General features: G+C 41.4%; 1 protein-coding gene across 1 annotated transcript; it reads left to right on the top strand.

Moving 5' to 3' along the window:
- The first annotated feature begins 21,518 nt into the window (after nucleotides 1-21,518).
- dnajc18 (DnaJ (Hsp40) homolog, subfamily C, member 18) lies at nucleotides 21,519-69,227 on the top strand. The gene is made up of 8 exons (XM_072263797.1): nucleotides 21,519-21,755; nucleotides 34,219-34,396; nucleotides 35,409-35,554; nucleotides 48,722-48,907; nucleotides 53,358-53,467; nucleotides 60,187-60,296; nucleotides 61,393-61,565; nucleotides 67,638-69,227. The coding sequence occupies exons 1-8, from the start codon at nucleotides 21,605-21,607 to the stop codon at nucleotides 67,760-67,762; spliced, it is 1,179 nt and encodes a 392-aa protein (XP_072119898.1). The 5' UTR covers nucleotides 21,519-21,604; the 3' UTR covers nucleotides 67,763-69,227.
- The last annotated feature ends 2,862 nt before the right edge of the window (nucleotides 69,228-72,089 follow it).

Raw genomic sequence — 72,089 nt, 5'->3', positions numbered from 1 at the left:
CATGGGTTAGGGGTTCCCAGAAGACAGTTGTGATGCTGTACTTTAAGGATCTTTGAGTGCATCCTTGAATTATTTTCTCTGCCCACCTGGTAATTTCCTCCCACAATTGTACTCAGAACACAATTTTTTGTTTTAGGAGTCTGATGTTGGGCATACGAATTATTTGGCATGACTTGAGTGTAACTAGGGCTTAATGATGTGGATGTTGGCCATTCGTTCACTTATCCTTCCAATGAATTTGGAGTATTTTGTGTAGCTGTTATTGGTAATATTTTTACAGTGCTTTGAGATGTGTGTTGTAGTTATTTCAGATATCAGAAGCATATAGGAGGTCAGTGATCACTGCTGCCAGTAGAATGTGAACTTTTTGCTACATCTATGGTCCTGATTTTCTCCAATGAACCAAAGGCTATGCTAGCACATTCATAGTAGTGGTAAATATCAGCTTCAATCTCTGTCTTCACCACGAAGTGGTTTCTGACTTCTCAGAAGTGGTTTATTTTTCAGGTTTTACTGTAAACCCTGATTGTCAGAAGGCAGGGTGGTGCAGCATGGCTGGTTATTAGAAGAGCTTAGTTCATGCAAGGTCAATCCTCTCGCATGTTTTAATAAATGAGTCAAAGATGGCTTGCAGCTCATCCTCTAAGCCTATGCAAGCATAAATGTCATCGGTATTCAACCCTATTTCTTAGGCAACACACACAAAATGCTGGAGAAACTTAGCAAGCCAGGCAACATCTATGGAAAAGAGTGAACAGCTGATATTTTGGGCCAGGACCCTTCATCAGGACTAGCTCGAAACGCTTACCATTTACTTTTTACCATAGATGCTGCTTGGCCTGCTGAGTTCCTCCAGCACTTTGTGTGTATTGCTTTGGATTTCTAGCATCTGCAGATTTTCTAATGTTTATTTCATAAGCTTGCCTTCACTCCTGCGGGAGATTAACTGGAGGTGAAGTTTAACATTGCAAAGAAAAAGGTTGAGAAGTGTTGGAGCAATGCTGTCTCTATTGAGATTGGTTCTACCATAGATCTAATGGTTATTAATGTGATTTGCATCTCATTGTAGAACAAATGTAAAGTGGAGACTAATTTCTGATGGCAGCTGACAGATTTGGCAAGGGTGCTCCATTGTACTTCCTGACTGATGGATTTGATGGTAAAAAAGAAGGCTACATGTAGCTATTGCTTATTTCTGTATTTTTCTTGTAAATGTTGTGTGGAGAAGAACCATAAGACATAGGAGCAGAATCAGGCCACTCAGCCTATCAAGTCTGCTCCAGCATTCCATCATGGCTGATTCCAGATCCCACCCAACCCCATCCACCTGCCTTCTCGAACATGTCTACTATGCTTTTAAATGGATGAAATCCACTCTGTGATTCAGGGAAGTGCTCTTTGGCACTGAGGGAAGGCAGTTGAAGAGGACCCTATTGATGATTTTCTCTGTTCCACACAACAGGGAGCCCTCTACAATTACCTTTAGCTTGTTTCAGAAACCTGGTCATAATTACAACATGCTTATATCCTTCTCTTCCCAAATATTAATGATTGGATTGTAAATCAGTGACCAAACTTCTTCATCATCAAGTTAAAGATTTCTGAAGTGATACCATCTATTTTTGAGTTGTTATATGGCCTTTTGAACTTCCTGTTGGTCAGGAATGGCTCAAAGAGGTCCCTGTGGGACTGAGTTAAAGGCACCCATGTGAAGAACAGAGTGGCAGTTCAGACCTTCGAAGTAACCCTGCAATTCACTGGTGGGGGCAGATACAACTACATTTTAAAAGACAATGGACAAGTACTTGGATTGGAAAAGTGTAGAGGAATACATCTGTAAGGAATACCAGTGAATATGATTACTGTAGGTAGGCATCACAGTTAGCATGAATCAGCATGAAATTGGCCGTTCCTGTGCTGTATGCTTTTTCGATTCTAGACTTTTTTTTGGTTTATAATCTTTTCACTCACATTTTTGATTCATCAATAAAAATGACACAAATTCAAGGGTTAGCAAAACTCAAGAAAGAAATAATGCAAAAACAACAGTAATTATCTTTTTATGTTTTCATGTTTCCTTCTTTTACTAACAATTCCACCTCCCTATCTCATTTGAAATTAGCCTCTCTTGTCAGAATAATTGTACATGAACAATCATCTATTTGCTAAATCATTCCAAGTGGTAATACTGTATACATGAACATAGGCTATAATTCTTACAAAATATTCAACTCAGAAGAATATTATCAATTTAAGCCAACATCCATTTATGCCTCTTTTGCATTTTCCATTCAGCATTTCTGGATAGCAGAATAGTTTCCTATTTTCCTTCCCCAAGAAAATTTGTAACAATTATTGCAGCCAATTGCTGACCATGAAAAGTCATATGGCATAATGTAGACTAATTTGGCTGCATGACATATGTACATGCAAGATATTGATGCAGACTTAGTATCTGATTGCTTCCCATATATCAACATACTTAATAGGATTGATAGAAGCCAGTAACGACATACAAATAGGATAAGAAACTGTGCTTTGAGCTTAAAAACTCTGTGCTTAATACAACATCCAAAACCATTTTCAAAAAGAAAGATAGAAATAGGAAATACAAACAAAATCCCCATCTTTTACTGAATAGAATTGCTAAACAATTATTTGAGAGATAACATACTGGAGACGAATGAACAAGCTAGTCCAGTGATTCCCAAACTTTTTTTAGGTTACCGCTCCCTTGGCTTGCAGACCACATCCATAGCAACACCCCCCACCCTTTGCACCCATTACATAAAGAATTTTGATTAATGATGCACAGTGAAAGAATACAAGAACTACAAATTCAATGCTGTGACAAATAATTGCAAAACTACTCAAATCTATTTAAAGCTACAAATAAAATTATTTAATTTAGTTAATTACAGTAAAAACTATTTTCATCAACAATGTAGAGTGTACATTAGTAGTCCACCTATTCACTATTTCATTGCTTTTTTAGCTAGATGGATGGGCTTGATACAGTGATATCAGCTTCTCAACACCAGGCTGAAAGAGTCTCAGATCCCAACATTCAATAATTTGCAGTCTGTTTCATTGCTTTGCAAGAAGTTTGGCAACTGCACTGAAACTATGCTCCACCAAATATGATATTGGAAAGACAATAAAGAAAATCTTGAACTTTTTCCACAGTGCAGGATAACATTCAGATATTTATTTCCATTATCAAATCTTCACATGACTTTGTAAACCTTGGCTTTAGGTCTAAGTCACTTTGTAATGAGATCAGTTCTTCTTTCATACTTTCTCATTCCAAGTATTCAGGAATGAATTTAGTATCCAACCTGGAATTTGGATCGAGAGAAGATCCTGAAATCTCTCCAACACGTCTTTATGCAGTTCACCCAGGTGGGCACAGTATACATAAAGATCATCACCTGGTTTTCTTTCTTTCTCTTACAACTTAGAGGCTCAGAAATTGGAAAAGGTTATGATGGCCAATGTTGCACATAAACGGGCTTGACTTTCACAGAAATGTGGAGATGCATGATCTGACTTTGATAAGATTCACATCAATTCTTTGCAATTGAAGATTGATTTCAATAAACTTTGCAAATGATTCTGACAAGTAAGCAATTTCATGCCTAATTTACTTGAATTGATTACTGAATAAAGCAATCGAGTCTTCAAAGAATTTTATCAGTTTCAAAAAGTGCATAAAAACACCTCAGAACTTTTTCTTTTGAGAGCCATCTGCCTTCTGTGTGCAACAGCAAGCATTCAAATTGTTCATCATTCCCAATACAAAACTCTCAAAATAATCAAGAATTGAGAGCATGGGACTTGATTTTATTTACTGCTGTGATAATAGTATCTAATGATTTATGTGGCTGATCACTTAGGATTTTTAGCAATATGATGTTGTCTGTGAATTACACAGTGAATGGTGAATATGTTTGGTACAGCCTTTTTCAAGAAAGTAATAACCCATGGTAATAGCCTATCATTGATGATGCCCCATATAAGACTGTAAGACTATAAGATATAGGAACAGAATTAGGCCATTTGGCCCATCGAATCTGTTCCACCATTTCATCATGGTTGATCCATTTTTCCTCTCATCCCCAATCTCCTGCCTTGACTCCGTATCCATTCATGCCCTGGCGAATCAAGAATCTATCAACCTCTGCCTTAAATATACATAAACTCTTGGCCTATACTCTCTGGCTAAAGGAATTCCTCCTCATCTCTCTTCTAAAAGGGCACCCCTCTTTACAGAGGCTGTGTTCTCTGGTCTTGGACTCTCTCACCATTGGTAACATCCTCTCCACATCCACTCTATCAAGAACTTTTACCATTCAATAGGTTTCAATTAGGTCACCCCTCGTTCTTCTGAATATCTCTTGCACGTCCAAGAATGATGGTGAACGAATGTTCACTTTGAAAAATTGTTCAACAGCCCGTAATTTTGACTCCCCCTTCATATCTGATTCTAGTCCTTTTGCTTTTATGAAGCGAATATAACCAAGAAGCAAAGTTTCATTGCCTGGCCAAGTTGATTCATTCAGCTGCAGAGTAAGTTCTGCTATCCTGAGTATGTTGCACAATGGTCTTCCACATTCTCAAACATTTTATCTGTTCATCTTTGCACAAAGTTTTGCTGAGTGGAATCACTTTGATTATTTAGTCTGGTGACGTATACTCAGAACCTCTCTTACTGTAGGGGAATCAGTTCTTCTCCAATTGGATGGGCTTTCCAGATTTAGCAATGGGGAATGACGTGTTGTAGGAAACACACACACTGTTTTCTTGTGGAGTGCTGGTAAACATGCTTTGAAGTGTTTTCTGTTTCTGAAAGATCTCACAAAATTACTGAAAATAAGTCAAATTCTTTTTTGCTTTACCAGAGTACATTCTGTTCAAATGTTCAAGGAGCCTGGATGGCTTCAATGCCTCATTTGAAAAAAACCTTTTCACACACAGACACATTCCACCAGCTGCTGTCAGTTGCTTGGTGCTGATAAATGTCCATATTTCAGATACTCAAGCTTATACTGTCTACACTTCTTTTTCATTTGGTCTGTTATGGATTAACGATCACAGTCAATCACCTATTGATTAAGTCCAAATTCAAGCAGTCCAATCAATAATGGAGGAAGTTTTGATGTCATCATCATAGCTTAGGCAAAACTAGACTCTCTGCCTGAATGTACATAAAGTGGGACAACGATATCTCAGTTGGGCCATGGGCTAGAGAAATGCAGTCAAGAGCACTGAAAGGGCAGATTACCCCATTGAACACCATACCCTAATTCAAGGGAATTCCATCACTGTGTGATTAGAGTAGAAGAATTGTACTAGCTAACACTGTACTACAGTAGTGAACAGCAATAACGCGCAGGCCGGGCCCAGGATAGCATAATTTTTTCAGTCCAGATTTCTCATGACATGCAAAATACAGAAATGCAATACTGCTTTTCAACAACTATAATGTGTTTCGAGCAAAATCTAAGAGAATGGTGGGTTAAGAAGAGATGAGGTGATTACGTGATCATTGTAATCAATTACGAGGCACTGAGGGCGTAAGGGGCTCGGATATCTGGCAACTTCTCTCTACCAAGTAGAGTAGACGGGCATCACTGATCCCCATCCATCTCCTAAATGTTTGTCTCCGAGTGGCACACCCCGCTTCAGCTGGCAGGCTAAACGACGTGAGGGGGTGGTGTTAACACGGCAACGCTCGGTAAAGGACCTCATCAACAAAGTCACCAGCCAAGGCGGATGAGTTCCCCGAAGAACTATGAGGCTATGTGTCTGAGACCAGGGCGAGCCACTGAGTTGGAGCACATCGACTGTGGTCTGGCCTGGAGAGGGGTGGGCACCGCCAGACTTTACCGGCCCAAGACACATGACATGATAGACATAGCAACAGACCCCATAATGGAGGCAACTGATGCAACGCTCATCTGTAGCGACCAACATCAATGGGTCTGCAGTTGAGAGGGTGAGTAGTTTCAAGTTCCTTGGTATTCACATCACCGGTGATCTTACCTGGACTGTACACCAGCTGTGTGGCAGAAAAAGCGCAACAGCATCTCTTCCACTCAGGCGACTGAAGAAGTTCAGCATAGGCTCACAAATCCTCAAGACCTTCTGCAGGGACACCACTGAGAGCATACTGACTGGCTGTATCACCGCCTGGTACGAGAACTGCACCAACCTTGATCGCTGGGCACTGCAGAGAGTGGTACGAACAGCCCAGGGCATCTGTGGATGTGAACATCCCTCCATTTGGACATTTATAGCAGCAGGTGCAGAAAGAAGGCCTGGAAGATCGTCGGGGACACCAGTCACCCCAACCATAAACTGTTTCAGCTGCTTCTGTCTGGCAAATGGTACCGCAGCGTTAAAGCCAGGACCACCAGGCTATGGGACAGCTTCTTTCTACAAGCCATTAGACTTTAAAATTCACATGTCTGCACATTGCAACAGAGTCATAATGCAAAGATTTTACTTCCTCACGTTGTGGGATGGATGTAAGATTTTAAATAAATTCTGTTCTATCCTACGACCCTTAGGCAGGTCGCAGGATCCAAACTGAGGATCAAAAGCTTATAATAAGTAATTAATTTCTTAAATTAAGCCTGTATTCCCTCAGCTGCCCCTTGCTAAAGAGTGCCCCAACACCCTTTTTATCTTTATTGCTCCCTTAGAAACTCCCACCGCTCAAGACATCACCCACTTAGGGAATGACTGATCTAGCCAGATGTTGACATTATATTACCTATAAACACAGAAGATAGAAAATCGAAGGTGGTTATTCAAAGACTGATGCAAGGAATTATAAGCCTGGTTGTGTTTCTTCCTGTTCTGATACAAGTCCATGCAGGGTGTGGCAATAGCTGTGTAGGACCGATTTCCTTTCTCAACCAAATGCCAGGTATCTTCTTTTTGCTTTAAGCATTTTACTGTAAGTTTATTAAATTAAAATCTTAACTCTCCTTCCCTCTCCAGGAATACTGTCTGCTACACTGATTGTTTAGCAACACACACAAAATGCTGAAGGAAATCGGCAAGTCAGGCAGCATCAATGGAGGGGAATGAACAGTCGACATTTTGGGCTGAGACCTTTCATCGGGGCTGGAGAAGAAGAGGGGCAGAAACCAGAACAGGAAAGGGAGAAGAGGAAGCAGTACAATCTGGCAGGTGATAGGTGAAACCAGGTGAGGGGGAAGGGGGTGAGTCTGTGAGGGAGGGGAAAGAAGTAAGAAGCTGGGAGGTGATGGTGGAAGAGGTAAAAGGATGAAAAAAAAATCTGATAGGAATGGTCAGTGGACCATGGAAGAAAGAGTAAGGGGAGGGGCATGAGAGGGAGGTGATAGGCAGGTGAGGAGAGGGGTAAGACTATAAGACCATAAGACAAAGGAGCAGAAGTAGGCCATTCGGCCCATCAAGTCTGCTCTGCCATCTTATCATGAGCTGATCCATTCTCCTATTTACTCCCACTCCCCCGCCTTCTCACCATAACCTTTGATGCCCTGGCTACTCAGATACCTATCAATCTCTGCCTTAAATACACCCAATGACTTGGCCTCCACTGCTGCCCATGGCAACAAATTCCATAGATTCACCACCCTCTGACTAAAAAAATTTCTTTGCATTTCTGTTTTGAATGGGCGCCCTTCAATCCTTAAGTCATGCCCTCTCGTACTAGACTCCCCCATCATGGGAAACAACTTCGCCACATCCACTCTGTCCCTGCCTTTTAACATTCGAAATGTTTCTATGAGGTCTCCTCTCATTCTTCTAAACTCCAAGGAATACAGTCCAAGAGCGGACAAACGTTCCTCATATGTTAACCCTCTCATTCCCGGAATCATTCTAGTGAATCTTCTCTGTACCCTCTCCAATGTCAGCACATCCTTTCTTAAATAAGGAGACCAAAACTGCCCACAGTACTCCAAGTGAGGTCTCACCAGCGCCTTATAGAGCCTCAACATCACATCCCTGCTCCTATACTCTATTCCTCTAGAAATGAATGCCAACATTGCATTTGCCTTCTTCACTACTGACTCAACCTGCAGGTTAACCTTAAGGGTATCCTGTACGAGGACTCCCAAGTTCCGTTGCATCTCAGAACATTGAATTCTTTCCCCATTTGAATAATAGTCTGCCCGTTTATTTGCCCGTTTGCCCGTAAGATGGAAACCGTAATGGGGAATAGAAAAAGAGAGAAGGGGAGGGGGTAGAAATTACTGGAAGCCAGAGAAATCAGGTTGGAGGCTACCCAGACACAATATGAGGTGATGCACCTCCAACCTGAGTGTGGCCTCACCATGGCAGTAGAAGAGGCCACAGGCTATCATGTTGGAATGGGAATGGGAAGTCAAATTGAAATGGGTAGTTTTCTGGTTTTATTTCAGAGTTCCAGCATCTGCAGTTATTTGCTTTAAACTTATGTTTCCAAACCTAGTTGCAGTGTTGACATCAATGATACACTGCTAGTCTAAGACATGACGGTGAAAGGAGTAACGTCTCTCACTTAGGCAGCCAGTGACTGACTGTCTCATCTCCTGCTGACTGAGCCTATCTTAGTGTCAGTGACAAGGGATCAGTCATTGGTAGTGCTCAAGGGCTCAGAAATCCAAAAGAATAACGGGAAAAAAGTTTTTGAAGTCTCAGAAGAGTGAAGACTAGAATCTGATGACCCAGTAAGTGTCTGATGGACTTGTAGCAGGAACGTACCACAAAATTTCATCTTTAAAGTCTTACTGTATGTAGGCAACCCTAGAGCAAGAGTGGCAATATTAAGACGTCCCTGGGAACAATAATGGTTAGGAAAAACTCGTTTTCTTCCTCTATATTCTACTCTCCTGAGGATATGAGGTGAACTCATATAGACTGAAACTGCAACATATTGCGGCAGGGAAGGACTTGAATTCCTGAGGCAGTGCAAAGTTCCGATCATATACAGTCCCTTTACTTGTTGGGAACATCAAAATGGTGAGAATTGAGCCACTCAGAAGTTAATGGCTCTCAGTAATTCAACTTTCAAGGTCACATTGTTACTGGGAAACTGTATGACTGAAACTATTAAGTTGTACAGGTTAAATACATCATTGCTGTATTCTTGTCCATTAAACCAAGCAGCATGAATGACTTTTAGTGAATGTAAGGAATTATGTAGTTACTTGCTTCATTGATTGGCAACTGGAGAACTGAGTAGCAAGAGGCCAAAGAGGCTTAAAAGTTGCAGACAATTTGGCATATAATTTTTAAGGTCCTCGAGAATGACAGATCAAGTTGAACCTGAACAAGACATCTTTAAACAGTTTAAATCCAGCATTGCTTGTTGATTAATAACCAATGTGATTAAAGTCACTAAGGGCCACTTGAAAACACAGAGATGCATAAAAATGAAATGCTGTTGCACTACACAGCCAAAGAATAAGAGAGTACCCCAATGAAACAAGGTTATATGCATTTCCAATAACTGGTATATTTTTTATCAGAAAGACATGGGAAAGCACAGCCTTTTTGCAAACTTTGTGTTGGAAAAATACAGATAGGAATGTTGCTGCAATCATGAATGCCAGTGGGCTGGGTGTTACTTGAATACAGACTGGGCATCCAATGATGAGTGACTGCTTCCTTATACCTGAAAGCTCTTCCACAATCTATAAGGCACACTACCTGTATGAATGCAGTGCCAGCAATTCTGAACAAGTTTGACACAATTCTGAACAAAGCAATTTGCTTGATTAACAATGCATTCTCCATCCTGAATATTCATTGCCTCCATCCTCAGTGAACAGTTTTGCAGTATATTTTGTCTTCAAAATATATTTGCTTAAGCTGCTTTGATAACATATCCCAACACTGTGACCTCTTCCACCAAAAATGAGAAATACTTCAGGTGCATGGGAACATTCTCACTTCCATTTTCCTCCACAAGTTGCACACCGTTCTGACGGACGATTTATGGAAATAACATTTTCAACAGCATTTGAGAACTTCTTCACCAAAAGGACTGCAGTAATTAAGGCAGGATCCCATGGCTACTTAAACATTGGCAACCACCAATGAATAATAAACTGATGGCCTTACAAGTGATGTGGTGAACTGAAAAATAAGAGAAACACTTGGGAATTAACTAATAAGGTACCTGCATGAAGAACTCACCACTCAAGGCAAAAACTCAAACAAAAGTTGTCAAATAAATGTACAGTATTGCTAGATAAAGTCAGATTAATTTCAGTTTGTAAAGCAATATGTGATTATTTTCTGAAATGACCTTAGAAGGACTTGGAAAAACACTTTGGAGTAAAATAATGAATAGTGATCACTGCCTCTAACTATAGCAGTACATCGTTGATGGTTGCTTATGTCTGCAATAGCTTTTGTAAAACTAAGAATGATAGAATTGGTTATTAACTTTGCTATTGAACTATTTTGACATACGACTCTTTTTCAGATGATCATGTCTTGGTGATTTATTCACTATGTTAGTTTTATGGCAAGTCAGAAACCCAGCTGTACCTAGTATTGGTCTTAGTTTAATACTACCACATGTACCAAGATACAGTGAAACATTTATCTTGCACATTGTTCATACATATCAAATCATTACACAGTGCATTGAGGTAGAACAAGGTAAAACAATAACAATGCAGAATAAATTGCAAAACCCACAGAGGAATTGCCGTCAGCATACTGGCAGAGACTGAAGGCTGCAGCACCAGTGATGAGGACCATGAAGGTATGGACAACAGAGGCAGAGAAGTTTTCACAGAACTACTCTGAATCATTGGACTGGATCATATTCAAGATTCATCTTCAGATCTGAACATTCCACAGCAGTCACTGACTTGAAGGCCTGTGTGAATGAGTGTGTGCCTTCCAGAACACACTGAGTTTTCCTAAACCAGAAGCGCTGAATGAATCAGGAGATTTGCAGTCTGCCAAGAGCTGGATCTGTGATGTTCAAGACTGGTGATCCAGAACCTACAAAAGTCCAGGTATGATCTAAGGAAGGCCATTGTGAGAGCAAAAAGCCAATTCCACGTGAAATTAGACACAATTCAATACATGACAGTGGTGGCAGTGTTTACATGCCATCACTTCCTATAAGGCAAAACTTAACGGCTAAAATGGCAGTGATGCTTCACTCCTCAATGAACTCAATGCCTTTTATGCACACTTTTCAAAGGAGAATAACTCTACACTCCTCCGAATCCTGAGAGCATCTGGAGGCCCTATGATCCTGTCTCGGAGGCTGGCACCAGAACATCTTTCAAGAGGTTGAGGCGCTGATGGAGAACTGGGCTGGGCACTGAAAATCTGCACCAACCAACTGGCTGGTGTGTTCAAGGACGTCTTCACCCTCTCACTGCTATGGTCCGAGGTCCCCACCTGCTTCAATAGGACAGTATTCATACTAGTGCCCAAGAAGAGCAAGGTGAGTTGCCCCAGTAACGATTGAGGCACCTCATCTACTGTGGTGAAGTGCTTTGAGTTGTTGGTTATGGTTTGAATTAACTCCTGCCTGAGTAAGGATCTGGACCCACTGCAATTTACCTACCTCTACATCAGGTGAACAGTGAACACAATCACATTGGCTCTTCTCTCTGCTTTGGAGCACTTAAACAACAGCAAAGGATATGTTAGACTGCTGTTTATCAATTTCAGCTTAGCATTCAATACCATTATACCCTCAGTATTAATCACCAGGCTTCTAGACCTGGGCTTTAGTACTTTCCTCTGCAGCTGGATCCTCGTAACAGCAGTTCACAGAGAGTAAGGATTTGTGATAACATCTCCTCCTCACTGACACTCACACGGGTGCACCTCAAGGATTCGTGCTTAGCCCACTGCTTTACTCTCTGACAGAGTGGATAATCACAGCTCAAGTGCTATCTATAAGTTCACATATGATACCTCCGCTGTTGGCAGAATCTCAGATGGCGAAGAGGAGGTGAGATACTGTTGATCAATTGGTTGAGTCGTGTCGCAACAACAGCCTCACACTCAACGTTAGCAAGACCAAGGAATTGATTATGGACTTCAGGAAGGTGAGTCTACAGAACATGCACCAGTCTCCACTGAGGGGGCATTGAAGATGCGCAGATTCAACCTCATGGGTGTCAGCACCTCTAAGGATCGGCCCTAGGCCTGACACAATGATGCAATCATGAAGGAGGCACAAAATCAGCTTTACTTTTGTTAGGTGTTTGAGGAAATTTGGTATATCTCCAAAGATGCTTGCAAATTCCCACAAATGTACAGTGGAGAGCATTCTTACTGGCTACATCACAGTCTAGCATGGCGGCTCCAATGCAGAGGATTGCAAGAGGCTGCAGACGGTTGTAAACTCGGCCGGCTCTGTCATGAGCACACCCTCCCCACCATCGAAGGTATCTTCAAAAGGCGATGCCTCAAGAGGTGGCGCCCATCATTAAGGACCCTCACCATGCAGGACATGCCCTCTTTTCATTATTAACATCAGGGAAGAGATACAGGAAACTAAAGACCCATGATCAATGATTCAGGAAAGGCTTCTTCCTTTCCGTCATCAGATTTCTGAAAGTCTATGAACACATAAACACTCCCTCATTATTCCTCACTTTGCGCTCTTTATTTATTTTGTAATTTATAATTTTTTTTTGTCTTTGCTTTGTATCAACACCACAAAACAACAAATTGCACATGATAATGAAGTGTTAATAAAGCTGTTTTTGATTCAATTTCAGAGCATCATCACCTTGATTGCATCACTGTAGATCCTTGGTTTTAAAAGACAAATATTTTAAAAGAAGATATTTCCAGAATATTCCCTTTTGTTAAACATGCTGACATCATCTTTGGACTACTGGATCACTATATGGAAGAAACTAATATTGCTCAATGGATGTGAGATTCACAATGTGAAAGTAACCACACATCTTTAAGCTGGTGGAGATCATGAGGGAACTTTGTCTTCTGACTTCACTGTGGTGGTCAAGATGACCAGCTGTAGTCAACTTCACTATTGTTGACCTTTGTACTAGATTTCTGGAACAATTCACTTCCACTGAGGCTAAGCAATGGTGATTAAACACACGCCCACATCTTTCAAATAAGAAATGAAATGGCACTGGAAGCAGTTTTACAGATCTGAACTCATTTGAAAAAGCGACGGCTGACCAAAGAAGAAAGTGAGCCTCAAGCCCTTGTTCCAGAGAAGTAACCCAGCGTCACTAATTATAAAGTGTAAGATAATGTAGCCATTTCATCCAAACAAAAACACTCTTCAGATTGTTTTTATATGTAACCTCTATAAGCAGCTATCAGTATTGACATTATAAGGGGAGATCAATGAACAAACATCACTGTCTGTGAAGAGAGCAGGTCACTTAAGATATTTGATTAGAAACCGAAAATGACCATAAAACACTCTTGTATGCATTAGCCACTTCAAGTTCTATCAATATGAAGGTGTAAATGACGTTGATATACCACTTCCCCACAGTCCTCATATGCTTTACATCAACAGCTTATCCCCATGACATAGACTTCCTGCTATTCATACACAGACACCACAACCTATATCATAGGAACATGTAGCCATACAGTCAGCCATAATTTCCTGTTTGTCGCTGAAGAAACCGCCACAGCATGATAGGCAACAACAGCCAATCAGCAAGAAACATGTACCTAGATCGTCAGAGTAAAGAGCCCTCACAATTGATGGAGCTACCATGTCAGAAACAGTAGTTGCAGGAACCCCAAAACCCACAGAAGTTGAAAGATATGCTCATAGCCAATGTCACTGTCAAAGTCCATTTTCACCTGATTTCGAAATGGATTTTGATTAGGAGCTTCAAATACCCTACAATGCTTCTAATATTGAAATGTTTTCCTTTTGTACAGAATGACACAAACCACTATAAATTTTTAGATTCTCTCAGGGCTGTATTGAAGGGGACTTTCACACCTATGTATGTTTTGACACAATTCCGGTCAAGATGGTGCCAACGAATGATGATTCCTCAGGCAACATTTCCCAGAGAGTCAATCATTTCAGTTTTTCAATGTTTTCTACTTCTTTTTATTTTCATTTTGTTTTTGAAACTGTTGGAGCCTGAGACTTACAGTCTGTAGATTGATCGACTGAGCTAGCGCTCTTCTGTCCCCAAGAAAACTGCAGGAGAGAAATGCGAGAACGAGGTACCACGAGGAGAAGCTCAGAGACAAGGCGAGGGGCCAGGATCGACTGCCAAGGAAGATTGAAACATCCGCCCAAATGTGAAGGAGGGCAAGTGGTTCCCGGGAAGTCTGCTGGTTCATATTGCTTCCCTCAAAGGGGCTGCTGTTTGATGTTGGTTCCCTTCTAAGGACTGCTGTTTGCTGTCACTTCACTTGCAGGGGCCGCTGGTTTGTGTCGCCTTCTTCGGAGGCACCGCTGGTTCACGTCACATCCCACGGTGAGGCCACTGGTTCGAGTTACCTCCTTTGGAGGAGCCGCTGGGACCCAAAACTCTCAGAGTTGTTATTGAAGTACTGAGCTTTATGGATTGGACTGTAGTTCACACTGGCCTCCTTCAGTTCTATGTTTTCTTTCATGTTCTCACCCATTCATTCTTGTTGCTGATTGGCAGGCTGGGGGTTTGGGTGATCTGCTAGTTTCTATGCAAGGGAGGGGTTGGAATTTGTGAGTTTTTGTTTCGGTTTTTCTTTTCATGCAGAGAGTGGGGATTGATGTCTTTCTTTCAACTGAATTTTATGATTATCTGGAGAAGACAAATCTCAGAGTTGTGTTCTGCATACATACTTTGGTAATCAAACGAACCTTTGAACCTTTTCTCACAAGTCCTGAAGTGACTCTCATTTTACAGCCACACGGGTTTGGTGCTAGGATGAAGCATCAGTGTCTTTAGCCACTCTGTGAGATGTGCAGGAGTATACAAATTCCAGTGGTATAAACGCAGCCATGGCTTTGTGCATAACCTGCAGTCTTTTCTATCCAGCATAGAAATGGGATCCAACTACACATTAATATATGTATATCCATGGTGGAGCAACAGATCACTGATATTACAGTCTCCACTACAGTCCACGTACAAGGGGCCAAACTGATGAGTGATGCAGTGGAAACTCTGTTGGCTGTAAAAACTCAGTTTGCTGTTAGCCAAACTCTGACAGTTGGCATTTATACCTCTGGATAACACCAGTATGCTATCATAGCTATAAAATGTAGCATATATTTTGTAAGATATATTACATAACTTATATTTTATAAAATAGAGCTTATATAAAGTACAGCTAAAATAGCTGTAATTTCGACTTTGAGAACTCTCCGGCAATCTATCCTCCTGCAGAATGTGAGGCCCACCTCAGGGTGTGTTGGTGTCTCTGAGCTCTCGAAGCTTAGCAGCTGTTGTATTTTTCAGCACAGTTATAGAGTCATGGCCACTGCAGCACAGAAACAGGCCCTTTGGCCCATCTATTCCATGCCATCTCCTGTTTTTCTGCCTAGTCCCGTTAACCCACATCTGGATCATAGCCCTCCATATTCCTCTCATCTGTGCAACTATCCAAACTTCTCTGAAATGTTGCAATTGAACCTGTATCTACCACTTCTACTGGCAGCTTGTTCCTCACTCTTACCACCCTGAGTGAAGAAGCTCCCCCTCAGGTTCTGCTTAAATATTTCACACTTCACGCTAAACCAAAGACCTCGAGTTCAAGTTCCACCCAAGCTCAGAGGAAAAAAAGCTGCATGTAATTACTCTATATATCACTCATAATATTTTATACCTCAATCTCCTATACTCCAGGGAATAAATCCCTAACCTATTCAATTTTCCTTAAAACTCGGGTCCTCAACTCGTGGTGAAATCCTTGTAAATTTTCTTTGCATTCTTTCAGGTTTATTGTTATCTTTCCTGTAGATAGGTGATCAGAACTGTACACAATAGTCAAAATTCAGCCTCAACAATGTCTACTGCCATGACAACATAACATTCCAACTCCTGTACTCAATGCCCTGATTTATGAAGGCCAATGTGCCAGAAGCTCTCTTTACAATCCTATCTACCTGCCCTACCACTTTCAATTCCCAGATCGCTTTATTCTACTGTGCACCTTTGTGCTCCATCATTCACTATGCAAGTCCTAGCCTGGTTTGTCCTTGCAAATTGCAACACCTCACACTTGTTTGCCTTAAATTCCACCCGCCATTTTTCCAGCTGATGAAGATCACGCTGCAAGCTCTGACAGCCTTCCTCACTGTCCACTACACCCTAAATTTGTTGATCCAGTTTACTACAACATTCCTCTTGGAAGCTACCTGTCCGTTACCCCAACCTGCTGCTGCAATGTGGCATTATGCTCCACAAAAGCAGCCTCCACTCCTCCCCCACCCCCCCCACCCCCCTCAACACTCCCGCTATGGCTGAAGATACTAAGCACTGGGAGAGCAGATTAAAGTGCAAGAAAGGAATGCACAAAAGCAATTAGTCAGCAAATTAACTATTTCGTTCTTTATTAGTTATGCATACTCACTCCCGATGTTGTGTGCTTGGTTCTGGACTTCAGAATCTGTGCAAAGGATACTGACATAAGTAACAGTGGGTCAATAACTTCATTTTATTGATTACGATTTGCAATAGTTAAAAATTGTTTGTAGGTCTACACTTGGAGTGTATTGTGGAGGCACCTGACTCAATCACAGAATTGCTTCTGATAAGAAAACTACAGTTTTGCTGCATTATGAACAGGAGCAACAAAATGAATGAGCAAGGAATAAGCTCAAAGGTAAATACTAACATGCAGCCAATGTTAACAGCTGCGGAAATATTGATGAGTAATATTCCAGTTTTGATTGTGTTTTGCATAACTTGGTTTGTGAAGTTTATAATATAATGCAGTTTTAAGTTGGCTCTATTATATACATTTGCAGGAATTTGTACAGAAAAACATTGGCTTCATTTCTTTTAACAAAGAGGCTTTGTGTCTGTATGAATGCAGCTTGGAAAATTCCTGCTGTTTTTCTGACTCGTGTGGTAATCACGTGATATTGACTGACATATGGGTAACAAAGATGAATAAAATACAATAAATGCTCATGATGGTGGAATATAAAATTTTTAAAAGCAGGCTGTAAAAAGTAACTATTCAAAAGTTGGTGACTAAATTTTTAATAAGCTAAATGCAGAAAACTTTCTAAGTACGGTCTTTTGTTGAAATTGAACTAATAAGCAATTGTATGTAAGTCTGATATCCTGAACATGGACATGTGAAAGAAACCACAGATTTCTTCCAATTGAAGGACACTAAATTGGTAAAATAGCAGGGGCTGCAGTCAAAGAGCTTTCTATACAGAAGTCGTGTGTACTGTCAAAGTTCAAAGTAAATTTATTATCAAAGTACCTACTGTATATGTCACCATATACAGTAAGTACAAGAAGCACAATAGTATCATTGAAAGACCACACCCAACAGGTTGGATAAACAACGAATGTGCAAAAGACAACAAACTATGCAAATTCCAAAAGCAAGGGGAAAAAAAGCAATAAATATCGAGAACATGAGATGAAGAGTAATTGAAAGTGACTTCATCGGTTGTGGGAACATTTCAGTGATGGGGCTAGTGAAGTTATCCCTTCTGGTTCAAAAGCCTGATGGTAGAGAGGTAATAACTATTCTTGAACCTGGTGGTGTGAGTTCTGAGGCTCCTGTGCTTTCTTCCTTATGGCAACAGCAAGAAAAGAGTATGGCCTGGATGGTGGTGGTTCTTGATGATGGATGCTGCTTTCCTATGACAGCTCTCTGCATAGATGTGCTCAATCGTGGGGAGGGCTTTACCTGTGATGGACGGGGCTGTATCCACTACTTTTTGTAGGCTTTTCTATTCAAGGGCATTGGTGTTTCCATACCAGACGGTGGTCAGAATCAATATACTCTCCAGCACACATCTACAGAAGATTGTCAAAGTTTCAGATGACATGACAATTTTTTGCAAACTTCTAAGAAAGTAGAGGTGCTGCCATGCTTTTTTTGTGATGGCACTTACGTGCTGGACCAGGACACTTCCTCTGTAATGATAACAATGAGGAATTTAAAGATGCTGACCCTCTCCACCAATAAAAATACCCCCAGTGAAGACTGGTTCATGGACCTCCGGTTTCTTCCTCCTTTAATCAATAGTCAGCTCTTTGGTCTTGCTGACATTGAGTGAGACATTATTGTCGTGGCACCACTCAGCCAGATTTTCAATCTTCCTCCTACATGCCGACTTGTCGCTACCCTTGATCTAGCCAACAACAGTGCCGTCATCTGCAAACTGAAATATGGCATTGGAGCTGTGCTTAGTCCTATAATCATATGTATAAAGTGAGTGGAGCAGGGGGCTAGGCATACAGCCTCGTGGTGCATCTGTGCTAATGGAGATTGTGGAGGAGATGTTGTTGCCAATCCGAATTCACTGTGGTTTTCAAGTGAGGAAATTAAGGATCCAATTGCACAAGGAGGTATTGAGGCCAAGGTCTTGAAGCTTATTGATTAGTTTTGAGGGAATGATAGTATTGAATGTTGAGCTGTAGTCAACGAAGAGCATCCTGATGTATGCCTCTTTGATGTCCAGATGTTCCAGGGTTGAGCGAAAAGCCAATGAAATAGCATCTGCTGCTGACCTGTTGTGACAGTAGGCAAGTTGGAGCAGATCCAAGTTGTTTCATCACCAACCTCTCAAAGCACTTCATCATAGTGGATGTAACAGCTACTGGATGATAGTCATTGAGGCAGGTTACCACATTTTCCTTAACCAGTAGTATAATTGAAGCCTAACTGCAGCAGATGGAGACCTCACACTGCCGAAGTGAGAGGTTAAAGGTATCAGTGATCACTCTCAGCCTATAGATCAGCATTTTTAGTACTCAGTCAGACACCTCATCTGGGGTACCTGGCCTAGTACCACTGACATGGAGAGAGAAATTGAATTAACTACAAATTTAAGACAGAGCCATTTATTGGCAATGAATCTACCTTTTGCTGGGTTTGCTGGTTAGGTTGACAAACCATAGCCTTAAGTAATATAGCAAATCGCTCAGTAAACTATCATCTTGGACATTACCATGATTTTGTCAACACATCCTTGTATTTAAAATTGTGATAGAGTTTTGCCATATAAGAGTTTATCGTGTTAGTCATAGTCATAGAACACCAGAGCACATAAACAGGCTCTTTGGCCTATCTAGTCCTTGCCTAACTATTAATCTGCCTAGTCCCATTGACCAGCACCAGACCATACACCTCCAAACCCCTCCCATCCAAGTACCTATCCAAATTTCACTTAACCGTTGACACCGAATCCTTATCACCATTCCACTGACAGCTCACCACCCTCTGAGTGAAGAAACTTCCCCTCATGTTCCCTTTAAACTCTTCACCTGTCACCCTTAACCCTTCACCTCTTGTTCAAATCTCCCCAACATTAGTGGATAAAGCCTGCTTGCATTTACACTATTTATACCCCACATAATTTTGTAAACCTCTGTCAAATTTCTTCTCATTTTTCTATGCTCTAGGGAATAGTCCTAACCTATTCGTTCTTTCCTTATAACACAGGTCCTCAAGTCCTGGCAACATCCTTGTAAATTTCTTTTGCACTATTTCAATCTTACTGATATTTCCTGCACCAGAATGGCACACAGTACTCCAAATTTGGCCTCACCAAGGGGAGGGGAGGGAACGTCGACTCAGACCTTGAGGGGCCTGCGACGGGCATTTTCATGCCTTACAAGGCGCAGGTTGGAAGTCTGTGTGGGGCGCCACTCCTCGCACAGACACTAGAGTAATGTGTGGTTAAGTGTCTTGCTCAAGGACACAATCACGCTGCCACAGCTGAAGCTCGAACTAGTAACCTTCAGATCACTGAACAAATGCCTTAACCACTTGGCCACATGCCCAACAAAGTCTCACCAAAGTCTTATACAACTTCAACATAACATCCCATCACCTTTTGATTTATTAGGGCCAATGTGCCAAAAGCTTTCTTTAGGACAGTATCTGTGATGCCACTTTCAAGAAATTATGGATCTGTTTCCCAGATTCCTCTGTTCTACTGAAGAAGATCTCACTTAGCTGATTTTTGAATGGAATACTAATTCACATCCTCACCTAAAACCACCCAGTATTCCATACCATTAGGAAAACCCTAAATAAACCCACTCCACAGCCAACCACTTCCTTAACTTTGTTCAAAAACTGTGTAATTTCTTGCCACTAAGTTTGAATCATTTACTTAGCTGCGTCTATGGCTTTCTTCCTTCCCTATTCGTACAAACCAAACCTCCCACAATAACAATCCCCCTTCCCCACTCGATCCACCTCCAGTTTCTCTCTCACCTTCTGCTTTACGTTACCTCATCTCAGCTAAGAGATCTGCTTCTGACATTGTTAAACCTAAACTACTGACTGCCAATTTTGTCTCTGAACCCCAGTGTGAGCAATGATTGTAAATAGTCAATTCCCCTTGTGTTTAGTAACTCGATCCCTTTTAATACTCACAAAATGCTGGAGGAACTCAGTAGGCGAGGCAGCATCTAATGAAAAGAATCCGGTCGATGTGATGCTACCTGGCCTGCTGAGTTCCTTCAGCATTTTCTGTGTGTTGCTTGGATTTCCAGCTTCTGCAGATTTTCTCTGGTTTTGATTGGCCCTTTCAACACTCTCCTCTACGGCCAAATTCACTACATAGTCATAGTCATACTTTATTGATCCCGAGGGAAATTGGTTTTCATTACAGTTGCACCATAAATCATTAAATAGTAATAAAACCATATATAATTAAATGGTAATATGTAAATTATGCCAGGAAGTAAGTCCAGGACCAGCCTATTGGCTCAGGGTGTCTGACCCTCCAAGGGAGGAGTTGTAAAGTTTGATGGCCACAGACAGGAATGACTTCCTATGACGCTCAGTGTTGCATCTCGGTGGAATGAGTCTCTGGCTGAATGTACTCCTGTGCCCAACCAGTACATTATGTAGTGGATGGGAGACATTGTCCAAGATGGCATGCAACTTGGACAGCATCCTCTTTTCAGACACCACAGTCCTGACGAAGGGTCTCGGCCTGAAACATCGACTGCACCTCTTCCTAGAGATGCTGCCTGGCCTGCTGCGTTCACCAGCAACTTTTATGTGTGTTGCTTGAATTTCCAGCATCTGCAGAATTCCTGTTGTTTACTACCGTCAGAGAGTCCAGTTCCACCCCCATAACATCACTGGCCTTACGAATGAGTTTGTCGATTTTGCTGGTGTCTGCTACTCTCAGCCTGCTGCCTAAATAAATAAATCTTTGATTCCCCCGGTCACTGAAATCTAAGCAAACTTTCTGCTCTCCACGTAGCTCCTTGCATCTCTGTCCAAGCTCCTGCCCCTACCTTGGTCTCTGCCACATTCATTCAGATGGAAGCGCCCCCGACCGAGTGCCCCCAACAATGATGGCGGTGGGCGACGGTGCGCATGCGCTCAGTCGTCCGGCGAAATCCCACACCTGTCATCTGCCCAGGCCGCCGGTTTCTTTCCGGGTCGGATTGCAGTCACTCATGGAGAGAGAAGGGGGCTGCAAATGGAAAGAAGCTGGGCGATGAAGAAAAGGAAGGAGGAAGCGGAGCGTTGTATCGAGGCGGCACACAAGTGTTTGAAGTCCGGCGACACCGAGAAGGCTCTGCAGTTCTTGTACTGGGCGCAGCAGAGATACCCGACTCAGCGAACTAAAGGTAACAGGATCGTTGGCAGCGCCAGTGTGGCGGGGGATGGAGCACCGATCCCTGGGGGTGGTGAAGGTAGGGAACCCGAGGACGGGCTCAGTACAAGCCCTACGTGGCACATTCATTCAAGATAAAGGGAAGGCAAATGACAGTCTTGTTAACGCTCAAATACAAACAGAACACGTTTAATTTGGTACGTGGGTCAGCCTCCTGGAGGGACAGGGCGAACGTTTGAAGTTTGACTCCTTTAGTGATAGGTTTCTTACTTGGTGCATCCTTCAGTGTTCGGAGCCACCTTGTATGTTAAATGAATAAGAGGTAAATGAATGACAGCAGGGAATCCCCTGTGAGTGCGACGGGTTGGGAGAGGATACCAGGAAGGTGTAAAAGAACTGGTCACATTTTTTTTCTGAAGTCACCCACGGTGATCAATCATTCTCCTACGCAGAACTTTATAGCAACGTGAAAACTCAGTGCTGGAAGTTTTCAGCAGAGCAGACTATTCTGCAAAAACAAAAAACAAGAAAACTCTTCAAATTGAAGAAAATTTCCAGCAGTCGAATGTCATCACATGAAATGATTTGATTTTGTGAAGTGTCAAGGCAGCCTTGTGTAAAAAAAAACAGCTATAAACTGGGCTTTGGAATTGTAACTATTGTCCTTACTCACCACCCTCCGTGTGGGGAAAAATGCCACTAGGGTCCCTTTTAAATCTTTCTCACACTCAAACTGTGCTCCACTACCCTGTTACTGTCCACGTTATCTGTGCCTTTCATAATTTTAAGCATTTCTATAAGGCCACTTCTCATTCTCTTATGTTCCAAGGAATAAGGTACTGGCCTGGCCAACCTCTCCTCATAACTCAGGCTCTCTGGTCCTTGTAACATCATCAGATCTATTCTCCACTCTTTCCTATTCAACCACAGTTTCTATAACAGGTTGATTAAAACTGCACCACGTAAGGACTCACCAATGACATATGTGACTGCAACATAAAGTGCCAATACTCAGTGCCCTGATTTATGACTGCCAGTATGTTAAATGCCTTTTTCACCACCCTGTCTACATGTAATGCTGCTTTCAATCAACTATGCACTGTGCTTCTAAGTCCTTTTGCTCCATTACATTCCCTACCATTCATAGTGTGTCTGGTTTAAATTTCCAAAATATATCACCTCACACTAATCTGTATTGAAATTCATTTGCCACTCCTCAGTCCACTTCCCTAACCGATCGAGATCCCCCTGTAATCTATGATAAACTTCTTCACTATCAACAACACCTCTTAATTTCATGTAATGCACAAATTGCTGATCAAGCCTTGTGCATTCACATCCAAATCATTTATACAACTAGTGAATCAGGGCCCCAGTACTGACCCCTGCACCCCACAGCTCATCACTGGCCTTCATTCCTAGAAACAACCTTCAGCCACCACAAGACAATTTTGAATCCACCGAACTCGACTCCTCATCTTTTTTTCCCCAGTCTTGCTGAAGGGTCTAGCCCGAAACGTCAACTGTACACTTTTCCATAGATGCTGCCTATCCTTTTCTCCAGCATTTTGTGTGCGTGTCTTCCAAAACATTTCCACTTGTTTCCCTTATCTTTTGAACAAACATGATTTTCTCTTCAGTAAACACTGAAATATTCATTGAAAAAATCCCATCCATTTTCTGCGGCTCAAGAAATTACAGGGTGCTAATCTCTCAGGTGACCTACTCTCTCCTTTTTACTCTTAATATAGTTGTCCCGAAAATATTGGTCACTTGTTTTCTATGTCATAATCTGGCTTGATTAAAATTTACTTAATTACATTTGGTACATTTTGCTGCATTCAGCAAAATGCATATTGATGCATTGTGAGCAAAGAAAACAAATTGGAATTGCTTTGTTATTATCACATGTACCAAGACACAGTGAAAAGCTTGTCTTGCACACCATTCATTGAGATAGAATGAGGTAAAACAATAACATATTGCCGAATAAAGTGTAATGGTTACAGGGAAAGTGCAGTGTAGGTAAACAGTAAGATACAAGATAATGAGATTGTGACATCATGTGTTAATGTTATACTAGGGAACCATTCAGTAGTTTCAACAATGGGGTAGAAGCTGTACTTGAGGCTGGTGGTACATGCTTTCAGGGGTTTGTATTTTCTCTCTGTTCGAAGGGAGAAGAGAGAATGTCCAGGCCAGGGTGGGTGGTGTCTTTGATTATGACGGCTGCTTACAGAGGCAATGAGAAGTATAGACAGAGTCCATGGAGGGGAGCCTGGTTTCTATTAGGTGCTGAACCGTGTTCACAGCTCTATACAGTTTCGTGTTGAAACCTGCAGAGCAGTTGCCATACTAAGCTGTTAAGCATCCAGATAGGATGCTGTCTATAGTGCATGATAAAAGTTGTTACGGGTTGGCGGGGACATGCCAAATCACATTAGGAAAAGGGGAAGCACAATGAGACCTAGGTGTTCTTGTTCATCAGTCACTGAAAGCAAGCATGCAGGTACAGCAGGCAGTGAAGAAAGCTGATGGCATGCTGGCCTTCATAACAAGGGGAATTGAATATAAGAGCAAAGAGGTCCTTCTGCAGCTGTACAGGGCCCTGGTGAGAACACACCTGGAGTACTGTGTGCAGTTTTGGTCTCCAAATTTGAGGAAGGACATTCTTGCTATTGAGGGAGTGCAGCGTAGGTTCACAAGGTTAATTCCCGGGATGGTGGGACTGTCATATGTTGAAAGATTAGAGCGACTGGGCTTGTATACTGTGCAATTTAGAAGGCTGAGAGGGGATCTTATTGAAACATATAAGATTATTAAGGGATTGGACACGCTGGAGGCAGGAAGCATGTTCCCGCTGATGGGTGAGTCCAGAACCAGAGGCCACAGTTTAAGAATAAGGGGTAGGCCATTTAGAAAGGAGTTGAGGATACACTTTTTCACCCAGAGAGTGGTGGATATATGGAATGCTCTGCCCCAGAAGGCTGTGGAGGCCAAGTCCTCTGGATGCTTTCAAGAAAGAGATGGATAGAGCTCTTAAAGATAGCGGAATCAAAGGTTATGGGGATAAAGCAGGAACTGGATACTGATACTGGATGATCAGCCATGATCACAGTGAATGGTGGTGCTGGCTTGAAGGGCCGAATGGCCCACTCCTGCACCTATTGTCTATTGTCTATAGAAGCATTGGTGAGCTTTCTTAGCCCTGGCATCTAATGGATGGACCAGGACAATCTTGGTGATGTTCACACCTGGGAACTTGAACCTCTCAATCTCAGCACCATTGTTATAGACAGGAGCATATGCATCACCCCCCTTCCTGAGGTCAATGACCAGCTCTTTTGTTTTGCTGACATTGAGGGAAAGGTTTTTATTGTGACACTATGTTGCTAAGCTCTCTGTCGCCTTCCTGTACTCCGACTCATCCCTATTTGAGATACGGCTCACTACAGTGGTATAATTTGCAAACTTGGAATTAGAGCAAAATCTGGCCAAGCAGTTGTGTGTACAGGGAATGGGGTAGGGGACTAAGGATGTAGTCATGGAGCACCATTGTTTAGAATAGTCATGTTGGAGGTGTTACTGTTTATCCTTGCTGGTTGTAGTTTGTTGATCAGGATGTTAAAAATCCAGATGCAAAGGGAGATGTAGACTTCCCGGTTCTGGAGTTTGGTGCAGAGCTGTCAATAAACAACAGTCCAAAGTAGGTTTCTTTATTGTCATGGTGAGTGTAGGGCCAGGGAGATGGTGTTTTACCATAGATGTGGAAGATCAGAGTTAATGTGCACCATGACCAACTCCTTAAAGCATTTCAGGTTGTGAGATGATAGTGGTCTTCTTCAAGCAGGTGATAACCTCAGAAGGCAGCTGTGAAAGGTTAAAAATGTCTGTAACTACCCCAGCCAGCTGATCTGCACAGGATGTAAGGACGTGGCCAGGGACACAGTCTGAGCCAAATGCTTTCTGCTTGTTCACCCTCTGCAAGACCGATCTCATGTCCACGATGGTGACTGTGAGTTCAGATTCGCCGGAGGATATTGGGATGGGCGGTGACGGTTATTTATTTAGAGATACGCTACAGTAACAGGCTCTGCTGGTTCAACAAGTTGTGCTGCCAACTTACACCCATGTGACTAATTAATCGACCAAACCCATACATTTTTGCTAAGTGGGAGGAAGCTGGAGCACCCAGAGGAAACCCACAGGGTCAAGGGCAGAATGTACAAGCTCCCTACGGGCTGTGGTGAAATTGAACCTGGGTCATTGGCACTATAATGCCATTATGCTAACCCCTACACTACCACACTGCCCCAGCAGTACCAATATACCAACTGACAAACTAATCCCTTTCTGTTGTTGGTGATGCTGTCCAACTTTATTTTGTACCCCATTATAGCATGTAAGCCCAGCAACTAGTGACATCTGGTCAGGGACTTGCTTTTGGACTGGTACTGACTTTTAGAACCTCTGATAAATTTATAGAAGTCACTTCTTGATTTCTTGTAAAGATCAGGGTCACCTAACTTCAAGATTCAAGTATATTCGTTATCAAAAAATGTATACAACCTTGAGATTTGTTTGCTCACAGGTATCCACAAAGCTCAGTGGGGTACCGCAAGGCTCAGTGCTGGGACCCCAGTTGTTTACAATATATATTAATGACTTGGATGAGGGAATTAAATGCAGCATCTCCAAGTTTGCGGATGACACGAAGCTGGGTGGCAGTGTTAGCTGTGAGGAGGATGCTAAGAGGATGCAGGGTGACTTGGATAGGTTAGGTGAGTGGGCAAATTCATGGCAGATGATATTTAATGTGGATAAATGTGATGTTATCCACTTTGGTGGCAAAAACAGGAAAACAGATTATTATCTGCATGGTGGCTGCTGAGGAAAAGGGGAGGTGCAACGAGACCTGGATGTCATTATACACCAGTCATTGAAAGTGGGCATGCAGGTACAGCAGGCGGTGAAAAAGGCGAATGGTATGCTGGCATTTATAGCAAGAGGATTCGAGTACAGGAGCAGGGAGGTACTACTGCAGTTGTACAAGGCCTTGGTGAGACCACACCTGGAGTATTGTGTGCAGTTTTGGTCCCCTAATCTGAGGAAAGACATCCTTGCCATAGAGGGAGTACAAAGAAGGTTGACCAGATTGATTCCTGGGATGGCAGAGCTTTCATATGATGAAAGGCTGGATGAACTGGGCTTATACTCGTTGGAATTTAGAAGATTGAGGGGGGATCTGATTGAAACGTATAAAATCCTAAAGGGATTGGACAGGCTAGATGCAGGAAGATTGTTCCCGATGTTGGGGAAGTCCAGAACGAGGGGTCACAGTTTGAGGATAGAGGGGAAGCCTTTTAGGACCGAGATTAGGAAAAACTTCTTCACACAGAGAGTGGTGAATCTGTGGAATTCTCTGCCACAGGAAACAGTTGAGACCAATTCTTTGGCTATATTTAAAAGGGAGTTAGATATGGCCCTTGTGGCTAAAGGGATCAGGGGGTATGGAGGGAAGGCTGGTACAGGGTTCTGAGTTGGATGATCAGCCATGATTTTACTGAATGGCGGTGCAGGCTGGAAAGGCCGAATGGCCTACTCCTGCACCTATTTTCTATGTTTCTATGTTTCTAAGAAACCCAAAAAGAACCCAATTGAAGAAAAGTAAATTAAAATTTAAAAAAACTGACACTTGATACATAAGAGAAAAAAACCCCAAATCATGCCACATCATGCAAACAATTGAAGCGAATAACTACATTCTGAACCAAAAGGAAAAGGATCTTGGTGATTGCAGTGATGACTTGCAGCAGACTGAAAAGCTTGAGCATGTAGATATTAAGAAAGGGGATGTGCTGGAGCCTTTGGAAAGCATCAAGTTGGATAAGTTGCCGGGACTGGATGAGATGTACCCCAGGCTACTGTGGCAGGCGAGGGAGGAGATTGCTGAGCCTCTGGCGATGATCCTTGCATCATCAATGGGGATAAGAAAGGTTCCAGAGGATTGGAGGGTTGCAGATGTTGTTCCCTTATTCAAGAAAGGGAGTAAGGGAGTAGAGATAGCCCAGGAAATTATAGATCAGTGAGTCTTACTTCAGTGGTTGGTAAGTTGATGGAGAAGATCCTGAGAGGCAGGATTTATGAACATTTGGAGAGGTATAATATGATCAGGAGTAGTCAGCATGGCTTTGTCAACAGCAGGTCATGCTTTACGAGCCTGTTTGAATTGTTTGAGGCCCTGACTAAACACATCGATGAAGGAAGAGCAGTAGATGTAGTGTATATGGATTTCAGCAAGGGATTTGATAAGGTACCGCATGCTAAGCTTATTGAGAAAGTAAGGAGGCACGGGATCCAAGGGGACATTGCTTTGTGGATCCAGAACTAGCTTGCCCACAGAAGGCGAAGAGTGGTTGTAGACGGGTCATATTCTGCATGGAGGTCGGTGACCAATGGCGCGCGTCAGGAATCTGTTCTGCAACCTTTACTCTTTGTGATTTTTATAAATGACCTGGATGAGGAAGTGGAGGGATGGGCTTGTAAGTTTTCTGATGACACAAAGGTTGGGGGTGTTGTGGATAGTGTGGAGGGCTGTCGGAGGTTACAGCGGGACATTGGAAGGATGCAAAACTGGGCTGAGGAGTGGCAGATGGAGTTCAACCCAGATAAGTGTGAAGTGGTTCATCTTGGTAGCTGAAATATGATGGCAGAATATAGTACAAACACGTTTGTATTAATGGTAAGATTCTTGGCAGTGTGGAGGATCAGAGGGATCTTGGGGTCCGAGTCCATAGGACCCTCAAAGCAGCTGCGCAGTTTGACTCTGTGGTTAAGGAGGCATACGGTGTATTCGCCTTCAATCGTGGAATTGAATTTAGGAGCCGAGAGGTAATGTTACAGTGAAATAGGACCCTGGTCAGACTCCACTTGGAGTACTGTGCTGTGGAAACCATAGAAAGGGTACAGAGGAGATTTACAAAGATGTTGTCTGGATTGGGGAGCATGCCTTATGAAGACAGGTTGAGTGAACTCGACCTTTTCTCCTTGGAGTGACGGAGGATGAGAGGTGACCTGATAGAGGTGTATAAGATGATGAGAGGCATTGATCGTGTGGATAGTCAGAGGCTTTTTGCCAGGGCTGAAATGGCTGCCACAAGAGGGCACAGGTTTAAGGTACTTGGGAGTAGGTACAGAGGAGATGTCAGGGGTACGTTTTTTACACAAAGAGTGGTGAATACATGGAATGGGCTGCCGGCAACGGTGGTGGAGGCGGATACGATTGGGTCTTTTAAAAGACTTCTGGATAGGTACATGGAGCTTAGAAAAATAGGGGGCTATGGGTAACCCTAGTAATTTCTAAGGTAGAAACATAGAACATAGGTGCAGGAGTAGGCCATTTGGCCCTTCGAGCCTGTACCGCCATTCAGTATGATCATGGCTGATTGTCCAACTCAGAACCCTGTATCTGCCTTCTCACCATACCCCCTGATCCCTTTAGCCACAAGGGCCATATCTAACTCCCTCTTAAATATAGCCAATGGACTGGCCTCAACTGTTTCCTGTGGCGGAGAATTCCACAGATTCACCAGTCTCTGTGTGAAGAAGTTTTTCTTCATCTCGGTCCTAAAAAGCTTCCCCTTTATCCTCAAACTGTGACCCCTCATTCTGGACTTGCCCGACATCGGGAACAATCTTCCTACATCTAGCCTGTCCAATCCCTTTAGAATTTTATATGTTTCAATAAGATCTCCCCTCAATCTTCTAAATTCCAGAGGGTATAAGCCTAGTCGATCCAGTCTTTCATTATATGAAAGTCCTGCCATCCCAGGAATCAATCTGGTGAACCTTCTATGGCAAGAATGTCTTTCCTCAGATTAGGGGACAATACTCCAGGTATGGTCTCACCAAGGCCTTGCACAACTTCAGTAGCACCTCCCTGCTCCTGTACTCGAATCCTCTCGCTATGAATGCCAGCATAGCATTCGCTTTTTCACCGCCTGCTGTACCTGCATGCCCACTTTCAATGACTGGTGTACAATGACACCCAGGTCTCGTTGCACCTCCCCTTTTCCTCAGCGGCCACCATTCAGATAATAATCTGTTTTCCTGTTCTTGCCACCAAAGTGGATAACCTCACATTTATCCACATTAAATTGCATCTGCCATGAATTTGCCCACTCACCTAACCTATCCAAGTCACCCTGCATCCTCTTAGCATCCTCCTCACAGCTAACACTGCCGCCCAGCTTCGTGTCGTCCGCAAACTTGGAGATGCTGCATTTAATTCCCTCGCCTAAGTCATTTCTATATATTGTAAGCAACTGGGGTCCCAGCACTGAGCCTTTCAGTACCCCACTAGTCACTGCCTGCCATTCTGAAAAGGCCCCGTTTATTCCCACTCTTTGCTTCCTGTCTGCCAGCCAATTCTCTATCCACATCAATACCATACCCCCAATACCGTGTGCTTTAAGTTTGCACACTAATCTCCTGTGTGGGACCTTGTCAAAAGGCTTTTGAAAATCCAAATATACCACATCCACTGGTTCTCCCCTATCCACTCTACTAGTTACATCCTCAAAAAATTCTATGAGGTTCGTCAGACATGATTTTCCTTTCACAAATCCATGTTGACTTTGTCCGATGATTTCACCGCTTTCCAAATGTGCTGTTATCACGTCTTTGATAACTGATTCTAGCATTTTCTCCACCACCGACATCAGGCTTATGGGTCTATAATTCCCCGGTTTCTCTCTCCCTCCTTTTTTAAAAAGCGGGGTTACATTAGCCACCCTCCAATCCGCAAGAACTAATCCAGAATCTAAAGAGTTTTGAAAAATTATCACTAATGCATCCACTATTTCTTGGGCTGCTTCCTTAAGCACTCTGGGATGCAGACTATCTGGCCCTGGGGATTTATCTGCCTTTAATCCCTTCAATTTACCTAACACCACTTCCCTACTAACTTGTATTTCCCTCTGTTCCTCCATCTCACTAGACCCTCGGTCCCCTACTATTTCCGGAAGATTATTTATGTCCTCCTTAGTGAAGACAGAACCAAAGTAGTTATTCAATTGGTCTGCCATGTCCTTGTTCCCCATGATCAATTCACCTGTTTCTGTCTGTAAGGGACCTACGTTTGTCTTAACCCATCTTTTTCTTTTCACATATCTATAAAAGCTTTTACTGTCGGTTTTTATGTTCCCTGCCAGCTTTCTCTCACAATCTTTTTTCCCTTTCCTAATTAAGCCCTTTGTCCTCCTCTGCTGGACTCTGAGTTTCTCCCAGTCCCCAGGTGTGCCACTTTTTCTGGCTAATTTGTATGTTTCTTCTTTGGAATTGATACTATCCCTAATTTCCCTTGTCAGCCACGGGTGCACTACCTTCCCTGATTTATTCTTTTGCCAAACTGGGATGAACAATTGTTGTAGTTCATCCAGGCGATCTTTAAATGCTTGCCGCTGCATATCCACCTTCAAGTATCATTTGCCAGTCTATCTTAGCTAATTCACGTCTCATACCTTCAAAGTTGCCCTTCTTTAAGTTCAGAACCTTTGCTGCTGAATTAGCTATATCACTCTCCACCTTAATGAAGAATTCCACCATATTATGGTCACTGTTACCCAAGGGACCTCGCATGACAAGATGGCTAACTAACCCTTCCTCATTGCTCAATACCCAGTCTAGAATGGCCTGCTCTCTAGTTGGTTCCTCAACATATTGGTTCAGAAAACTATCCCGCATACATTCCAAGAAATCCTCTTCCTCAGCACCCTTACCAATTTCGTTCACCCAATCTATATGTAGATTGAAGTCACCCATTATAACTGCTGTTCTTTTATTGCATGTATTTCTAATTTCCTGTTTAATGCCATCCCCAACCTCACTACTATTGTTAGGTGGCCTGTACACAACTCCCACTAGCGTTTTCTGCCCCTTAGTGTTATGCAGCTCTACTCATATCGATTCCACATCCTCCCGGCTAATGTCCTTCCTTTCTATTGCGTCAATCTCCTCTCTAACCAGCAATGCCACCACACCTCCTTTTCTTTCATGTTTATCCCTCCTGAATATTGAATATCCCTGAATGTTGAGCTCCCATCCTTGGTCACCCTGGAGCCATGTCTCTGTGATCCCAACTATATCATATTCATTAATAACTATCTGCACATTCAATTCATCCACCTTGTTACAAATGCTCCTTGCATTGACACACAAAGTCTTCAGGCGCGCTTTTACAACTCTCTTAGCCCTTATACAATTATGTTGAAAAGTGGCCCTTTTTGATTTTTGCCCTGGATTTGCCGGCCTGCCACTTTACTTTTCACCTTACTACTTTTTGCTTCTACCCTCATTTTACACCCCTCTGTCTCTCTGCACTGGTTCCCATCCCCCTGCCACATTAGTTTAAATCCTCCTGAACAACAGTAGCAAACGCTCCCCCTCGGACATTGGTTCCAGTCCAGCCCAGGTGCGGACCGTCCTGTTTGTCACGGTTCCACCTCCTCCAGAACTGGTTCCAATGCCCCAGAAATTTGAATCCCTCCCCCTTGCACCATTTTTTAAGCCACGTATTCATCTGAAATATCCTCCTATTTCTACTCTGACTAGCACGTGGCACTGGTAGTAATCCAGAGATTATTACCATTGTAGTCCTACTGTTTAGTTCATCTAACTCCTTAAATTCACCTTGTCAGGCCTCATCCCGTTTTTTTTTAACCTATATCGTTGGTACCTATGTGCACAACGACCACTGACTGTTCACCCTCCCACTCCAGAATGTCCTGCAGCCGCTCAGAGACATCCTTGACCCTTGCACCAGGGAGGCAACATACCCTCCTGGAGTCTCGTTTGCGGTCGCAGAAACACCTATCTATTCCCCTTACAATCGAATCCCCTATACTACAGCTCTCCCACTCCTTTTCCTTCCCTCCTGTGCCGCAGAGCCATCCACGGTGCCATGAGCTCAGCTGCTGCTGCCTTCCCCTGATGAGACATCTCCCCCAACAGTATCCAAAACAGTATATCTGTTTAGGAGGGAGATGACCCCAGGGGACTCCTGCACTACCTGCCTACTGCTATGCTGTTTAGTCACCACCCATTCCCTTTCGGCACAACTTTGTGGGTCGAAGGGCCTGTATTGTGCTGTAGGTTTTCTGTGTTCTAAAACTGAGTCCTCAGATTTGAACCCTGGAGTAGGTCCAAAGTATTGGTTATCAGTTCATCATATTAGTGGGCACAGAGCACAGCAGCCAAGGCAGTCTTCTTCATCTCAGCGCCATGGAGAGAGGAGTGACCATCGTGGAGAATGAGCAAGATCGGCTCTCACCTCGGATCTTTTCAGTCTATCTGGGCCGGCATTTAAATTGACCAAACAATGGAACAGTGAAAGACTCCAGTGCCTTTGAGTGAGATGTGAACATTGCAGAGAGTGAGGGAAATCAGCTCTCGCCTCCAATCTGGGCCTTTTGAATGCCAGACTTTAGTAGCGAATAGATCTCCCAGCTTATCCATGGTTTCCAGTTTGGGAACAGCTGGATTATTCTTTTTGGTATGCAGTCTTGCAGATAAAGTCTGTGAGGGTGGTGACATACTCATCAGCTGCATCATTGAGTTTACCAACTCAAAGCAGCTGTGTAGAAGCTCAGCTATTTTCTCAGACTGGCAATGTATGACTTTTCATACTGGATCCTCACATTTCAGCTTTCATTCGTTTTTATGGGGCATAGGAGCACAGCCTGGCAGTCTGATCTACTAAAGTGTAGAAAGGGGTGTGGCTTGGTAGCCATCTTTAGTTATATAGCAACACACATCAAAGTTGCTGGTGAACGCAGCAGGCCAGGCAGCATCTCGCTAGAGACTGGGGTCTTGGCCTGAAACATCGACTGTACCTCTTCCTAGAGGTGCTGCCTGGCCTGCCGCGTTCACCAGCAACTTTGATGTGTGTTGCTTGAATTTTCAGCATCTGCAGAATTCCTGTTGTTTTAGTTATATAGCAATGTTATTCACAGGATTTAAGTATTATGCTCATTTGGCAAGGCAATTTTAAGAAAAATCTCATTTCCTCACATTTGCTTAACTTTGGATTGTGGTATAACACTTTATGGCCAGATAGGAGGTTCTGAGAAAGGCATGTTTCCATGCTGTCTGTTTCCAGGTCCATGATTATAAATTAGGAAGAAATATTACACTGGATGAGCAAATTCCATGGTCTTGGGTCTTAGCAGTAAATGGTAACATAGAACTGAGATTTATTCACTAACGTTTTTGAAGTGCAGTCATTTCTGACCAAATATTTTAATATTTTGTATTATTACAAAGTTTTTGTTAAAATCAGTGAAAATTTAATGAGCATTAGGGAAAAATGTGCTCAAGTTAACCAATATTAATCTAAATGCTCTGATTGTTTTCTTGCTTTTGTTATATGAGTAAATGCTATTTAAGTTTATTTCTCATGTTTCTGTTTTGGATTTTAGCACTAATTAATTCAATAATTAGGAATCAATGTACTGCTGGTTGGACAAGTGCCAAGGATGCTGATGATTCTATTACTAAGTCCAGCAAATTAAAAAACTGTGTAAATGGAAATGCTCCCGATGATATTAGTGATGCTGCGAAGAGTTACACGCAAGAGCAGCTTGAAGGAGTACAGAGGTGAGAATATCCTAGCAGTACTGTCAAAGCACAAAGTATGGCTGTGCAATTTTAATTTAGTACTGGGAAAATTAACAAAATAGTGTGAGTATTGGCAAGCTGCTAGGCAAAAGCTTATGTATATTTTTGCTTAATTTTAAGTGAAAAGATTTCAATTGAAAATGTGCAAAAATGATGCTTTTTCTTTTAAAAATTGTTTAACTGAATTGCTTTTGAGAAAAAGTATCCTGATGAGTTCACAGTGTCTGTAAAGTCAGAAAAAATCTTTGTGGCTAGGATCTTACGTGATTATATCAATATTTGCTTGGGATTGCTAGACTTGTTTCATTCTGTGATCAGGAAAAGGTAATATTTCATGGTTGTGTATTCCAAATTGTGTTGGACGTGCCAGTAACTACTTTCAGAGAAGGGTAACAAGCATGCTTGACCCTACTACTGTCTTGAGTGCTCCAGTTCATGTGTGCTAGTGTGAAAGATGCAGCCTGGCAATTGGGGGGTGGCGAGGGGCGGGGGGAGAAGAAAAAAAGACAAAATTAGTTTCTTGGCAGATTAGTTGAGAATGCAAATACATTTCGTTTGTAGTGCCGAGATGAGGGAAAACAAATGATAATACATACTCTCACATAAAGGTTCAAGATAAACCGATCTGCGAAATTCTTTTGACACGCGTGTATCTTCCTAGTAAATGTAGATAAAACTTATTTGCCACAGAAGAATCTCCGACTGTCATATTTGTAAGAAATAATAAACTGAATGCTGATTCATCTTTTAAGTCAATCATGCAAGTTGAGTAACTTGATTTGCCTTTGGTGAGCTGCTATAACTGAAATGCTTCATTTTGATCCTGGTCCTTGATATGGCTGTGGATCTTGAAGCTAGGCAAACACCAAGTATTTGCGATTTAACTTGGTATTACTTGTAGTTCTGACCTTCTCTTTTACGCCAAAACCCTAAATGGAACTTCCAGATCACAGATTATCAGTTTGTGAATTTTAACATCAATGTTTTGCAGGATAAAACGATGTAAGAATTACTATGAAATTTTGGGAGTTGATAAAAATGCTGATGATGAAGATTTGAAGAAATCCTATAGGAAACTGGCATTGAAATTCCACCCAGATAAAAACTGTGCCCCTGGAGCGACAGATGCATTTAAAGGTAGAAAGATTGTCTAATTTTATGTCAAAATAGCATTTTATTGATAAATGAGACCTCTAAAATAATATAGGATATTCATTACATAAACGGCCAAAACTTAATAGAAGTTTTAAAATTTTAATTAAAACCATTAGCAATTTATGAAACTTAATGGTTGTTTTACTATTGGTTTAGTTATTGGGTCTTTTTCCTGAAACAGTCATTTATTTTTAGTAAACTCCTTGAACTGGTACCCTGTATCTAGCTGCCTAATTAGAGCACACTTGGTCCTCCAGTTTAGATACTCACTGGTAGCCCTGCACCAAACCAGGCATCTACTAGGAACTGCTCAGTGTCATACTGGGAACCAGGTATAAACCCTGTATGTTTTGCTGGCCCTCCTGCAACATATGAGTCACCCACAGTTTTGTGCGATGAGGTTACCTGTGAGGGCTGGTGTTAGATATCTGGGACAAGTGGTGTGATAACTTGGTGCCTAGATGTAAGCATTGCTGGGGACCAGCACCATCTACTCTGTGTTGACATTCTGCTGAGATCCTATGATTTCCGCCATCACCACCTGCTGGATGAAATGAAAGCCACTGGATCAATTGTTCTTTCCAAGCTGGGAGATTGGTATTTCACCATGGTAACGGGCTAAAAGATCAGTGATCATCGTAGAGTTTGCTGCCAGTCCTTAGCAACGACTGGCTAGTCAGGGTTCAGCCCTGGCCTTAAATATCAGTGTTGAGCAGTTATACTCTTACCCAAGTCTACCCAACACAGTCATCACGAGCAGCATCTCCATTCTGAGCTGTAAGGTGATTTATTGTTGGATTTATACTGGGTTCCTGGTACAGAAACCCTATCAATAATGCCTCTCTATATATTTCAAAATTCAAAGTGCATATATGTCACTATATCCAACCTTGAGATTCATTTTCTTGTGGGCATACTCAATAAATCCAGACACCATAATAGAATCAATGAAAGATTACACTGAAAAGGGCGGATGGCCAGTGTGCAAAAGGCAACAAACTCCAAGCACAAAAGAAAAAAAAATAAGTAAATAAGCAATAAATGTTCAGAACATGAGATGAAGAGTCCTTGAAAGTGAGTCCATAGGTTGTGGGAGCAGTTCAGTGATGGGGCAAGTGAAGTTATGAAGTTATCCCCTCTGGTTTAAGAGCAGATGGTTGAGAGTGTAGTACTTAATACAGTACTGAGCCTTCTAGGCCAAGAGTTGGACGTGAAGTTCAACTCTTAGCCTTCATGTGTTGCTTAGCTACGAGGCCCAGTGGAACTGTTTCTACTGATGAGAAGGGGCAAAGGCGGACCACTGGCACCTCAAAGCCAGGTGGGGTCAGTCAGCCTTGGACGGCAGCCTGCCTAGGAGAAGGGAAGCTCTGATTTTAAACCTCCACTGCCTTGCGGCCATAGCCACTCATGAGAAAGGTTTCGGGAATAAACCCCGAGGAAGGGATCTGGAGCTGGGGTCCCTAGGCAGTTTTATGTCGTTTACAACTTCACTCTTGCAACCTCTGCTTCGACACTGGTGCCAAGCTATATCGGTGCTTGCCCTTCTCTTGGGCTACGTCAGTGACATGGAGAGGGGGCTCCTGCTGCTTGGGCAACAGCCGGTTCTTCAAATCTTCCCGCCCAGGCTTGCGCCCTGGAGAGGACACTCCAGCATTGCTACTCAGCGTTGACACGACATGGGAAGCAGCAGTTACCAGTGATGAACCACTGCACTCGACTGGCGTAGAGTGAGGCACCAGGGGCTGCTTCTAACAGTGGGAGAGATCCTAGGACTTCAGTAGGCAGCTACTACCTGCCTCAAGCTGGGTAGTCCCCAGTCAAAGAGATGCTGCCTCACTACAGTCTACTTGCTCCACTGGGTGTGTGGGGCTCAGGGAACCCCCGACAGGTGGACCGATAACCTTACATCTGGCAAAAAAACGAAATGCCAAAAGTATCCAGCCCTCAAGATGGGTACTTGGAATTTACAGACCATGACAACAGGCCTTACAGAAGACCTGCAAGGTACGAGCAACGCTTGCAAGACCGCAGTCATCAACAGCGACCTGAGCAAATGGACATCGTCGCCCTTCAAGAAACAAGGCTCTCTTCCTCGGGAAGCCTTCGAGCAGAAGTGTTCTCCTCAGTCTGGCATGGAATGCCACCAGAGGAGCCGAGGAAGTGTGGGGTTGGCTTCGCCATAAGAAACAGCCTAGTTGGCGCCATCATACCACCAACTGAAGGAACTGAAAGGCTGCTCAGGATTCAGTTTCAAACGTCTGTGGGTCTGGATAGCATTATCAGTGCGTACGTGCCTACATTAACCTATACCCAAGAATTTAAGGATAAGTTCTATGATGAACTCAGCGCTGCCATCAAAGAAATCCCTTCTCAAGAGCCCCTATTCATTCTTGGCGACTTTAACACAAGAGTTGGCGGCGACCGCCACAGCTGGCCCTCCTGTTTGGGACAGTTCTGAACTGGAAAGATGAATGAAAATGGCCAGCGCCTCCTTGAACTCTGCTGCCAACATGATCTCTGCATCACTAACACCTTCTTCAACACCAAGCCTCAGCACAAAGTGTCACGGAGACATCCGAGGTCCAAACATTGGCACCAACTTGATCTCATCCTTTCAAGACACAGTAGTCGTCAGACTGTCAAGGTGATGTGCAGTTATTAGAGTGTAGAGATTTTGACACTGACCACTCCCTTGTGTGCAGCAAGGTAAAACTTTAGCCCGGAAGACTTCATCATTCCAGAAGGGAGGGGAGGTGATGCATTGACACCTTCAATACTTGTGACCCTGTGAAGATAGCCGAGTCTGTGCAAGCCCTGGAGGAAACTCTGCTTGGCTCTCCCAACACCGATGTCAGCAAGAGATGGGAAAGCCTGCAGGACACCATCTACAATACTGCGATATCCACCTTCGGAAAAAAGACAGTCTGCTGACTGGTTTGAGGCCCACTCTGAAGTGTTGTTGCCTTTGATTGAGGAGAAGAGAAAAGCACTGGCAGCGTACAAGTCCTCTCCTAGCGAGAATAATCTGCAAGTGCTCTGGTCTACCCGGAACAAAGTTCAACAGGTTGCCAGGTGGTGTGCTAATGACTACTGGCTCCAGCTCTGCTCCAAGATCCAGGAGGCTGCTGACACTGGTAACATCAGAGGAATGTATGACAGAATGAAGCAAGCCATTGGTCCATTACAGAGCAAGACTGTTTCACTAAAGTCATCAACGGGAGAGGTCAGAGCAAAACAGATGGAATGCTGGGAAGAACATCACTCAGAGCTGTATGCCGGAGAGATTGCTGTTACGGAAAAAGCTCTGAACACTATTGAACCGCTGCCCACCATGATCGAACTTGATGTAGACCCCACACCAGAGGAACTCAGCAAGGCACTGGAAGCACTTTCTTCTGGGAAAGCACCAGGAAAAGATGGCATCCGTCTGAGGTTCTCAAATGTGCCAAGGGCACCCTCTTCCCAGAGCTGCACCAAATCATCTGCCAGTGTAGGAGAGAAGGCAGCATACCCCAAGACATGAGGGATGCAAACATCGTTACTCTCTACAAGAACAAGGGTGACAGGAGCAACTGGAACAACTGTTGTAGCATCTCTCTTCTCAGTGTTGTCGGGAAGCTTTTTGCTCGAGTCGCCCTGAAGAGGTTCCAGCTGCTTACAGGAAGGGTCTGTCCAAGTCTCAGTGTGGATTCAAATCTGAGCGGTTCACCATCGACATGATCCTCTCTCTTAGACAACTGCAGAAAAAGTGCAGAGAACAGCAGAAACCACTCTGCATCGCCTTCATTGATCTTACTAAGGCATTTGACCTCTTTGAGATCCTTGCCATGATTGGCTGCTCCCCAACCCTACTCAGTATCATCAGGTAATTTCATGACAACATGAAGGGGACCATCGTGTTTGATGGCTCCACATCAGAGTCCTTTAACATCCTCAGCGGGATAAAACGGTGTGTCCTTGCTCCGACGCTGTTCGGCATCTTTGCAGTCCTGCTCAAGTCCGCCTTTGGGGAGGCCACTGAGGCCACTTATCTCCATTCAAAATCAGACGGAAACCTCTTCAGTCTGTCCAGACTTAGAGCGAGGTCCAACGTGCAGATAAGGCTCCTCAGAGACTTCCTGTTTGCCGATGTCGCAACTCACTCACAGCAGGAGCTACAAGATCTCGTGACCCGCTTTGCGGAATCCTACAGAGAGTTCGGCTGACTCTTAGCCTGAAGAAGGTGCAGGTGAGGGGACAAGACATTGGTGATAAGCCATCCATTAACATTGTTGACTATGAGCTGGAAGTCATCCACAAATTCATACACCTGGGCTCCATGATCTTGGATAACCAGTCACTTGAAAGCGAGATCAACAAGCACACCGGAAAAGCAGCCACAACCTTCTCAAAGTTGACTAAGAGAGTCTGGGCCAACAACAGAATCTCCATGAACACCAAAGTCCAGGTGTACACAGCCTGTGTGCTGAGCACTTTGCTCTGCGCCAGCAAAACTTCAACCCTGCGAACAAAACGAGCAGTGGCTCAATGTTTTGTATATGCGCTGTCTCAGACACATACTTGGTATCAACTGGGAAGACAAGGTTACCAACAACACAGTGCTTGAGAGAGTAGCCACCATGTTCACCTTCTTCAAACAGAGGCGTATGCGCTGACTAGGAAATGTCATGCGCATGGCAGATGGGCGCATACTGAAGCACCTTCTCTTTGGGGAGCTGGAGACTGGAAAGTGGCCAACAGGAAGACCCCAGTTGCACTACAAGGACACCTGCAAGTGCGACCTCAAGGCCCTTGGTATTAGCACCAACGCGTGACAGTCACTCGCCTCAGACAGCTGTGCCTGGAAGCAGGAGGTGAAAAATGGTCTCTTGATGCAGCAAGCAGAGGAAAAGTGAGCCTGCCGAAAGCTCCGTGTCCAAGCTGCGCAAGACGTCAGCTGCCTCAGTGTTCTGCTGTACACAGTGTGGCAAAGACTGTCACTCCCGCATTGGACTCCACAGTCACAGCAGGCGCTGCTTAACCCAGTCCACCAGAGGCGCAAACCCATGATCTCCTGGGATCTACGGCTACCTTTTCTTGAGCCTTCTAGCACTGATTACTGATAGTGCTCAGCTTCAGATTTCTTTTATAGAACCATGGATGATTGCTGCTTGCTTTATTCATTTGAAGGAAAAATTCATTTGTAAAGCAAATCTACTTAGATTCTTAGAATCATATAGCACAGAAAGTACCTGTCCAAATGCCACTTAAACATGTAATTGTGTCTCTTGGCAGCTCATTCCAGATATTAACTATGTTCCGTGTGGGAACACATAATCCTTAACCCTCATTTAACACTTAACCCTCGAATGTCTTTCAAAGTTTCTCCTGACTCTCCTTAAACCTGTGCTCTCTAGTTCTAGATCCCCCCCCCAAAAAATGATTCTTGCTTTCTAACCTTTCAATAATTTGTCATAATTTTATAAGCCTCTACAAGTCACTATTTAGCCTTCAACACTTTAGTGACGATTGAGTAAACCCAGTCTGTCCAACTTGCTCTGATGACTACAGACCTCCAAGCATTGTGCTGATAATAGTTGATGGTCCTCACCAGGCCTTGAAAGATAAACGTATCAATACTTCATTCTTACATACTCACAGCATTGGCAAGCTCTTTGGCCTTTTAAGCAGTTATCTATGCAGCTTATCCTTTCCACTGCAGTCTGGTTAAGACTGATTTTAATGTGACATTATACATTGGGTACTCAGCTTCCCTTGTATTTTATATTCAGCAAAGCCTTAAAGCCTTTACTCAGATTTGTTTCGTGGCCTCTCTTGTCTTTTCAATAGCACACACTCGTACTTTATCTTGTACACTAAATTTATGAAGATAAATTGTCAGTGAGTGCTAGCTAAAGCAAATGCATCCCTGTTAATAATCTGCTACTTGGCTTGCAGTAAGACCACACACAGAATGCTGGAGGAACTCAGCAAGTCGGGCAGCATCTATGAACGTAAATAAACAGTCAATGGAGCTGAATAAACAGTCAACATTTTGGGCAGAGACCCTTCAGGACTTGAAAGGAAGAAAGCAGAAGCCAGAATAAAAAGATGGGGGGAGGGGAAGGAATATAAACTCCAGCCTGACATGGGCATGAATTTCTCCAACTCTCGGTGTATTTTCTTCCCCCACCCTCCCCCTCCTCTTCTTTTACATTCTCCATTTTGGTTGCCCCGTACTCGTCCTCTTCTCGCCTGCCCATCATCTCCCTCTGGTTCACTCCTCCTTTCTTCCATGTTCACTGTCCTCTTATTAGATTTTTTTTAGTGCTTTACCTCTTCCACCCCTACGCTCCCGGCATCTTCATTCCCTCCCTCCTCCACCTGTATATCTTCCCTCTCACCTACCACTTGCCACCTTGTACTTCCTCTCCCCAACCAATGTTCCCTCTCAGGTGTGCGTGAGCGCGTGCTCACATCTTTTGCTACTAGTGCACAAAGGAATTTAAACTGCGCACAAAAGATCGTCACCCTCTACCTGGTTGTCATGTTAGTATGTTTCATGATTGTACACAATCATGTTTCCTTTTCTGGTTTCTAATGTGGACAGTGTTGTCAGCATGGTGTTGGCGATGATCTGCTTGCAGTTTTTATATTATTTATACTGTTTTTAATTTAATTTAATGTGCACATGTCATTGCCGTCACTGAGCAAAAAATTGCACAGTAGAAGATTTTTGCGCACACTGGTCATGACAAATTGGAGGGGATGTTGCCCCTGATCTTTTTATTCTGGCTTTTGCCCCGTTCCTTTTCAGTCCTGATGAAGCGTCTTAGCCGAAACTTCGACTGTTTATTCATGTTCATAGATGCTGCCTGACTTGCTGAGTTTCTCCAGCATTTTGTATGTGTTGCTCATTATTTCCAGCATCTGCAAAATTTCCTGTGTTTGAGGTTAAGACCTTTTGTTTTGAAAGTTAGTGAGATCAGTGCTATCTTGCCAGGATCATAACAGCATCTATCCCAGCCAAAGTTTCTCTTTTTTTTTAATATAATTTTTATTGAGTTTTCAAAAAGAATATATGAAAAGATAAAATCTACCCTCCCCCCTCCCCTTAATCCCCCCATATATAGAAAAAACAAAATACCCCCCCCCCCACTAATGTTGTGAATGAAAAGATACAGAACACTACCCCCCTCCATTTTACGGGTCGTGGCTAAAGCCACGCTTGCACACATGATTAGCGTAGCAATTGGTCAGTGCTTCTTCCAGCTCCCCCGCAACAAAAAAAAATTATATATATAGACAAAATTAATGTTATTATTCCCAACTAATATTCCTCCAATTTTAACCTTTCTTACCCCCCTCGTATAATTAATAATATATTTATACATTCATCCACCTTCAAAAATCCAACAAGTCCATTCTTTGACCCAATCTTCATCTTCAATCTATCTTGCTCCCCTGGATTTGTTCTTGTATCTGGTGAATATTCAGAGAATCTCGCACAAACTGCTCCGCTTCCCGGTAGTCATCAAAAAATCTTTTTTCTCCACCAGGCAAAAAAAATCTTCAAGGTTGCAGGATAACGCAATATAAATTGATAACCGTGATCCCATAGGGTTTTTTTCCACTGGATTAAATTTCTTCCTTCTCTTCAAAAGTTCATAACTTATATCAGGGTAGAAAAAAACTTTGTTCCCTTGAATCATCAATGGCCCTTTTCTATCCTTGGCAGCTTGAGCAGCTGCCTGTAGAATCCTTTCCTTGTCTTGAAATCTTAAGAATTTTATTAAAATCGATCGTGGATATTGGTCATCTTTTGGTTTTGGTCTTAGAGCTCTATGTGCCCGCTCAATTTCAATTGGTCGAACCTCCTCTTCCATTTGCAAAACTTCCGGGATCCATCTTTGAAAAAATTCTATTGGTTTTTCTCCCTCCATATCTTCTTTAAGACCAACAATTTTAATATTATTACGTCTACTGAAATTTTCCAACATGTCCACTTTCTCCAAGAGTCGATTTCTTTCCGAGTTCCAGACAAGCAGATCATTTTCTGTTTTTTCCACTCTATCATTCATATGCCCCATTGCTCTTTCCATCTTCTGAAGCTTCTTATCCATTTTGTCCTGTCTTTCCATAGCTTTATTATAGCACATCTTCATATCTCTAAGCTCTTCTCTTACTTTTCTTAGTTCAGCCAGTAATTGCAATATAGCCTCTCTTATGTTTCCATCATCTCCTTTACTTCCAATCGCTTCCAATTCTTCCTACTCTTCTTCATCTGTGTTCTCTGCGGAATCCAATTCTGACTCTGAGTCCTTTTCAAGGCAGTGGCTGTCGGTTCTTGTAGTTTGAGTTGTGTCGATTTGCCCATGCGCATTTCCGGCATCTTCGGAGAAACCGCTACCACCGCCATTGCTCCCTGTTCTACCAAAGGAGATCCAACCTGAGTCCGAGGCTCCATCGTTGCAGTAGGCCCTTTTTTCTTCCCATCTCGCGGCTGCTTCGCAACAGCAGACTTCTTTTGTTGCAGTTTAGGAGGCATATCGTAAAGTAGTCTTGCAAAGTTTATAAATAGTTTTTGGAAAGTATTTATTAACTTTGTTTTGTTTAAATGGTACTTTGCTGATTTTTTACGGGAGAGCTGGATTTACACGTCTCAATCCCACGTCATCACGTGACGCCCCCCCCAAAGTTTCTCTTTGAAACAATACACAAAAGCACCACTCCATCTTTTTCTACTCATCTTACATTTTCTTTTATCTTTTACTACAGATTGATCACAACTGTTGAACCACACGGGGAGAAACATAGTTCCTGGGGATTTTTGTTTTTTCCCATGTTGCAATGCAAGTGTATAAAAACTTTTGGATCTTATAAGTGCACATATTTGAGGTGACCTCTGCAAAGTAACCAGGGATCTTTCTTGCCCTTTTATTGAAGATTTACTTTTTGATGTACTTCATGTTCAAGTTGATGCCTTGAACATAATACCAGCAAGAGAAAACCTGCTGGAAATCTGAGCAACACACACAAAATGGTGGAGGATCTCAGCAGGCCAGGCAGCATCTATGGAAACAAGTACAGTTGACATTTCAGGCTGAAACCCTTCAGCAGACTGGAGAAAAAAAGCTGAGGAGTAGATTTCAAAGGTGGGGGAGGGGGGAGAGAGAGAAACACCAGGTGACAGGTGAAACCTGGAGGGGGAGGGATGAAGTAAAGAGCAGGGAAGTTGATTGGTGAAAGAGACAGAAAGAAAGAAGAAAAAGGGAGGAGAAGCACCAGAGAGGTGATGGTTAAACAAGGAAATGGTGAAGGGCGGGTGGGGGGGCATGCGGGGTGAGGGGCATTACCAGAAGTTTGAGAAATTGATATTCATGTTGTCAGGTTGGAGGCTACTCAAATGGAATATAAGGTGTTGCTTCTTCATTCTTAGTGTGGCTGTATCATGACAGCAGAGGAGGCCGTGGATGGACATATTGGAATGGAAAATGGAATTAAAATGGGTGGCCACTGGGAGATCCTGCTTGTTCTGGCAGATGTAGTATAGCAGTCTCCCAGTCTACATTGGGTCTCACTGATATACAGGAAGCCACACCGGGAGCACCAAGTGCAGTAAATGACCCCAACAGTCTCACAGGTGAAATGTTGCCTCACCTGGAAGAACTGTTTGCCCTGGATGGTAATGAGGGAGGAGGTGCAAGGGCAGGTGTAGCACTTGTTCTGCTTGCAAGGATAAGTGCCAGAAGGGAGATGATGTGCTTGGTGGTGGGATCCCATTGGAGGTGGTGGAAGTTTCAGAGAATTATGTGCTGGATGTGGAGGCTGGTGGGGTGGTAGGTGAGGGCAAGAGGAATCCTATCCCTGGTAGGGCGGCGGGGAAGATGGGGTAGGGGCAGACGTGCGTGAAATGGAAGAGGTGCGGCTGAGGGCAATGTTGATGGTGGAGGGAGGGAAGCCTCTTTGAAAAGGAAGACATCTCCTTCATTCTAGAATGAAAAGCTTCATCCTGAGGGAAGTTGCAGCAGAGACGGAGGAATTGAGAGAAGAGAGTGGCGTTTTTACAAGTAGCAGGGTGGGAAAGGTACAATCCAGGAAGCTGTGAGAACCTGTCGATTTGTGACAGACATCAGTGGATAAGCCATCTCCAGAGATAGGTAGTGAGATCAAGAAAGGAAAGGGAGGTGTCAGAAATGGACCAAGTGAATTTGAGGGCGGGGTGGAAGCTGGAGGCAAAGTGGATGAAGCCGGTGAGTACAACATGGGTAAAGGAAGCAGCACTAATGCAGTCATCAATGTAGCGTAGGAGAAGTGCAGGACGGTCACCAGTATAGGCTTGGAACATAGACTGTTCCACATTGCCGACAAACAGGCGGGCATAGTTGGGACCCATGTGAGTGCCCGTAACTACCCCTTTTGTTTGAACAGATGGGAAGAACCAACGGAGAAATTTTTGAGAGTGAGGACCAAGTTCTGCTAGGCGGAGAAGAGAGTGGTGGAGGGGAACTGGTTAGTTCTGGTGTCCAGAAAAAAACGGAGAGCTTTGAGGCCTTCCTGGTGGGGGACAGAAGTGTACAGGGAACTGTACATACATAGTACAAATAAGATGATAGGTGCCAGGGAACTTGAAATCCTTGAAAAGAGTAAGAGTGTGTGAGGTGTCACGGATGTTGGTAGGAAGGGACTGAACTGGGGGGATAAAACAGAGTCAAGGTATGCCGACATGAGTTTAGTGAGGAACAAGTTGAAACAATGGGTCTACTTGGACAAGCGGGTTTGTGTATCTTGGGTAGGAAGTGCGGGGAAATATCTTGTATTCCATCTGCGTAGCCTCCAACCTGATGGCATGAACATCGATTTCTCCATACTTTTTTCCATGGAGGCTGCCTGGCCTGCTGAGTTCCTCCAGCATTTTGTGTGTGTTCCTTGAACATAAAAGTTCAGTTTGAACACTATAACACTAACATCTTAGACTGATTTAAATCTATTAAGAACTACGAAACCAGATGCATTCCTTTTGATGGAGCCGCACTGTTAGGCAGAAAAATTAAAGAGAAGTAGCAATAAACAAAGGCAGCCAAGCACAGGACAACTGTGGTAACCTGTTGTTGTTCAGAAATCCCACTGGTTTGGCGTCTGGCTAACTGGGAGCTGATGCCGACACTCCTCTTAGTGCTCTGGCTCCAGGGTCCCCCGTGCTCATCTCAACTTTCTCGGTTCACCTGGAAATTTATGATACCATTTACCATTCTTTTAAACTTACCTGATTCACTTGAAAATTTATTATGAAGCATAACATCAAATTAAAGGTGTGTTGGAGCATTAATTTTGAATAACATCCTGTAGTCTGAAAAGCCTGCCAGTTTAGTTACCCTAAAATCCCCATTATATTGCATTAACAATTTTGCAATTCTGCTGCAATGGATTATAATTTAAGATTTGTCTGATTTCTGAACTCTTGAAGTGTAAGATCAAGGGGACTTGAATCATTGCCCACTTAATATTGAAAATGAAAGGCTGACCATTATAAAATGTTCTCAGGAAATTGAGGACTCTTAAGATTCTGTCTGTTCAGTTTCAGTAGATTTTAATTATTTTTAGATGAACAGAGCTTAAGTAGATATGCATAATATTGCAAGTCTTATATCCAACAGATGTTTATATTCTTTTGAATAAATAGTTTTGAACACATTACTTTGGTACTATTTTTCTTTGACCAAGTATCCAACACACTCTTGTATGTGAATAAAGCTTTGCCCAGTGACCCAAGAAACAAATTTCTCTGCCTCAAGAATATATAGGTTCAACCTTTCTAAATATTGCCAAATCGATGACTGGGTTAAGATAATTTTGACTGCATCTTTTTCATTCTGAAGTTTATTTCACCTCTTGACAATTTCTAGACCTGTGAACGTATTAACTGTTTAAATAAAACTTTGCGGAAATAAAATTTCCTTTGACTAGGCAGGAAGTATAATCCTGATCACATACATTTTCATTTCCACTGAGTATATTTTTGACTATCTTGTTCCCTTCAATCATTTGAAAATTGGATGATGGTGGTGAACAGCAAGAGAAGGGTTTTCTCTTTATTTATTCTATATTAATACTCCACACTGGCAACATTTCTCTGAAGTTGACTGGAAGGGTGCACTTTTTAATTTCAAGCCTGATTTAGTCAGCAGGCTTGGTGTGTGAGCATTTATCTAATAGCCATCATAAAATGATCAAGGTCAATGTTGTGTTTGAAAGAAGGAAACGTGAAGCTGCTATTAATGTGCCAAGTATATGAACATCGATAAATTCCATAATTAGGAGAAATTGCATGTTCGGGAGCAATGGGTAGTCAGAGACCAGAAAAAGAATGAAAAAGAATCATACCTGGTGAATTTGGTTGAAGTTTTTGAAGAAGCGACTGAAGCAGTGCATGGGAATAAATTTGTTGAAATCTTGAAGCTTTTGCTAAAGTTCTTCTGAATTGAAGGCAAGTTGATAAACTGATAAAGATACTAGGTGACTGGCAGGAGTCAGAGTGTGAATAATAGGCAATTACTCCAGTTGTGACAAATGGTCCATAAAAGTTGTGGGACCTCAACTATTTACTAGTCACATTTACAACTCCTCCCTTGGAGGGTCAGACACCCTGAGCCAGTAGGCTGGTCCTGGACTTATTTCCTGGCATAATTTACATACTATTTAACTATTTATGGTTTTATTACTATTTATTATTTATGGTGGCAACTGTAACGAAAACCAATTTCCCCCGGGATCAGTAAAGTATGACTATGACTATAAATGATGGAATTGAAAGTCATGCATGTTTGTTTGCTGATGATACAAAGGTCTCATAAATAGGGTAGGTGAAACCATACAGCAGGAAATGGGCAAAATTGTGGTTAAATAAATTTCACTGTCAACAATGCGAGGCCAATAAATTTGGACCTAAAGAACAGAATAGAGCACATTTATAAAAGTGGAAAAATAGAAATGGTGTCTTGAGGATCCATGGACATAGATCAGTAACAGGTGAAGAAATAATTGAAGGTGAAAGGTTTTTTTGACCTAAAGAACTGAAATGTAAAGGGAAAGTTTAAGTTCATGGTTAATTTGGCTATGAATTGTAAGTCTGAGACTAATGTTAGTTAACCAAAGGTATGTTTGTTTTAGCCATAGGAAATGCATATGCCATATTGAGCAATCCAGAAAAACGATATCAGTATGATCATCGTAGAGAAGAATCAACAACCATCCGCAGTCCTTATACAAACAATTCAAGCCATTATCGAGAATTTGAAGCTGATATAACACCTGAAGATGTATTCAACATGTTTTTTGGTGGAAGATTTCCAACAGGTTGGTATTGCAATACAATCTTGCAGAAAGATTAGTGTGTTCATAATAATATTGACAAATATAAATGCAAATTGTATTATCCCTTGATAAGACTGTTGGTGTAAGCCGGGTTAAAATGTGGCAACTTTTTTTCAGATTTTTTTCAAAAATAACATGCCTCAGTGAGTTGTGCCATGAGATTAGTTTATCGTCATACACAACAGGGTGCATTGAAATTCTTTGTTGGTATGAATCTCACAGTATAAACAGTAATAATAACTACAATCACAAGTGCAAAATGGCGGAGTTGTGTTTGTTGAATGGTATGATCTGAAGTAATGCAAATAGAAATGCTAATGTGGCACTTGTGGAATAACTGAAAGACATAGAAATGATAGACAAGAACACGGCAGCAACATCGGGAAAATGGTATGAAATAGGTGGTTGATTTAGCAGTCTCATAAGTGGGGAAGAAGCTGTTTATAAGTCTGGGTTTTCAAGTTTCTATATCTACTCCCTGAAGGTAGAAGAGAGAAAAGGGAAAAGCCAAGGTGACAGGCATTTTGATGTTACTACTAGCCTTTATGAAGCAGTGCACCTTGAAGATGGACTGGGTAGAAGGAAGTGGCAATCCTATGATTGATTAGGAAGTGTTTATAGCTTTCTGCAGGTTCCAGTGCTCAGGAGGTTAGGAGGAGGACAGTTGCCATACCAGATTGAAGTGCAACCCATCAGGATACTTTCTGTAGACCATTGGGAGAGGTCTCCACAGAATCCTCGTAGATGTGCAGAATCTTCTCAAGGTGCCTAAAAAAGTAAATGCACTGATGCATTTTTGTGTTTACTATATCAGCTGCGGGTGATATGGGGAGCAGGTACAGTGAACAGAACAGTGGCTAAGCACACAATCCAGGAGAGCACCAGTGGGGTTGAGAGTTCGCGTCCCAGTCTATGAATTTGAAATCTAGTAAGTCATTCTCATGACATGGCTGCTCAGTCTGGGGTACCTCTTTTCAGATGAGGTATAACCAACTACTGGTTTTGTTTGAAGTGGCTGTGAATTCTCTCAGGTATACTGCTGAAAATTTATGACTCATTTAATAGCTGTAAAGCATTCTGAATAATATCATTTTGTTGTTTTTACGGTTTTTCTGTGTACAAATTATTGGTGTTGCTCCTACATTACAGCAGTGACCGTGAAGTACTTTAGGTTATCTTGAATTCATGCAAGTTGCTTTGTAAATTGAAGTCATTAATTTGTTTAAACCAGCAAGCTTGGAAAGAAAACAAACCCAGGTCGTCTTCGGTGGAAGTGAGGGGGAGAGGGTGATTCCTACTTTGTTCAGGCAATCTTTGGTTTTAAGTGATTCAAATCCAAAGACAGTGTTTGGCCAAATGGGATTTGCTCATCCAGATTTGTAATGTCTGTCACAGCATAAAGAAGCAAAAGTGAGAAATTACATTACAGTTAGAAAAGTCTTAGCAAGGTAGACAGCAGGAAATCTTTTTAAATGTTTTGTGAGGTATTAGGTTTACTAAAATTCATAAGTGGTTTCTCGAGGGTTCCCTGTGTTGACATCTTAATGACAACATTTTTTAAAAAGTATGATGATTAAGGGCCTATCAGGAAGTTCTGATTCTGAGTTCAAGAGAGTGATTTTATTACAGTGCTGCGGATTCCTCTGCCTGCACTCTGCCATGATTGAATACCTCAAGTACAAAGTACATTTATTATCAAAGTATGTGTACATTATACAACCTTGAGAGTCGTCTCCTTACAGGTGGCTATGAAATGAAGAAACCCAAAAGAACCCATTTAAAAAAAAGAAAACTGTCACACACCCAAAATGAAGAGAGAAATAAAAACAAACAAACCGTGCAAACAATAAAAATAAGTATATAGCATTCAGAATGAAAGTGAGTACACTGACACGAAGCCCGAGGCAGATCATGGCTGCAATTCAGCGCAGAGCTGAGTAAACCTGGTCCAACCCTCGCCTCTTGTTCCAAAACCCTGCCTATCAATCTGGCCTGGTGTTTAAATTGTCCAAAACATCAGGTCATTCCTCACTCCAGGATCCAGGCTCTGTTGCTTCGAAATGCTCTGGGTCTGGACTCCACCCCCACGTTTCAGCCAATACTTGACCTTTCCAAACTGGCCTGCCACTTCGATCTTGCGTCTTTCCTTGCTCTTTGTTTGGTGGATTGGCCTTAATACTGCCTCATCTCTGCTTGCCCTGACTGTACCTCGATTTCGCCTTGACTTTGGCTTGAACCCGCTTGCTTCGACCCTCAACTCTACCTCGCCTCCTCTCGCCTGTCTGTTGTTTGTGGTGTTCATTTATCAGAAATTTTATTGGGAAAAATGTTATTATTAAGGTATTTAGTTGCGTTCTTTGTTTTGTTTGCCACTGATAAGTAGTCGTGGGGTTTCACCATCTTAAACTTGAATGTCTACTTGACATTTGACCTGTTAAGATTGATTTTTTTTTAAACTTCACGTTTTGTGGCCTAATCTATTGCAGACTAATCAACGCCAGCAGAAAAAAGCAATTACAAAGCAAAGCTCTGGTTCATTGGTTTGAAATACTTCTAACTTGCTACTAAAAGGCTGTTACAGCTGTTGTGTCATGGCTGCCTGTGAACACAGATACCAGAGGTCACTGTTCCATTCAGTTCCCTTGACTGTTTTCAGCAGATTGTATATGCAGTGCCTTTAAAAAGTATTTATCCTCCTTGGAAGTTTTCATGTTTTATTGTTTTACAACATTATAATATTTTGACACTGCTCAACAGAAAAAGAATCTTTTGTGTCAAAGTGAAAACAGATCTCTACAAAATGATCTAAATTAATTACAAATACAAAACAAAGTAATTGAAAGCATAAGCATTTACCTTCAAGTCAGTAATTAGTAGATGTACCTTTGGCAGCAATTACAGCCTTGAATCTGTGTGGATAGGTCTCTGTCAACTTTGCACATCTGGGCACTGCAATTTTTCCCTATTGTTCTTTACAAAACTGCTCAAACTGTGTCAGATTTAATGGGGATTATGAACAGCCCTTTTCAAGTCCAGCCACAAATTCTCTATTGGATTGAGGACTGGGCTCTGACTTGGCCACTCCAGGACATTAATGTTTTTAACATGATCTATCCTGGTCTCACCACATTTGATGCAATCATGAAGAAAGCATGTCAACAGCTCTACTACGTTCGTAGTTTGAGAAGATGTTGTATGTCAACAAAGATTTGCAAATTCATATAGATGTATGGTGGAGAGCACAGTAGATGCATTCAGTCTGGTATGGAGACTCCAGCATTCAAGATGAAAAGCAGGTATAAAGGTTTGTAGATTCAACCGTCATGGGCTCAAACTTCTCCATCATCAAGAATATCTTCAAGTGGTGATGTCGCAAAAAGGCAGCATCCCTCAGTAAGGACCCTAACCATCCTTGAAATGCAGTCTTCTCATTGCTGCCATTAAGGAAGAGGTGCAGGAGGCATGAAGTAACACACTCAATTACTTAGGATTAGCTTCTTCCATTCCGCTGTCAGATTCTGATTGCCAATGAACACTACTTTGTTATTCCTTATTTTACTATTTATTTGTAATTTATAGCCATTTTTAATTTTGTATGTCCTGAACTATACCACAACAGAAAAACAACACCTTTCACAACATATGTCCTTGGTAATAAACCTAATTCTGAAATTGTGTCCTTTTGTACTAGACCTTCTATCCAAGGAAAACAGTCTTTCAGCACCTACGCTGTTTCACCTTGTAGTTTTCAGTGAAATCGGCTATCATCTTTTAAACTTTCAGCATAGACCCATCTTACTCATCAATATAAACTGGGGTTGGGGGGTAAAAAGAATAAGGGCCTAGAATTTATAGTTCCCCATATTAAAGTGTTCCACCCTTAAAATTACACATTTTATTGCTAATATTTTCTACCTTTTAATCAGTCCCTGTCTGCATTTTACCAAAAAATTCATATTTCTGTGTTGAATGGCATTTGAAAATTCAGCTATTTTGCATCCATTAGTTTCTGCCATCTCTCTCTTTGGCTTGATGTCGAATGTGATTTTCGCTTTCATGTTGCATCTGTCTGAGGATGTTTTGATTTTTCAAAGTTCTTTTAGCACTTCAACAACGGATTTACTTATCAGCTGATTTCAGGCTAACAGAATTTACTCACTTTACTCACTCCTTGGCTAAGGTTGTCCTTGCAGTCCATTAGAACCATTTCAGAGTCTCGGAAGTTATGGAAGAAAGTATATCCATATTCTCTAACAAGCGATACAGGAAAAATATAAACAAAGTTTGTGGATTATAGATTTGGGGCCTGTAGCTAGTGTCTATAGATTTTAAATACGTATTGTAAAGCTATTTACATGTCATACAAGTCAGCTTTAACTATTGGATTTTATTATCTGTTCGGAGTGGTTAATAGATGGTGTGCTTTGATCAGGTAACATTCATGCCTACACAAATGGAGGGACAACGTACACCCATTTTTACCGTCGGCGCCGACATATGAATGAAAGGACAGAAGAGGAGGAACAGGAAAATAGAATCCAGGTCAGTTTTGTATTTCTAAGAAGATGTGATAGGTGAGATTGCATGGCATCAAGAATACAAGTGTCTTGTATGGTTATCACATCTTAGATGGATACCGTATCTTCCGATTGGGAGAGAAAACACTATATTTATTTTGAAGAAGATTAAAGCTTATAAAATCAATTTAATGTTAAATGCCTGTGATCAAACTTCTGCTGATATCATATGCATTTAAATCTGTTGTAAAGTATATTATCTACAATAGTAGGATTTACCTTGATTTTGTTCTTGATTATTGCTACTTGCAAGAGCAAAGTTGTCAGTCCTTTGTAGTAGATCTTTAGGGTTTTTGAGTGCAGACGAATTGGCTAGTCAACACTTCCTTTTAAACAAAGGAGAGTCGTTGGCATGGTTATATGAAGGTCTTTACTCCAGATGGCCCACGGATAATTTATTTCTTTATTATAAATAAAGTATGAATCAAAGAATCTTTAACAATAGAGCAAATATGTTGAGAGGTTAGAGGCCAGAATCACAGTTAATGACATCTCCTCCAAGTCTGAAGAGGAACGTGGATTGGGAGAGGAGAGATCCTCTTGTCCTTATGGGATCAATGTTGTTGAAAGGACAAAGTGGGTTCTGCATATAAATATGAGCAGAATTTCACAGGTTATAATTTTGGAACCATGTGCAAATTGGCATAGGGTAAATGGAGTCATAGAACACTGCAGCACAGAAACAAGCTCCTTTGGCCCATCTAGTCTATGCCAGCTTAGCCGTCTGCCTAGTTCCATCTATCTGCACTGGCCCATAGCTCTCCATACCTCTCTCATCATGTACCTATCCACAGTTCTCTTAAATGTTACAGTTGAACTCACATCTCTCACTTCTGCTGCAGCTTATTGCACATTCCCAGCACCCTTGAGTGATGAACTTTCCCCTCAAATTCCCCTTGAGTATTTTATTTGACAATAAGATTTGAGAATTGAATGTCTGTGTGGTTCAAGGAGTGGTGTGGGGCTTTCCATTGCGATGTAATTCATAACAATAGGGCCGGGATCTCTGTCATAGTAAGTCAACTATGTAGTTCTCCGAGTACAACATTAAAGTAAGTGGTCAAGTGGTGGGTATTGATGAGAGAGTTCACATGAGGGGGAATCTGAAGAATGGTACAGTAGCCCAGCTGCTTTACAGCACCAGCGATCACCGATTGGGGTTCAATTCCCACTGCTATCTGCAAGGAGTTTGTATGTTCTCCCCATGTCCACATGGGTTTCCTTTGGTTGCTGCGGTTTCCTCCCACATTCCAAATATGTACAGTTGGGGTTAGTTAGTTGTGAGCATGCTATGCGAGCACCAGAGATGTGGCAAATACTGCAGGCTGCCCCTGCACAATCTTCAGATTCTTTTGGTCATTGACGCAAAACAGCACAGTTCATTGTATGTTTTGAAGTATGTATTTTGATAAAGCTAATCTTTTTTATCTCTAATAGGGAAAAATGGGAACGATGAACCTACTAGGTTGACATCTGTATAGGGGAACCTGGGAGAATCTGATACTAAGGAGCAGTTGTAGAGACGTGCAGTGTGGAAACATACTCCTCAGCCCACAAGACAGTTATAAAAATAAAAACGAGGAAAATCTGCAGATACTGGAAATCTGAGCAACACACACAAAATGCTGGGGGAACTCAGCAGGCCAGGCAACATCTAAAAAAGAGGATAGTCAATGTTGTGGGCCGAAACTCTTCAGGATAAAGATTAGTTTTAGTTATCACATGTACATTGAAATATAGTGTAAAATGCATTGTTTGCATCAAATAAATTCAGAGAGGATTGAGCTGGACAGCCCACAGGTTTTGCCATGCTTGTGCCAACTAGTATGCCCACAACTCCCTAAACCTAATCCTTATATTTTTGGAATGTTGGAGGAAATCGAAACACCTAGAGGAAATTTGCGCAGCTATAGATGAACGTACGAGCTTCTTTACAGACAGCAGCGGGAATTGAAGCTGGCGCTGTAATAGCATTACCATAACCGCTATGCTACTGTGCTGCCGGTGGCTGAAGGCTTGGTGGTGTATAAGATAATTAATGGGCCAATGTCAGAAATCAAGATCTTTTCACATTTGGGGTAAGAGGGTAGGTAGTTTGTGACCTGGTGCACTTCGTCCGCCATCCATACCTGGCACTTGGTACATTTTCTCAATGTTCTCAGTACCATCCTGACTAAAAACCAGCAATGGCTAACATTTAAATATATGGTACATAGCCTAGAAGTTTATAGTATTAATTCAAAAACCCAAATGGAAAAGTCAAGCTGTGACAATGAAGTTAAGGAAAATAAAACAAAGAAAGATTTAGGCAAAGGAAATGTAAAGTAAAGCATAAGGGTGGTCTAGTGAAAAATACGAAAACACATTAAGAGAGCTTCCATAGATACGTAAAAACAGAAAATATTAGCTGAAGTTAATGTTTGTCTCTTACTGAAAAATGGGGTATTATCCTGAGGCGTACAGAAGTGGCTGAGAAATGATAAAATATCCCCTGTGAAGCTAAATTAAGGGAACGCTACAGATCTGCAGTAATAGATGATCCCAAAAGAGCTAACAAGTTTTTTGAAAAGCTAGTAATGAATTAATGGGACTAAAATGGAATAAATGCTCAGGCCCTTTAGAGTTGTAACCTTGGGTTTTTAAGGTGTCTCTGAAGATGGTGTATAGAAGTGGTTGTCACCTTCCAATGTTTTCAATAGATTTGAAAATTATCCACATATTTGGAAGTAGCAGATGTAAGTCCACTCTTTAGGAGGGAAATGAGGAACTTTGGACTTGTTAGAATGACATCAGTATTACAGAATATGCTGGAACTTTAATGAGGAAATAGGAGCGATGCAGTTGCAGAATAATGATGGGAAAGGGGAAAATGATTTTTGACATCTGTTTTTTTTTAGGTTGTAATTAGCTGCTGTAAATGAGTCCAAGCGTAGTGAGAGAGAGAGTGGTGGGGGAGGGGATGGAACTGATGGGAAAATTTGTTGGGTTGTAGTTAGTGAGGGGGTGGGGGATTTTCCTAGGCCACAGTGTGGTATCAGTTGACAATTCAGGCAGTGCAATTGAATTTAGTCTTGACAAGTGTGAAGTGAGGACTTGATACTACAGGTGCTGGAAATCTGGAGCAATGCACAAAGCAACTGGAAGAACTCAGCAGGCCAGGTAGTGTCTATGGAAGGAAATGGGCAGTCAATGTTTCAGGTCATGACCATCATCAGGATGGGAAAGAACAAGGGGGGGGGGGTTGTCAGTATAAATAGATTGAGGTGGGGGAAGGTGGAGTAAGGACCAGTAGGTCATGGATGGATGCAGGTGAGGGAGTAATGGGCAGATGAGGGAGGGTGGAGAGTGGGAACGATCTCAGGGGTTGGAATATAATTGGTGGAAGTGATAAAGGGCTGAAGAAGATAGAATCTGATAGGAGAAGACAGTGCTCCATGGAATGGAGGGGAATCAGTGGTTGGAATCTGTGGTGATGGGCAGTTGGAGAGGTGGGGGTGGGAAAGACAGGGTGAATTGTGGGCAGTGGTATTGGGAGAAAATGGTGCATTTGGGATGGTCAAAGAGGGGTAGAATACGCAGAGTGAATGGTAGAGCTCAGGGGAGCATTGATTGAAAAAAGGGACCTTTGGGTATAAGACCACAGACTCTGAGAGTGACAGTATAAGTAGATAAAGGAAGAATATGGCTTCAGTGGCCATTATGAAGGAGGTCCTCTTATTTCAATTTTTTAAGGCATTTATAAGGCCATACTTTGATTATTGTGTACAGTTCTGGTCACCACATTATAGAAAAGATATGACTGTGCTGGAGAGAATGCAGGGGAAATCATCAGGACTGCCTAGATAGGGGCTTTTCAGCTATAAGGATAGACTACTTAGGCTGGATCTGTTTACCCTGGAGCACAGGTGTGACTTGAAAGAGGCGTACAAAATTATGAGGGGGGAATAAATTAGGTAGATAGTAAGAATCCCTCAGTTTGCGGTGTCTTAAGTAAGAGGGTACAGCTATAAGACCGAGGGACGTAGGTGTAGAGTTAGGCCATTAGGCCCATCGAGTTTGCTCTGCCATTACATCGTGGCTGATCCATTTTCCTTCTGAGCCCCAATCTCCTGCCTTCCCCCTGCATCCCTTCATGCCCGGACTAATCAAGAATCTTTCAACCTCTGCCTTAAATGTACCAAATAGCTCGGCCTCTGCAACCGCCTGTGTCAATAAATTCCATAGATTCACCACTCTCTGACTGAAGAAATTCCTCTTCATTTCTGTTCTAAAAGGACATCCCCCTATTCTGAGGCAGTGTCCCCTGGTCTTAAACTACCCCACCAAAGGAAACACCCTTATCGTATCCACTCCATCAGGGCCTTTCAACATGCAATAGGTTTCCCTCATTCTTCTGAATTTCGGTGAGTAGAGGCCCAGAGCCATCAAACGCTCCTCATATGCCAAGCTTTTCAATCCTGGAATCATTTTCGTAAACCTCCTTTGAACCTTATCCAATGTCTGCATATACTTTCTTAGACAGGGATCAGGAGTCTGAGTAGTAGTGAATTGAGAGTGAATACTTATATTGAATTGACTTTATTTCTTACATCCTTCAAATACATGAGGAGTAAAAATCTTTATGTTCCGTCTCCGTCTAAGTGTGCAATGTACAATCATAGTAATTATAATAATTTATATTAAATAGAACAGCCATTGTAATATAGAATACACTCAAATCAGTGTGAGTTAATCAGTATGATGGCCTGGTGGAAGAAGCTGTCCCAGAGCCTGTTGGTCCTGGCTTTTATGCTGTGGTACTGTTTCCTGGGTTGTAGCAGCTGGAATAGACAGTGGTTGGGGTGATTTGGGTCCCCAATGATCCTACGGGCCGTTTTTACACACCTGGCTTTGTAAATGTTCTGAATCATGGGAAGTTCACAACTACAGATCTGCTGGGCCGTCTGCACCACTCTCTGCAGACCCCTGCGGTTAAGGGAGGTACAGTTCCCATACCAGGTAGTGATGCAGCCAGTCAGGATGCTCTCAATCGTGCTCCTGTAGAAAGTTCTTAGGATTTGGGGGCCCAAACAAAACTTCCTCAGCCGTCTGAGGTGAAAGAGGCACTGTTGTGCCTTTTTACACCAGAAAGTTGGTGTGTACAGACCATGTCAGGTCCTCGGGGATGTGTATGCTGAGGAACTTAAAGCTGTTTACCCTCTCAACCCCAGTTCCATTGATGTCAATAGGGGTTAGCCCGTCTCCATCCCTCCTGTAAATCACAATCAGCTCCTTTGTTTTTGCGACATTGAAGGAAAGGTTGTTTCCTTGATACCACTGTGTCAAAGAGACGTCATCTTCCCTGTAGGCCACCTCGTTATTGTTTGAGATATGGCCAATCAATGTATATCATTGGTAAATTTAATTAGCAGATTAGTGCTAATTTTTGAAAAGTGATTGGAATCTGGACTGTACTGCTTGAGGTGATGTTGGAGGCGTCTAAATGAGACTTGATTCATAGGAGGCTGCAGACCAAATATGGGTAAATGGGACTAGTATACATAAGTACAATTGTCAGCAGGGATCTTGTGGTGCAAAAGGCCTATTTTTGTGCTGTATGACTCTGTAAATCAGCATAGTCCAATGTGTCAGAAAATCGAAACAAAATATAATACAGAAATCACAAGTAATTAGGAAGGCAGACAACGTATAAGCCTCTCTGGCTTGGGGATATGCATATGGCACGGTGGCATAGTGGTGAGCGAAATGTTTTACAACACCAGCTGTAAGATGGAGGTTCATCCTGCTGCCTTCTGTCAGGAATTTATGTTCTCCCTGTGACCGTGTGAGTTTCCTCCGGCTGATCCAGTTTCCTCCCACAGTCCAAAGACATGCGAGTTAGAGTTAGTATGTTGGTGCCAGAAGCAGGGCAACACTTGCAGCTGACTCCAGCAAATCTCAGACTGTTCAAACAATGTAATTTACTGTCTGTTTTGATGTTTCGATGTACATGTGACAAATAAAGCTAATCTTTACACGAGTAGAGGTGTTTTCCACTAGTGGTATTGAGACTGGGTGGAAAGTTGATGTCACCTTTTCTTGGAGGAGAATAATAGAGGAAATTCAGTGAAGATTAATTCCTGGAATGATGGGTTTGTCATATGAAGAAAATAAACAGATCAGACCCTCACACTCAAGTTTAGAAGAATGAGGTACACTGATCAAAATGCACACTGGGGACAGAGATGCAGAATTGGTCTTTCCTTTAGCTGTTGTGTTTAAACTCGGGGTCACAGACTCAGAATAATGGGTTAATCATTCAGAATTAAAATGAAGAGAAATGCCTCCATGTATCAAGTGGCAAATCTGTGGAATTCGCTACAGAGTGGGACTGCGAAGGCTTAGTCTCTTTAAGTTTATTCAAGGCAAACATCAATAGTTTTTTGATATTAAGGGAATTGAGGAAAGTGGTAAAGATTAGTGGTAAAGATTAAAGGTAAAGATCAGCCATGGCCTATTGAACAGCAGACATGTAGGGCCAAGTGGCCTCCTTTTTCTGTTTCTTATGATTTTATAAGTAAAGGAGTTCGTTGCCAAGAAACATTAAAGAAAAGTTCAGGAATAAATTGGTATCCATTATGATTTAAGTGGATAAGAGCCATTTCATCTAACCATTTAACCATTTTCCGCTTTGATATTTTGCAGGGCACTTATTCAGCATTTGTGCAGCTATTACCAATCTTTATTTTAGTTCTGGTGTCGCTTGTCGCCCAATTGATGGTGACCAATCCTCCTTATAGTCTTCAATACAAACCGTAAGTTTGATGGTGAAATTATTTTACGCAAGGTGTTCTTTATTCATTTTTAATATTTTTGTATTTTATTGGGGAAAAAACTTGAAAATAAATACAAGTTAACTAAAGTAGTAACACTAAAGAGACCACACATTTGTTTTTTTTAAATGTTGCGAAATAATTCAGTATGTCTCATTTGTTTATTTTGCCTAATGACTGCTCTTGATTGCTTGAGCTGGTTTATCAAGTTCTGTAAATTGTACTTTATGAGTGGCAGAGAGAAAATGACAATCATGGTATCCAGGGCTGGATATAGTCTACATAGTGGCTGCCTGTTAAATCCTTTTTAAAGTTCTTAAATGTTTCTGGTCATCAAAAGTATTTTAACAAATTAAATGAGCTGCATGAAAATGAATTAAAAGAAATGAATTAAAATGAAGTAAAAGAAATAAAGCACTTTCTTTCTTGGACCCTTCTCCCCACAAGCTTAGTGAAGCTGAGGGATTGAGTGCTGATTGCTTCTGCACCATTTCCTTATGAAGTCACTGCAGTTTTGGCATCTGACTTTCAAGACATTTTAGTTATTTTGACCATGCTCTGGCATAACTCAAGAGTTGCAGCTGAAATGTGAATGGAATGAAGCTAACAATCAGCAAAATACAGCTCAAGGTATGCTTTTTGTAGCTGTGCAACCACAAGATGGCAGAGTTACATTTTAAATAATGTAACTCTTATTACATTGAGTAATAATGCAATAAAAGTTACAAATACCTGCTTTTAAGAAGTTGCATACTGGCTGCATATTAAAAAGTTTCATCAATATTCAGACTTTTAAAAAGATGTAGTTTTTGGTCAAAAATTTGTAATAAACAAACAAACCAACCTATTCCTGATTCATAAAGCTACAATGCAGACATTAATTGTCAATGTTACAAAAAGTCTCCAGGGAATTTCACAAAACTGGATGATCAAAAAATATGCTAATCCTGTACTTTTCTATTCATCTTTGAATGAGTATAGTTCAAAACCTTGAATAACTTCATGAATATAACAGTTGAGTTTTATTTTCTGCTGAGCTCTACATGCAAGCCAGCTGAATATTGTATTCCAATTACAGGTCATTGGGCCACATTTTGTCGAGAGAAACAGAACATTTAAGAGTAACCTATTTTGTTGATAAAGGCTTTGAGGAGGAGTACAGAGGCGAAGCACTACAAAATGTGGAAACTAATGTCGAGAAGGACTACATTGACTATCTTCAAAAGAGCTGCTGGAAAGAAAAACAGCAAAGTAAGTGTGTGTTTAAAGTCTCTGTTTTACTAATTAAATAAATCTTAAATTTATATTGTGAAGATTTTATATAATCGTAAAATTGTCATATCATTGAAAATAGGATCACTTGGCCAACCATTTGGATTCATGTGTTTAGCTGTAAGAACATGGGGGATAATATTTTGTGGATAAAGGCCTCAGTGTAATCTTCAATTTAAGTTAGTGTTTTCCACAATCATATCTTCAGACAAGAACTGTGTATGCATTATTGGGGCCAACCATATGGGGGAGCTCAGTGACCATTAGGAGAACTATAGGTTCTCAAATATCTGGTTTCATGATTTGTTGTAACTAATTGTGATGCTCTTCAATGCAGTAGGATTCTATTGTCTTTTAATTGCTAATCATTGACAAATATTTATTTTGCAGAAATACTCAATATTATCTATTTGCATCAGGTGATGCAGTTGAGTTTGTGCAGGGATTGATTGTGTATTTGGTTGCACTGAATTCTTAGAAGAAGCTATAGAACATGCATCTCTCAGAAACTAATTTCCATTACATGGGATTCCATTTTTCCCCCCTCTGCCTGGAAAGTGTAAATTAAGCAAATTAATTTTGCTACAGTATCAAAGTGGAAGAGTTGACCATTTATAATAGAGTATTTTGTTTTGGTCTCTGCATTCTCTGATGAGAAGTCTTTTGTAGGCCAATGGGAAATATTTCACTTGTTTTTGTATTTTCAATTAAACTTTGGATTTGTATTTTCAGCCAAACTTTTCAAACTAATGTTTCAGACTTTTCTTCCCTTTCTTAAAAAGCACATTGTATTGAAACACAAAATGCTAGAGATATCAGAACTGAAGAAAAGACAGTACCAAAATATTAACTGACTAAACCTCAGCACATCTTGCATTTTAAGTTAAGATATAGGCTTTCCAGCATCCATCATATTTCGTAGAGATCAAAAATGAATTTCTTACTCAGAAGGTGGACACAGAGTCTATAGATCAGAGGTTAAACAGTGGTGTGGTCATGAACTGTTTCTGGGTTATAGAAGCGGAGATACTTGCTATCTTGAAGTAAATTAAGATGGGAAAGTCCCCATGTACCGGCAAGGACTAATACAATTTCACTTAATTTAATATTGGTACTAAATATTAAACAATTCAATTCCATAATTTTTAAACAATGAATGTACATTGATAACTTAAAAAAATAGTTGGTCTGGGACTTGGCACGATTAAAGCTATGGGCTTTCAAATTTCAAGTGAATGGAATTACAGAGTTCTATTTCTTAATAACTTGGATCACCAATTTAATTTATTTATTGCTGTTAATACTTGCATATTATTTCCTCTCAGACCTTGTGGGATGATAGTGCAGAAATTGCATGGGCCCTGCAGAGTTATTTAAAATGTCCTTAGCCACAGTGAGGCTCAGGTGAATTGCCAGAGAACTTGAGGATAGCCAATATTGTTCTGTTGCTCAAAAAGAGTCCAAGAATAAATTAGGAAAATATAGGCCAGTGAGCCTGAAGTCAGTAGTGTATACATTATTGTAAAGTATTCTAAGGAACATGATATTTTTGAAATATATAAAGGATAAAAGAGAGTTGAAGGTAGAGATAGGACTAATAGAAAATGACACTGGAGATATTGTAATGAGAGATGTAGAGATGGCAGAGGAACTGAATGCATCCTTCATAGTGGAAGACATCTGCAGTATACCGGACATTCAAGAGTGTCAGGGAAGTGAAGTATGTGCAGTTAAAATTATGACTGAGAAGGTGCTCAGAAAGCTTAATGGTCTGAGGGTGGATAAATCTCCTGGACCTGATGGAATGCACCCTGGGGTTCTGAAGGGAGTAGCTGGAGAGATTGCGGAGGCATTAACAGTGATCTTTCAAGAATCGATAGATTCTGGCATTGTACCAGATGACTGGAAAATTGCAAATGTTACTCTGCTATTTAAGAAGGGTGGGAGGAAGCAGAAAGGAAACTATAGACCTGTTAGCCTGACATCAGCGGTTGGGAAGTTGTTGGAATCGATTGTTAGGGATGAGATTACGGAGTACCTGGAGGCACATGACAAGATAGGCCAAAGCCAGCATGGTTTCTTGAAAGGAGAATCCTGCCTGACTAACCTACTGCAATTTTTTGAGGATATTACAAGCTAGGTAGACAAAGGAGATGCAGTGCATGTGGTGTACTTGGGTTTTCAGGAGCCATTCATTTCTAGAGGTATAGAATATAAGAGCAGAGATGTGATGTTGAGGCTCTATAAGGCACTTGTGAGACCACACTTGCAGTATTATGTGCAATTTTGGGCTCCTTATTTTAGAAAGGATATACTGACATCAGAGAGGGTTCATAGAAATCACGAGAATGATTCCAGGAATGAAAGGGTTACCATATGAGGAACCTCTGGCAGCTCTTGGGCTGTATTCCCTGGAGTTCAGGAGAATGAGGGAGGATCTCATTGAAACATTCCGAATGTTAAAAGGCCTGAACAGATTAGATATGACAAAGTTATTTCCCATAGAACCATAAAACCATAGAACACTACAGCACAGGATAAAGACCATTCGGCCCTTCTAGTCTGTGCCGAAACTTTATTCCGCTGGTCCCACTGACCTGCACCCAGTCCATAACCCTCCAGACCTCTCCCATCCATGTATCTATCCAATATATTCTTAAAACTTAAGAGTAAGCCCACATTTACCACATCAGATGGCAGCTTGTTTTACACTCCCACCGCTCCCTGAGTGAAGAAGTTTCCCCTAGTGATCCCCCAAACCTTTCCCCTTTCACCCTAAAGCCATGTCCTCTTGTGTTTATCTCTCCCAATCTGAGTGGAAAGAGCCTACTCTCATTTACTCTGTCTATACCCCTCATAATTTTGTAAACCTCTATCAAATCCCCCCTCATTCTTCTGTGCTCCAAGGTATAAAGTCTTAAACTGCTTGATCTTTCCCAGTAACTCAATTCCTGAAGACCCGGCAACATCCTAGTAAATCTTCTCCGCACTCTTTCAATCTTACTGATATCCTTCCTATAGTTATTTCTCATGGTAGGGGAGTCTAGGACAAGAGGGCACAACTTCAGGATTGAAGAATGTCCACTTAGAAGAGAGATGCGAAATTACTTTAGTCCTTAGGGTGGTAAATCTGTGGAATTTATTGCCATGAGTGGCTGTGGAGGTGAAGTCACTGGGTACATTTAAGGCAAAGATAGATTGGTTCTTGATTAGTCAGGGCATTGAAGGGTATGGGGAGAATGCAGGGAAGTGGAGATGACTGGGAGAATTGGATCAGCCCATGATTGAACGGTGGAGCAGACTCAATGGGCTGAATGGCCTACTTCTGCTCCAATATCTTATGGTCTTATGTTCTTATAATATATAAGTACTTGAATAGATAAGGCATGATTCAGTATGGCTTTGTGCATGGTAAGTCATGTCTAATGAACCTTAGAGTCTTTTCAGGAGGTTGCCAGGAAAGTTGATGAAGGAAGCGCAGTGGATGTTGTCTACATGGACTTTAACAAGACCTTTGATAAAAGTCTCGCAGGAGAGACTGGTCCAGCAGGTTCAGTCGCTTGGCATTCAAGATTAATTTGTAAATTACATTCAATATTGGCTTAGCAGGAGAAGCCAGAGAGAGGTTATAGATGGTTGCCTCTCTGACTAGAGGCCTGTGACTAGTAGTGTGCTAGGTCTTTTGTTATTTGTCATCTATATTAATGATTTGGATGATAATGTGGTATACTGAATCAGCAAATTTACAAGTGACACTGAGATTGTGGACTTACTGGACAGTGACGAAGGCAATTAAAGCTTGCAATGTGTTCTGGACCGGCTGAAGAAAGGGACTGAAAAGTGGCAGATGAAATTTAATGCAAATAAATGTGAGGTGTTACACTTTGTGAGGACAAACCAGGGTAGGACTTACATAGTGATTGGTAGGACACTGAGGTGTGTGGAAGCACATGATCTGGAAATACAGATCCATAATTCAATGAAAGTAGAGTCGAGGACTCCCTTACTCGAGAAAAGGGGTAGTCCATTCTTTGGAATGCTGGGGAGTTGTTACCATGAACCTGAACAATTGCAAGAAAGCAAAAACACTGGAATTCACATCCTTCTTCATGATTGAAAATGTCCATAAATACATCAATCACAATAAGACCACAATTTCATTGCATAACCAATCAATAATTAACCATTTTCCAGGAGCCAGCACTCTTTCCCCATCCTCCAGAATGAACTCTTCCACTGAGCCAGCGCCACCACAAACAAGCACTTTTTAAAACACCACACCCATCAGTTGGGTCACCTGAGGTTGAAGTTGATGGTAACATACTGGATTAATTTGAGGGAGCAAAGAAATGTTCATCCTATTAAAGGTGTGTTGGAGGGCTGTTGGGAACATCATAAGAAGAATGTTTTTAGTTTTGAGTGGCTGGTTTCTTATCAAGCAGGGAACATGGGTTTGTTGGATTATGCAATATGTCCCACTGTAGCTTTCTCCGTAACTCCATCTTTGTTTTGTCCAATGACTTTGGTTGATTTTAGATTACACGTTTTAATATAGTTTAAGGATTCTGTTAAGCCTGAGAGTCTGTTGGTTCATCAATATATTAATTAAAATTATTATGTTATGTTAACCATTTTTACAGATGGATCAAAAAATGATGTAACTGGGAATGTTGGTGTGGCTGTCTCTGTGCCTGAATTACAAGTGACGATAAAGAAACAACATATTGACTATTTATCAGTATATACGCAGAATTGGTTGCTATCATTTTAGGCTTAGTGGGTGGAGGAAATTTGTACTTACCAAGTTATAATTTGTTCAGATTCTTTTTCGGTTTTGCTGAATCTTGAAACAGGTCATTCCAGCAGTAGGTCAGAATCACCAAACATTATTTCATATCCAAAGTATTGATTTATACATTTGCTTCTTATGTGTCCCTGAACATAGAGATATTTAGGGGAATGAGTGGGATGATTGTTTAGTTAACAAAGCTGTTAAAAGTTTAGCAGTGGATATAGACCTTCCACTTAGCAAATCATAAGCTAAGGGGTTGCTAGGGTTAATAATTAGAAAGTTTTGGCAAGACTTATGGGATAATGGGCATAAGGAGAGACACCTTTACAGAATACATAAAACTGCTGGGTTTATGAGAGAAGGGAATGAATTATATTGACAAGATTTAGAATTGGGCATACGATGCTTAATTGTTTTTTGTTGGAAAATGTTTGGGTTGTGTGGGTGTTGTCATCATTATTTAAACGATGAACACATACTATTACAGTGTGAAGCATACAGGGTTGAAAGAAATCAAATGCAGGCTTCATTACTAGCTTTGGTGGGAGGGGTGATAGTTTTCATTTAAAAATAATTATTGTGTTATGGGACTGACCTTAATTCACAGTATTGTCTTTCATTATTTACAATCTGTAGGGCCTTTTGGGGTAATTTTGCTTTCATTTGGAATAAAAAGAAGTAGAAAGGATTTTAGTTTCCAATTCTCTACACCACACTCCAGTCCAGTTGGTGGTGATAATGCACCTTCAAATTGGACTCTTGTCAATTGCCATTAAAAGTCAAGGTCCCCTCCCTGAAACGGGAAGCAACAACAAGCAAGACTCTTCAAAGAATGCCACCGTCCTGGAGTGTACAAGTACAAACAAAAGGGTCCATGCTGTGTCTTAGCCTAGCATGTGCACTGAATAAGCATAATGTCAACAATGCCAGACACAGGGTAACGAGATTTATGGGGCTACTGGGGGGGTGGGGGGGGGGGGAGAACGGGAATAAGAAATTACTTGTGGCAGACCTGCTCGGTCACAATGATTCTATGACTTTTATTAGCAAAATCAGATTGTTCTGATGTGATCCTGTGCTCGAGCACAGCTTCTAACTCATGCCAAAATATATTTCTATATTTGATGCATTGATGATAGTTTCCAACAAATCGTATTTCTGTTCCTCCGTTGAAAATTTTGATCGTGTTTAGATTATTCTATGCCTGTGCAGGCAATAAGTACTATTCATTTGAATAAAGATTTTTTTTTGGTTTACAGAAACTGATCTGCTGAATTTGGCAACATTGTACAGAGACGAACGTCTGAAGCAGAAGGCTGAATCTATTAAGACAGAGAATTGTGAAAAACTGACCAAACTTATTGAACTTCAGAGGAAAGGATGACAGCAATTCCAGATTCACATAATACTTGTATTAAAATTAACAATATTTCAAAATCATTGCATCATGTTCCTGAGCTAAACATACTAGTTTCCTAAACTTGAATGCATTTTGCAAGTATTATCAATCCATAGTTTTGAAGGAGAAGCCATAACATAGTACTGTTGCTAAGTTACATTAAGGTTTGGTAGCTACAATTTTACGTGAAGGTATACTATAAACGGAACTGATGGAAGGACAGCGACTTGAAATATTGACTGTTTCTCTATAGATGCTCCCTAACCTCTGAGCAAGTCCATCGATATCCTTTAATATTTATGGTTCCGTCATCCATCATATTTTTTGTTTTTAGCAGAATTTTATTGTTCTGGTAAGTTATATTCATTACCTTGCAGTAAATCTGGATATTTTTAAATAATGCATCTAACTCTGTGCCTACAACTTCAGTTGTAAAAAGTCATTGGGTGAGCACTTGAAATGCTTTAGGATCCATGACAAAGGGTTTATAGCTGAAAAGAAGGATTAACCTAAATAGTTCTATTCCGGGGTGGTGGGGACTTACTTCACAATCAAATCACTACCCAACACTCTCTCTTCTCCCCCCCCCCGTATAAATTAATAACTCTTGTGAATCTTTGGTATTTTCTTTGCTGAAACCATTGTCATATTAAGCATTTTATTTATCACTACTCAACACACTCCCCCCCCGCATAAATTAATAACTTGTGAATCCTTGGTATTTTCGTTGCTGAAACCATTGTCATATTAAGCATTTTATTTATCACTACTCAACACACTCCCCCCCCCCGCATAAATTAATAACTTGTGAATCCTTGGTATTTTCGTTGCTGAAACCATTGTCATATTAAGCATTTTATTTATCATTATAAACACGTTGAAATGTAATGTCAGAAACTTTATCATGTATTTTGCACATTTGTTTTTTTGAGGTTGCATGGATGTACTGTGAAACTCAAGTTAGAGCTGAATTGACAATTGCTGAACCAATAGTTCTAGCAATTTCTTTGCCTGCATATTTCAAAAACACTGTTGATGCAGTGCATTTGTTTTATACTTCTGAATAAAATGTGCATTAAGTAGAATTTATGAATAATTGAGGATTTTGAAGAACTTTACTCATTTTAAGCAAAATTATTGAAGCTACTTTTTAAAATCCAGGGGAATATATTTGCACAAAACAATGAGGTAGAAAATAACTTTTTCCACATAGAATATCTTGTAAATGTGGCTTCAGGTATGTAACTAGTGAAGGAATTGTGCATATTGGTGTTTATTTAATGTACATATTTATTAAAACAAATCACAATTTATAATATTGCATGTAACAATATTTAAAATTTACATAATGTATTGAAAAAAGAGTGCTTTTATTTGAATTACGGTATCTTGAAGGCCAAGTAATAGTCTGTATATCATCTTACAGTTCCGAATCTTGAATTATGTTCAAATAAAATATTTTTTAAAAGGTGATTATTGTCAGTTTGCAGTTTTTAAAAATATTCTTGATCTAATGAAAGATATTATAAGGATAAGTAGTAAACAAACCAGGTAATGTATAATAGGACTATATAAATACTAATCATCTCCTAAAATTAAGTAGTTGGGAACGAGGCAAATTTTATAACAGTGGAATCAATTCCAATGGTGCTGATTACTTTTACCAGTCAATTATTTATTAATTTATTCTTTATTAAATACCTTCAGCAAGTGCATGTTATTCAGTGTTTACACATTTGTAAGATCCACTGATTTTATCAGATTAAAGAGTAAATCATTATTTCCACTTTTAGTAACTACAAAAGGTGAACAGAATTGAAAATTGGGACTGTGCTGAATCATTGTTTTTAATGTCCATTTAATTGGAGTTGGTATGGAAATCCTCGTTGCCTAAAACCTTTTAAAAATTAGTTGGGGAAATGAAATTCTAAGCAAAGAAAATCACTACTGAAAATCATTCTCTTTTGGATTGATGGTTTAATTGAGTTTAAATTCAGAGATAAACTACTTTGCCTCATCGTTCATTTGAATCATTCAGTGATTGGTAGCCATGCCTTCACTGTACCAATCCTAAATTCAGATTCTGTTCTAAAAAGTATTTCTCTAGTTCTGTAAGTACTTTTTAATACCCTCTGTTGTATGGTCTATGTATTTCTTGCTATCATTTAAAAATATTCCTTTGTAATTTACTAAAATTGGTTAGTATTTTACATATGACAGATAAAGTTTGTGTTGTTTGAAGTTTTGTATGCCGGTTGAGACAGAAAAGGAAATTTTCCTTTCATCTTATCTTGATGCTGCTGTGCCATCCATTTTGTGAAATGATCATTTGAAGAACATGGCCTTTAAATCTGTCTGTCCTTCAGTACGGTTCAGTTCACTGACATTATGATAAAATTATACAGTCTGAGATTTTGCAGCAAACTTTGAACAAAATAATTTGGTTCTAATTTTGAAAGTCTTGACATACTCTTACTCTTCTACATGCATCAGCGGGACAGAAATTGACAGCATTTGTAATTTAAAATGTATTTTTCCTACTGCTGAATTATGAGGTTAGGTTTAGAAATTTTTTTTGGCTTTGTAGTGACCCATTTACTTTTTTCATATGGCATCAACGTCTAGTAACAACAATTATAGAAACAAAGTTCTTCCAGGAACAGAATAATGAGGTTCTTGCATATAAAGGTTGAAGGGCAAGATGATCTTAACGTGTAGATCTTTGGCTCTATAAATTGAGAGATGCATTGTGAAACAAATAAGTTATGCTAAACCTTAATAAATCATTAATCAGACTACAGCTGGAGCTTTATGTCCAATTTAGGCCACTGCACAAGATATCAAGTCCTAGGAGGAAGAAGTGCAGAAAAAGGTGAATTTTAAGAAATAAGTTGAAATGGTAAATAATATTTACAGTACGCTGGAGGAACTCAGCAGGTCGGGCAGCATCAGTTGAAACGATGAGTCGACGTTTCGGACCGGAACCCTTCGTCAGGACTGAAGAATGAAGGAGGGGGAAGGATTTGAAGAATGCTTGTAGGTTCAGTTGAAAGACCAGTAATTTGAAAGACAAAGGGGTGGGGGAGGGGAAGCATCGACATTGTAGGCAGGAAAACAATGGGTAGTAGAAGAAGGAGGGGGAACCATGAGGGAGGTGATAGGCAGCTGGGGGAGGGGGCAGAGTGAAATGGGGATAGAGGAAGGGAGGAGGAGGGAATTACCGGAAGTTGGAGAATTCTATGTTCATACCAAGGAGCTGGAGACTACCTAGACGGTATATGAGATGTAAATAATATAGTGGGCTGAAATAAAGTGTTCATTAGAAAGCATGGCAATAATTAGAAAAACTGAAAGAACCTAAGGGATGAGTTGATTTGAGAGTCATATTAAACTGGACTGCACTTTCCAAAAAGCTGGACTTGCAGAAGGGAAATTATGACACCTTTTGAGTATCTTTGTGAAAGGTTTTTTTTCCCTATTGTGACCTTGTTACAGAGTAGACTCAATGAGCCAAATGACCTAATTCTGCTCCTATGTTATATCAGACATCCCACCCTGCAAAAACTCATTTCAGGGAGGTAGCAGCCCCACCCCCAGCAACCTCATATCCCTCCCCCCCACCCCCTCCCCCATCGACCTCCAAGGGTGTATGTAATACTTTATTTAGTGATTTTGTCTAATCTGTAAACCAAGTTGGGTATATGCAGAAAATGTGACATTAAAATTTGTACTTATATTATACTATCATGTTTATTCTATTACAACTTTAAGCAAGTCTGCAGGGAGTTTGGCCTCATCAAGTAGGCCATCAATAGTGTAGCTCCTTAGCAGCTAGCCAGCTAGTTTAAATAACGTTAGCTATGCTAATGAACGAATGACACCTGTTAAACTCACCTCAACATACCTCTTACATTTTAACCCACCGTAGACAATAGAAAAGTCACTGTTGCAAACAGTGCAGTGAGCAACACTGTCATTATTTTTGAGGTCGACTGTAAAGCCAACCCACAGAGAAAACTAATAGGTCTACTTAGCAGGGGTCCGCAATCGTTTTTGCACCGCAGACTGGTTTAATATTGACAATATTCTTGCGGACTGGCCGACCGGAGGCGGGAGTGTTAATCACAACCGGAATATAGGTGATAAGCCAATCGCAACATAACATTTTAAGTAATGTTTGGATATTAATCACGCAGCGCATATTTTCCCTGTATGAACATATAAAATCATTGCAACACACCAATATCGGTGAATCAGTGGGAACCCTGGGCTTGTTTTCCTGCAACAAGACGGTCCGATGGAGGGGTGATGG

The sequence above is a fragment of the Mobula birostris genome, chromosome 7 (genome assembly GCF_030028105.1).
Source record: "Mobula birostris isolate sMobBir1 chromosome 7, sMobBir1.hap1, whole genome shotgun sequence".
NCBI classification, from domain to species: domain Eukaryota; kingdom Metazoa; phylum Chordata; class Chondrichthyes; order Myliobatiformes; family Myliobatidae; genus Mobula; species Mobula birostris.
Note: the sequence above shows the minus strand (reverse complement) of the source record. Positions and strands in the feature narration are given on the sequence as shown.

Excerpts from the sequence above, each read along its gene's own strand:
- dnajc18 (XM_072263797.1), top strand. The coding sequence starts at position 21,605 with ATGGAAAGAAGCTGGGCGATGAAGAAAAGGAAGGAGGAAGCGGAGCGT. Across the intron at positions 21,756-34,218 it reads CCCGACTCAGCGAACTAAAG|CACTAATTAATTCAATAATT; the intron begins GTAACAGGATCG and ends TTTGGATTTTAG. Across the intron at positions 60,297-61,392 it reads TATAGTCTTCAATACAAACC|GTCATTGGGCCACATTTTGT; the intron begins GTAAGTTTGATG and ends TTCCAATTACAG.